Below are 72,089 nucleotides of genomic sequence, written 5' to 3' on the forward strand. Positions count from 1 at the left end.
GGCCTCCGGCCAGATGGCCGACTAGATCGGAATGTGCGGATTTGAACCGCCAACATTCCAGTTCAGTTTGATTTTTGAAATCCGATAGTAATTAGCATTAATCGCTATTTTATTCCACAGTTGTTTTTGAAACAATCATTATCAAATTCATTCATATTTGATAATGAATGAATTCTATAACGCTCGACCATTTACGCCTCTTAACTCCTCTTAGTGTTGGCCTATTTGTAGGCCACCGTTTCCTCTTGGAAGAAGAGAGAGAGAATTTTTTCTTGGGAAGAAAACGTCAGACAGAGAGAGGTTGATTCTGTGAAGAAGAAGAAGAGAGAGGAAGGAGTCCTTTCTCTCTGGTGGTTTGGAGTTCGACCCAGGTCCAGTGTCCTCTCCTCCCTTCCATTCTCTCTGTGATCAGGATCAAGAGATGGGCGTCTATGGCCTTGGCGTGCTGTGAAGAAACGGGAGAAAAGAAACCGAAGAAAGAAAGAAACAAAAAAGGGAAGGTCCTTTTTCTGGATTTCCTTTCTTCCAAGGGTCCTTTTGCAAAAGATTGTTTTGCACGAGTAAAGACATCATCCAACCTTCTTGCGAAGTAGAGGGCTTGCAGATTCAGGCCTCGCAGAGCTACCTTCAGGGATCCAGATCCAGATCCAAATCCAGATTACCTCGACCAACTTCCGCTGCGGGCTTGAGGTAATTTTACATAAAAGTTAAATTTAATATTTATAATTGTTGTAAATAAAATAAATAAAAATTTTAAAACTGATTTTCATGCCTGGCGTTCGATTTTATCGGACAACTCGGGAGATTTTTCCTTCAAGAAGAAGGAATCTTTGTAGTCTCACCAAAGGAGGAAGAAGAAGCCTCACGCTTCTTAATCTCAAGAGCAATTGAAACCCAAAATTAATTCTCTAATTTTATTCTTCAACCTTCCCTTTATATAGATTAAGGATTGAAAAAATATGGACTCTTACAACCAAAATTTTAGGACTCTAACTAAATATGGACTCTTTTAAATCAAATCAACTGACGAAATCAAGTGACGAAATCAGCCGATGAAATCAACTGACGAAATCCACTAAACTAACTAAGACTCCCAAATAACTAGGACTCTTTAAAGACACATGGACTAAGAGTCCAAATAAGCTGGAACTCTTTTAAATGACACATGGACTCAATAAACAAGACTCCAAACAATCTAGGACTCTTGGACTCCAAATAAACTAGAACTTCTAGGACAACTCGACTTTGACCAAGTCAATTCCTCTTCTCACGCTTGCATGACATATACGCTTTAATGCCACTTGGCATTCAATTACGTGGACACAATTATCAAATACAAATCAGCAAATTACAAATCCAAATTAAGGATCCAATGTAACTGGTGCTGAAAATATTGGACCCACTATAATTCGGGCACACCCAAGCGATGATCCAAATATGATGCACATCTAGGATGACTCGGGCTCTTACTCCTGTATTAATTCTTTCCGGCTAAGAAGAACTCGACTCCGTCAAATTGGAGATGAAAGCTTATGCAAATCAAGTGATCGAGGAGGAGGACCCCTAGGCAATCGATAAGTGAAACAAAGCTACATGGAAAAGCTCTGTGTGTGCTGATCCATTGCGCACCCTGCTGTGGGTGCATGCGTACGGCTGGTGCACGCGAGGCTAATGTGCACAAACTGATTCGGGCGGCCAACAGAAGGGGCATGCTGATATGGGCTAATGCTTGCCGTAATCCGTTGATCACCTTGATTTGAATTTATGAATTCTAGAAAGGAAACTTGGAAATCAACAAAGAAATACCTTTTCAGACTTACATAAAACTCTTCCGATCGAAGAACCTGAAGATCTTGCCGAAGGTGCTGCTTGTGCTCCTCTCGGCTTTGACTAACAATTAGATTATTCACCTCCAAATCTAATGGCATCTCTTTTAAAATTTTAGAACCATCTGATGTGAACACGGTTCCATCTTCATGGCTGATCTACGCTGAATTTTCTAAACTATCTTTCTTAGGCAATTTTCTTGGAGTTACATTAGAAAAATCATCTGAAAAAGATTCAAATTCAGATAAGATCACCTCTGAAATTTTATCTTCCACGTTAGCTTCCTCCTTATCCTCAAGCTCAGCGGATCTAGGGGGAACTTCTAGGGAAGAGAAAGGGATCTTAGCAGCAGGGACATTATCAGACGGTGATGTTGAATTTTTAGAATCAGCATCAAGATCTTCTTCAAATATCTGCTGATCTTTAGTGGGACAAATATCAGTGAGGTGCCCTTGGCCACTGCACTTGGAGCAATCGGGTTTGCCTCTTCTTTGCGGCATGGGACTTATTGTTTTTTCGCTGAATTTTGTTGTTTCTTGCTTCAGATAAGTACCCTTATTTGCTGAAATTTTAGATCTTATGGATGGAAAAATACCTCGAGGAGAAGGGGTGCCTTTGTTGCTGCATTCTGAAGGTCGTCACCCAAACTTGTGGTTTTACACGGCTACGACGTCGTAGTTCTGCCTTTACAATATCCATCTTCCATGCTAGGGCAGCCATTTGATTTTGAACTTTATCTATTAGATCATCTTGCTGTCGTTCGATGTTGTAAAGATAGTATTAATCGTCATGGTAGAGATAATCATAGTAGGAATCATCATAGTAGAGATCGTAGTAGTAGGGATCATCATAGTAGGGATCATAGTAGTAAGAATGGCCTTTTCTTATACTCATGTGGACCGATTTGCTCTAATACCAATTGACGCAGAACGGAGGTGGAGTTTATGTGGTGGACTCGGATGGAAGGGCTGATCTTTGTCTTCTCTTTTGTTTTTCTGAAGTGGCGGTTAGGATTTTGATTGATGGAAGAATGAAGGAAGAAGAAGATAATGATGATGAAGAGATTGGGTTTTATGAATGGTGGCCAAGTTAAAGAAGTGGCGAATAATTGAACTAGGGCTAGAGTTAGGGCGTGGTGATGATGGATGCAAGAAAGATAACTAGGTCTTGATTGAAAGAGTCTCACCTTCGCTTAAGAACCTGGGGTTGGCATAAAGAAGGAGAAGGAGTCTCACCTTTTCAGCTCTACCAATGAAGAACCTTGGCGTCTCACCAAGGGTTTTCAAGGTGTCTCACCTAGGAAGAAGGAACCTTTGGAGTCTCACCAAAAAAGGAAGAAGAAGCCTCATGCCTCTTAATCTCAAGAGCAATTGAAAACCAAAATTAATTCTCTAATTTTATTCTTCAATCTTCCATTTATATAGAGTAAGAGGTTGAAAAAATATGAACTCTTGCAACCAAATTTTAGGACTCCAACTAAACACGAACTCTTTTAAATCAAATCAGCTGACAAAATCAGCTGACGAAATCAATTAACGAAATTAATAATGAAATCAGCTGACGAAATCAACTGACGAAATCAACTGATGAAGTCAACTAATGAAATCAACGGATGAAATCAATTAACAAAATTAGCCGACGAAATCAACTGACGAAATCAGCCGATGAAATCAACTGACGAAATCCACAAAACCAACTAAGACTTCCAAATAACTAAGACTTTTTAAAGACACATGGACAAAGAGTCCAAATAAGCTAGGACTCTTTCAAACGACACATGGACTCAATAAACAAGACTCCAAACAATCTAGGACTCTTGAACTCCAAATAAACTAGGACTTCTAGGACAACTCGACTTTGATATGAACACAATTATTAAGCACAAATCAGCAAATTACAAATCCAAATTGAGGATCCAATGTAACTAGGTGTTGAAAATATTGAAAACATTAATCACTAAGTTAAAAAGCTTTAGGCATGATTTACTCCTCAATTGTATTCTGTTGCTCTCTCACCACGGAAGGAATTAACTTCTAACAACTTGATTTGTTCCTTAGTTGTCTTTTAGTAGTCTCTCACCAGTAATGGAATTGATTTTTAGCAACTTTCGAAGTAGTTTCATGCTAATCATTATATATTTTTCCGATAAATCTTAATATTTTTTATATTCCACATAGTGCTCAACGTGGATTTTTTATTTTTCTACCCTTTGATGTACTAATTAAATTTGGTATGGATGGCATTGAGACAATGTGAGGGAAGGGAATGCCGGAGCGGATTAGTTCAAGACAGCAGCCTCTCCAAATGCCACCACCACTCGCCAACTTCCCCTTTCCCAACGGTCAAAATCCTTTATCCCCAACCCAATCCAAACCCCAACCCACCACCCCTTCCCTCCACCTCTCATTCCCCTGCTCTCCCCTCTTTCCCCCCCTCCTCCTTCCTCTCCCAACCAAGCAAAAACTCTGAATAAAAGAGAAGAAGGGGGCCTCCAAAAGCTCTAGAACCATGTCCTGCTCCAATCTCACAATGTGGGCATCTCCCAGACCCTCGCTTCGCCCTGATTTCGACTCCCTTTGTTCCCGCTCCCTCATCGCCCCCTCCCGGCTCTTCTCGGCATCACCTTCGCCCTCCTCCCACCGCGTTCCGTCGACCGCCGTCCATTGCGGCCTCCGCGAGCTCCGCGGGCGCATCGACTCCGTGAAGAATACCCAGAAGATCACCGAGGCCATGAAGCTCGTCGCCGCCGCTAAGGTCCGCCGAGCCCAGGAGGCCGTCGTCAGCGGCCGCCCCTTCTCCGAGACACTCGTCGAGGTCCTCTACAACATCAACGAGCAGCTCCAGACCGAGGACGTCGACATCCCCCTCACCAAGGTCCGCCCCGTCAAGAAGATCGCCCTCGTCGTCGTCACCGGCGACCGCGGCCTCTGCGGCGGCTTCAACAACTACATCATCAAGAAGGCCGAGTCCCGCATCGCAGATATCAAGAAGCTCGGCCTCGACTACACCGTCATCAGCGTCGGCAAGAAGGGCAACACCTACTTCCAGCGCCGCCCCTACATCCCCGTCGACCGCTTCCTCGTGGGCGGCAGCCTCCCCACCTCCAAAGAAGCTCAGGCCATCGCCGACGACGTCTTCTCCCTATTCGTCAGTGAGGAGGTCGACAAGGTGGAGCTCCTCTATACTAAATTCGTCTCCCTCGTCAAGTCCGACCCCGTGATCCACACCCTCCTCCCCCTCTCCCCCAGAGGTGAAATCTGCGATATCAATGGCGTGTGCGTCGATGCCGCCGACGATGAGCTCTTCCGGCTCACGACCAAGGAGGGGAAGCTGACGGTGGAGCGCGAGACCGTCCGGACCCCGACACCAGCCTTCTCGCCGATCCTTCAGTTCGAGCAGGACCCAGTTCAAATACTTGATGCTCTGCTGCCGCTGTACCTCAACAGCCAGATTCTCAGGGCCTTGCAGGAGTCGCTGGCGAGCGAGCTCGCTGCAAGGATGAGCGCGATGAGCAATGCAACGGACAATGCCATTGAGCTGAAGCGATCCCTGTCGATTGCCTACAATAGGCAGCGGCAGGCCAAAATTACTGGGGAGCTCTTGGAGATTGTCGCTGGTGCTGACGCCCTCACCTAGTCTGGTTTGGCTTCTGGACTTCCTCTTTTGGCTCTTACTTTTGTTTCCCCTCTAAGTCTTATTTTTTGGCGGTTGTTCCTCAATTCATTCCTGTAAGCCTGTTTTAAGAATGATCGTATGATGATAGAACTTGTCAGGACTCAGGAAAACTACTGTCATAATCTTTATGAGAAACCGAATTGTGGATTCTAAATGGAGATTGTATCCTCCAATTATCACTGTGTTTTCTTCTTTTTTTTTATCCGTTTTTGCACTAATGGTTGTCTTTATATTCTCTGCATGCTTTCAGATATGTAATCTCCTTGAATTTGTTGATTACATGAGTCATTAGGTATTGATGAATTATGAGAATTTTTTTCATGTCATAATTTAATCGGTAGTAAATATAAACTGTCTAAATTGTTGATGCCTACATGTGATGCATTGTAAACCGGAAGAGTTTAGACCATTGCTTCATGCCCTTTGCTTTTTGTAGTTTCTGTTGTCTCTCTGAAAATGTACTCTAGATGTTTTTATGCAATTTGAAACCGACTTGTGTTCTGGTCAATGATATTCTGCAGCTGATAGTATTCTCTGTCTGTAATGGTTCTTTCAGAGTTTTATTCAGCTTGGCATTGCCTACAGAAGTTGAAAATGAGTTTTATCTGTTATATACTTTCGACATCAGAAGTTCAGAACAGACTTTTAGAATCCTTGGAATGACGTAACACAGTTCATAATCCAATTTAGTTGGAAATGATGTACAAAGAAGTACTGCATATGCATTTGGTAGATTATGTTTTCTAAAAAAATGGGGATTATGTAAGGCTAGTTGAATCCTGTTGATTTACAGGAATGTCTTTATGTAAATTCAACCGCTGTGTGTTTTGTACAGTCACAATTGAAATAGCAAAGCTGAAAAGTTCTAAATTTTATTTTCTACAGGTTCAATTTCAAAATTCAGGAAGAAAGTTATTCCAATAAACATAGATATAGAGCTGGAGTGGTTTCATATCTGTGATGAGTAGTAATTCAGGGAGTTTAGACTGACGCTACCTGTAACATCTATATCCAATCGAATATGTTTGTGATTGAGTGCATTGAAGTCTTTTAGAATCTAGGAAGAACCATTTTGTTGCAGTCTGTTGGAGTTTTAACTTAGAAAAAAAATAATTTTTAAAAAATAAATATATCGGCTTTATCTTCTAAATTTTAGATGGTTTAAAAACTTTAAAACTCATCCTTTTCTTTAGACGCTTCTTTTAGAAGAGTTGCGACTCTTCTGAAAAGAACATTGTTTCTAGTTTCTATTAGGAATGCGATGTTTCTGAAACATCGCATCTTTGGAAACACTGCACCGTATCAGTCACTGGACAGAGTCTATAAATAGGCTCTAGGTTTAGTATTTTGGATAACTCAATTCACATTACTTCTCTGCTTCTTGAGGCGAAACAACGATTTTTTCTCTCCTTTTTCTTTTCTCTTCTTCCAAACCTCTTTCAAGTTTTCTTTTTCATCTGGACAACTGAAGAAGTCGGTCAGCTCAAGCTTCCCTAGCAATAATGCTCGTTAGAGGAGGATCGGGCAGTCGGATTGTTGTACCTTGGGGACGAAATTGCCGCAAACCTGTACGTAGGGGTGAATCACATTCTTAGGGTAGTGTATATCACATTCCTCGATCTAGGCAAGCTCTTTTTAATCTTCTGTTTTTTTTTCTAGTAGATTATTCTTTTATAAAATAAAGATATAGTAGTTTTAGGCAAAATATTTCCAACACAATCATCATTCCATGGCATAGATTCTATCAATATGTAAAACCATGGTTAGGGAATATTAGTACCTACATTACTTGAAATAGATTCCAACCTGAAACTAAGTTGGGATATCAGATATCAGATGAAGTTACAAAGATCTGATCTTTGATCAAATTATGGAAGAACATGGTTCTAAGGTGCACTGATATGTAATAGATTTAATGGAATAATATGTTCTTTTAGTAGATGCCGACATTCCAGTAGCATTGCTGATTGGTCTTTCAGCCCTTTCATCTCTCCATCAAGATCATTTCTGGTAACGGCACATGACTGCAGACAAACACAAAAGAGTAAGGGAGTCCAATTGGTTTTAAGGTGAAACTTCGAGAGGCTAATGACAATTTGGGTCAAAAGTTTGTAGTTTATGATGGGGATTGGGGAGGGCTGATTTTGGCTATAGTGGATGGTAGATGCAAATTTACATTATAGCAATCCTTGACCATGGATTTTCCTTTGCTTTTGGTAGTAGCAAGCTACAAGAAGGCTTGAATACAGCTCTTTTACAGTTTATGGCATTGGTGATTTTTTCATCATATTATATGAAAAAACAATCCTGGAGGTCTCGATCCATGTTATGTGGATAGGTGAACTATTAAGTCCATAGTTTTCATTATGTTGATGATGCACAATGTGAGCTGTATACTTGGTGCCAGTGCCTGCTATCCAAGTCCTAAATGTTCGAAAATACATCCTCCAAAAAGAGTGCAATGAGGTGCCTTAAGTATCTGCGCACAAATTTAGACAGGTTGACTATTGGGCTAAGTAATTGCTAGCAATTGGTGTTTGAAAAATATATAATATATTGCAGTTATCTTGATCAACCATGCTCCAGTCAACTTTCATAAGGCAATGAGAGATTTTTCTTTTTTTTGAGAGAAATAAGGAAATGAGGTTACAAGAGTTAATTAGAACTCTAAATGAATGTAAAATAATTACAAAACAGTGAAGGTTTATATGTAAATGGAAAACTAGGCCTGAGTCCAGCCTGGAATCATATTGAATTGCATACAGAAACATGATTGTAAATTGTCTATTTGTAAGAAGGAAACACAAGAAGAAAGAGAAATCATAGAAACTTAGAGTAAGTTACTTATAATTGTATTCTGAAAAGAAGCATGAAACAACTAAGCTATGCAAGATGGAAGGACCTTAACTGGAGACTTAGAATTAAACTGGTGTTGAAGCATTATTGTAGGTTGATTAGTTAAAAAAGGGGATCTGTTGGGTTCTTTTTTTAAATTTCTAATTGTTAAGTCAATCTATTTCCGTACCCATTTTCTGAACCACTTTACTTTTGTTTTTTGAGTAAATAAAAACCGCTTTACAATTAATTTTGATCTCTTTCTGTTTGTATGATTCCAATTTAATTATGGTCTTTAGTCAAGCAGAATAGGATATCATAGAGGATGACAGAGAAAACAGAAGAAGGAACTTGTCTGAGGATTAAAGGGGTTTGAAAATTGTGATTATTTTGAAAATCTCAAATCAAATTGCATGTTTCATGGCATACTTGTTACCAACAAAACATTGATCTGTTGGCAGCAAAAGTCTTTTTTGTATAAGTTCTAAAATTTAGATGCAGAATTTGCCTCAAACAGATAATAAAAGGTGTTGACATTTTAAAGTTATAGGACCATGGGATACAGGTGTCCTGTTGTACTGCTTTCACCCGCCTAGCTCTGATTCTTCTGTAGAATATGCATGTAACATGTCAGTTTTCGCTTGCATGGAGAAAGTAAAAGATGCTGTCTCAAATCCTAATCCTGATGTTTTAAATAGAAAATTTTCACTTTTATAATCTAGGATCAGTAAGGAACCCTTGGGATTGGAGTAACGATTCAACATAAACTTGAGGATCTTTCATCAGTTTAGGTTAGTGGTTTGCTAATTTTGCGCCTCCATTTGCACCTACGGAATGAATCTGATGAAGGGTTATGAAGTCTGATATGTTTATAAACCTCATTGCTTGTTTCAAGATAATGAACATATAATTTTTGATACTTAAAAAAATAGCTAGATAGTTATAAGGGAACACTTGGAGCCTGTTCTGCTAATGTATATATTTGTTATATTTTCATTCTTTTGCAATGTTCCGACTGTCCTTGAACTCGTTAATATCTACCAAAATTCTCTCCCCAAGGACACGAAAGCCTCCTTGATTACTTTATATGTTCTACTTCAATTTAATCACCTCCTCTATGCCATATGATTGTTGTACCTAAATTTCTTGCATTCCCTGCACAACTGAGTGAAATTACGGAGTCCTGTGTATGCAGATGGTATTTTTGTTTTCCATCCATTCATATTGTTTCACAAATTTTTACATGATTATGCACAGTGCACACGACTGGTTCCCTGCATATAGCAAGTGCCTTTTTTTAATTGAAAGCTGAGTTATTAGCTTGACCAAAAAAATGCTGAATTATCAGATAATGTAGTGATCATGGATGTTCCTTAATTCCCATGGATGTTCCTTAATTCCCTCATTGTTAAAATTCTGGAAGGTTTGATAACAACAGGATTGGAATGCTTTGGCTACACAACAACATTCAACCATATACTTCTACTTCACCTTATGAAGGGGCGTCAACAAATCCTCAGAAACGGGGACATCTTTTCATAGAACTTGAGGTTAATAGACTAGGAAAATGTTGGTATCCATTTCTTGATTAAAATCTGATTGCTTCTTGTGCCTTCACGGTGCTTCTGAATTTTCTTTTTAGAAATAATTATCTACATGAATTTTCCCAGCCATTACAGTTCCACTTCACCATGGTGACCTGTGTAATTCTACTTCTTGATAGCCAATGTACTGTATCTGGCTGCAAAATACTTAAATATTGCAATGGTTAATACGAAATAGTATAAAAAATTTTCTCAGCACGCTTTCTCTTATCTTCACATGATATTCTTTCCACTAAATTGCATATTTTGGTCTAGAATCAACACAATCAGGATGGAGTAGAATGGAACTCTATTGGAGGCTTTTTTTCCTTTTTTTTGTGAGGAAACTGGAGGCTATAATAATTATTGATCAAATTGGTCCTCGGATCACTTCATGCATGCCATGAATTAGATATTCCATCCTATTCAACAGAATCCCTCTTCTTCCCTTTAAACATATGAGGTCATTAAGATTAGGACATTCATATATGTTTCTGTCATCTATCAAAGCCCTTAGATATCATGCTCAAGGCCTGGCAGAAAGGTAAAATATCCACTTTACAGGCCAATGAAAAGAGCTTACCAAGGATCACATTTTCTTGAAGAATGATTACCTATTAATTTGCAAGGCAAGGCAAGCATAATGCTCAATGGATGTTGGAACAAATGATTTATCTCAATAGCCTTCTTTCAGAGTTTGTGACAGTTGGCTTATGAATGCCAGACTGAAGAATATCTTAAAACTTAATTCCTAATTTTTTGTGGAATGTAAATGATACCTTTGCTGCTCTACGGACAGCACATCAAGAAGGGAATAGAACAAGAGATGTCTAGGTAGATGCTGAATTAATTTTCCCTTTTTTCATACCCGTGGCATATTAAATCTTTTTTTTTTTTTCAGAATGTTATAAGCTCATATATGGTACCTTGCTCGGCCATTTTCCACTTCTCTTGACAACAAGGCCTATCAGGGTACTATTAGAATCAACCTAAAGCCACATCAGCCGTGTGGCTAACCAGATGGTGCAGGTAAAAACTCATATTCTCCAATCGAGCCATAAATCACGCTCCATGCCCCCTTGAATATGCATCCGCTTGCAAGTAATTCATGTTCAAAACATGCTATTGTAAGGTAAGTTGACTTCATATAACAAATTAGTGTATGATGTGCATGGATCCGATTTACCAATCATGAGCTGACATGTGGCATTGAGAGAGGGAGGGGGGGGGGGGGGGGGGAGTTGGATTAGTCTTCCTAGGCCGGGAGATTAAGAGCTCGTTTAGTTCGCGGGAAAATAAGGAGGAAAAGTGTGGTCAACGGAAAAGTAAAGAGATGCATCTTGTTTGGTTGGAGTTTTTAAAGGAGAGAGATAGAAAAGTTGTATTTCTATAGAAATATAATTTCCACGTTTTATGAGAAAGCCTTTCCAATGAGAAACATAGAAAATTTACTTTCTAATGAGCCGAAAATCAAAACATTTTTATTTTTTTCCCAAAAAGGCCCCTCAAATCCTCCTCCATTGTACTAACTTAGGCCCCACTCATCTTCTCCGGCTCAAAGGAGTTCGATTTCTCTCCACTTCTGAGGAGCAGATGAAGGCCAAAACCCTAGCAAACCCAAAAGGGCGAAGGCGAGGGAGGCCGAGATCCTCATCTGCGGTGGCGGCAACAATGGAGGCGACTACTCCCACCGGCGATCTCACCGTCGAGTTCGACCATGTCTCCTTCCTCCCCCTCCACTCCATGTCCTCCGATCCCCCCTCCCGCTTCCAAAATCTTCTTGAAGCCGAGGATGGCCGTGAGCCCGCCCTCGAACTTGATGACGGAGGAGCGAACGACAAGGACTGCATCCTTAGCCAAGATTTCTTCAGGTAGTCCCCCCAGATCAATGGAGTTTTCCTCTAGTTTCTCTACTAATTCCATTTTCCTTCAAATTTCTTGAAAAAAATGGTTTTGAAATCGTTTGATTATTCTTTGCAGCACTCCGGATTACATTACACTAGAAGGACCACAAATCGTCAACAATTTCGAGTTCAATAAGGTGAACTTTGGATTTCTTCTGATCTAGGTTTTTCCCCAAGCACTGATTTGTAAATTTTCTCGGGTCTTTCTCTTTTCAGGAGAATATACCTTGTCCCAGATCACCGGAGAAATCGATCAATGGCTGTTACTGCTGGTGTTTTTTGTTCTGTTATCAGTAATAGGACTTTGTTTAGTAATAATTTCACTGTCCTTGTAACATTCAATCATGTTCTTTCTTGGAGATGGCTCCCCATGTAATTCACTGTCCACCAATCTTCAATGTTCTGAGCAGGGTGCTGAAGTCCAGCTGGATGCTCTTGGCCCAGAAACTCGGGGAGGCAAGTCAATACAAACTAGGTCACAGAAGAAAAGAAACTATGTTTCTCAAAGAAAAAAAATAAAGGCAAAGAGAAGAAGCCTTTTTGATCTTATATAAGAGGGGCAGGTTTGTGAATCTAAGCATTAAATCAAGGATCCTTATTTAATCCAAAGCATTAAAGACCCAATTTTTATTAAGGATATAGTAATAATTACACATAATTTTTTTCAGAAAAGTGGATGGTCAATCAAATATAAGCGCTCTGAAAATCTGTCACTTTTCCATGATCAACCAAATATGCCAAAAGTACTTTTCTAGGCATCATCTTTTTAGGAATCTGCTTTTCAAGAATCATATTTCTTTGAGAAAAGATGCTTCCCGCGAACCAAACAAGCTCTAAGAGTATTTTTCATTTGAACTCAAGAGTCCATATCTATAAAAAGAGCTTGATGTACCAGTTACGAATACTACACCATACCATGCAATATGATACTCTCTACTTTTTTTATTTCAAGTCTTATCCTTCTCTGCTGTTCTCTAAAGCCCTTTTACTCACTTGAGCGTTGGAGGGTACTATAAGAATCAACCTAAAAACGCATCAGCTGTGTGGCTAACCAGCGGTGCAGGTAAAAACTCATTCTCCAACTCCAGCCATCCGTGCCACTTGAATATGCATCCGCTTGCAAGTCATTCATGTTCAGTTATGCAGCTTATGCTCTTGTATGGTAAGTTGACTGCATATAACAAATTGGTGTGCTTCATGCCACCTATATCATAAAAGGCTTTTAAAATTTTTTTAGAACCATCTCGTTAGAAATTAAAGAAATAACGGTAACATTACAAGGCTGGTTTTGGCAACTGGAGTAACTTTCCTTGGTTTATTTATTGACCCCCGCCTTGGTACATATAATTCACCGCCACCCAGTGCCCACCAGGGAAAAATGGCTTGATGCTTGGGTGTGCGAGCGTGTATTCGTTGGGGAAGAGAGACAAATTCTAAGGTGTGATCTAGAGGCGCAAATAAGCCGATTTGCTCGCGAGCTATTTAAGCTCGACTTGACTCGGCTAATACTGAGCTCGAGTCAAGCTCGAGTAGCTCAAACAGTTTTTCGAGCCAAGCTCGAATAGCAAAATATTCGGCTCGAAAGCTCGCGAGCTCAGTCGAGTATGGATATGTTGCGCCGCAGGCTCGACATTTAGGGAAGGACATATTGTAGTCAAATAGCAAGTAGGGAAGGACCACGTCAAATAGCAACATGCCTGGCTCCCCTCCGATCGAACAACCTTTCTCCCCTAACTCCCCTAAAGCTAGAGAAAACCGGCCTCGTGAGATCTTTTAGGAAGTGGAACAGAGTTAAGAGACGATGTAGGGGACCGTCCGATGCTGCGACCACACTCCTAATTATCTTTTGGGTTCGGAAGTCGAAGGTTAACAAGTTGTAGGCCCGCGGCCTTAAAGGAGTGGAGAACTATACACTCGATAGCGATGCTCGTTCATGTGCGAGAGATGATCCAATTTAAGGAGTCTCAAAACAAAATCTAGCACATCTCCTAGTCGTTTTTCTTGTCTTTTGATGCAAAGTACGTACGTTGCAGGATCTACAAAACATCTCACTACTCCTTTAGCTGGATTTCCGCTTACAGTTTGATCAGTGGACTACTTTGGCTCCATGAAGTTCTTGGCACTCCTCTACAGCATATAACGCAAATAAATTGTTACAAATTAAAGTAATGATCTGTTGAACATGAATCCACGGCTCCCCAAGTCTTCCATGTATTGCACGATGACCAGCCTCCGTTGTGGCCATGTACGTAGCATGTCATAACTAGTCTCAGGAGTTTTTCATTAACTGTTAAATAAGCTGCTTTTGCAATGCGAGCTTGGATCATAAAATAAAAATGTTAAGAATAAAAATATGAGAATGCAACATTATTCGCATCACAGTATGTGTATGAAGGAACATGATTGCATCATTGATGAGAATGTGTATGGTATGCCACCAAAAAAATTGATGGACTATACGTGGTATGTTATCTCATAAGATTCCATGATCGGCGGGATGTACATAGCATTTCATCCGAAAAAGTCGACGAGATAGCTATGGTATGCGGTCCATAAATATTTATATAACTTGTTGGATTGGATTACGAATATAGCATCTAACTCTCATTAATTAGTCATGGTTTACACCCCCCCCACCCCGCTAAAAAAAAAAAAAAAATTCCCATCGGGTCAGCAAATGCCATTTGGCAATTGAGGCAAAACTATGTTTTGTCTGAATTCTAATCCTTGGTTCAATTTTCCCACACTTATATTGTGTACAGGTTCTCCGCCTGCAAATTCTTGCATTTAAGCAGTCAATGCGAAACTCAAGTTTCCATCAAAAGAAGATTATGAATGTAATGTTTTACAAGTTACAACCACATGGGCCTCTCCATGACTAAATTAGTGGCAAAATAGTTATATAACATAACGCCCGGTTCTTGAGGAAGTAAATTTGGTTTCCTACCAAAAATCAAGGAAAAAAAAGTAATATTTGGCCCGTAAAACTATGAGTTAGACCAAGCCCATAGGGGGCATTTGGTAACCCCAACAGATTCACCATGGTGATCTAAGATCTTCGGTGATTTGAATGCTGGGATGATTTGATCTCCAGTGATCTAAGATCAATATATTTGGTAGGCCATGGTCCAGTAATTAAAAATCTCCAGGTATCCATGAGTAACTTGTTTGGTATGGTACCGAGATCTAAGATCACCGACCACATAATACCACAAATACCCCTGATATATCTTAGATAGATTTTTTATGTGTTTTTAATTCTTATGAATAAAAAATTTAAGTCAATATGCTAATTCCTATAATAGCTCCATAATTTTGTCACATATTCTACTTTTAGTAGCCCTTATCATATATTTATTAATCATATAAAATATATTATAATAAAATATTAATATATTTATCAATATATTAATTATTAATATATTCTATAAAAATACATTTATTACTCCTACAAATTATTAATCTTATAAAAATATGTTATTTTTTATTATAAAATTAATATTTTTATTTATACTTATAATAGATTTTTTAATACTAATAATTATTTTGATTAGAAAAATAAGGTAAATAGAAGTAATATATTAAATATTTTTATTATATAAATATAAAATATAATAATATATTTCCACTATAATTAAAATTATCTTTCAATAATAATATGATAATAATATGATTAGTAATATATTATAATATAATATATAATATTAACATAATATTATATATATATATCATTGACATAATACATTGATAGTATATTAATATATCAATTTTTCTGCTAAATTGAGGGGTATTTTTGTCTTTAATTTTCAACTCAAAATCACTGTCCTAGGGTGATCTTGGATTTCTGACCTTTAGGACGGGTATCCCATCTTTGGGTTGGACGGTGATTTGAGGAGTGGAAGTGATTTAAGATCACCGCCACGTAGGATCACCATAGTGCAATCAAACACGGTGATCTCATCACCTCCACTCACATCACCCTTGATCCTAGGACGATCATCCCATACCAAACACCCCCATAGTGTGTTGGGCAGACGTCAATAAAGAGGGTGACGAAGTGTGAGCCTGAAATATTGTAGCATGCTTGCATTTGTAGTATGCACGTGTTCCAATTCTTATTGCTGGAATATCTTCTTGAAAATATTTATAATCATTTAATTGATATTTATTCAAGAAATAATTCAAAAATTCTCAATTTCCATAAAGTTCTAAAAAAATTATCAATAGATGTTCTGAAGTACAAATAAATTTTTTAAATTTTGTTGTCATGCATTTTAGAATTTCAGTAATAAATGATTTTTTTCCTGATTTTAGATTTTTTTTTGAGAAATGTTACTTAAATGTAATAAATATAGAAAATGATTGATAATTAACAAGATGAATTCTAAAATTCCATCTTGTATTTTTCTTGTTAGTATATAATTTTTTGATTTTCAAGCTATTTTTAAAAAATTAATTAAATACTTTTGTGATTCTTTTATCTTCTTCTAGTTTCGTTTTAACAGATTCGAGTCAATGGATTGAAAAAAATCTTGTTATAGCGGTCAATAACAGTTTCAACAATTTCTAATTTATGTTTCTATTATAAACACTCAGATAGCGGTGCACCATTTTTTTGTTTTTGAAAATACAATGATTATTGGTATCGTGAATCGAAATAGCTCTCTTAGGAGAGGAGAATTAACCATTGGTCCAAGGCTAACTGATAGAGAAAAAGTGCACTTGCTCTCTCACAGAATGAGACTTCAAATTTATCAACAAAACTTATCAAAGTGAGATCCTTGAATGAATAATTGGATCCTGAAATATTTAAATCTAATAAATCATGTGTTTAAATTTAATTACTTTTATATCAAGCAAAGCCTCTCATACCACTCGGTACAGGACGTACTATACTGTATTTCGAGAAAATTAGTATAAAACACATATAAGTAGGTACAAGTTCCATACCGCCCGTACCGAGGTGTAACGTCCTGTATCGAGGCGTATCGGTGTGTACCGAGGCGTATCAGTGTGAAAATTGAGAAAATGAGTAAAAAAATTATTTTGGTGCAGAAGTATACCGTACCGTACTATATCATACCGAACTGATAAGGTATTAATATGGTACTGGATATCAAGATTGCGGACCTTGGTATCAAGTGATTCTATTTTAACAAGGATAGAATGGATAAATCATTTTTCAGTATTATACACATGGCTGATCATACTTTAGTTGCACTACTTGGCACCCTTCTCTATGTGGGCAGGCCCTTGCTTCAAGTAATGGTGCTTGCATGTCTACTGTGTTTCTATCTAAAACTAAAATATAGATATTTGAGTAATGATGTATGCTCACATATATATATATATATATATATATATATATATATATATATATATATATATATATATATATATATATATATATATATATATATAGCCATAGAATTCAAATTTGGAATAGAATAATTTATAAAAGTTTATTTCAGATCAATTTATGTTTCTTGTTTAATGAAAATTAGTATTAGGCATGTGTCATGCATGTGAGTTTAAAGGGAAAAAAATATATATAAAGATAACAAAGTGGCAATTTGGTATTTGCTGTAAAAGTAGAGTTAAAATTGGGAGGAGTTCTGGTTTGAAAGAACAATTAGAATGTTTTCAGATTAGACAAATAAGTACAAGAAAAATGAGGGTGGGGGAAAGCAGAGGAGATTTCCCTTCAAGTCCACTTCTCTTTTCACACAGCATTCAATAGAGAACTTGAAGGTCTCAAATGTCTTTGTTCTTTTCTTTTTCATTTTTAAGCAAAAGCATCACAAAATTTTGTACTACTTTCTCTTCATTAATGTGCTTGCACAAGATTAGAAGTGTTTTTAAATCTTTAAAGTATATAATAATTTTGAATTTTTGTTGATTGAATTATTGAAGCACAACTATTAGCTTTTATTTTAAAAATAAATTATTTTTATGATGATGCTGCCATCATATGGGATGAAACACTCTTCCATGTATAAGAAAGGGGAGCCCTTCCATAAATTCTTGGTGGTGCAAGTTGAACCCAAGGCAAACCGGGTTCGGAATATAGATTCCAACTAACAATTGATTTGCTTGAAATCACATTAGCCATGGCTCTATACCCACCACAAAGATTTAAGTGGAAGAGAGAGATGCGAATCATTTTGAGTTCAATAGACCTAGATTTTATTACGACTATAATTATTATATATTTCAAAATATATTTTGTTTCTCTTTATGTATCTATTTCACAATGGAATCTACGTTACTTCAATCAATTGACAAGCAGTCACCATGAAGGCACATCACTAGCAATTTTTTCCTTGGTTTTGTGGTTGGTAGGGTTTTAACAGCAACAACAAGCAATCGACATGAACCTAGAAAAATTTGCAGCCCTTCCAGCCATGGTTAATTTGAAATCATAATATACTCAGATTGCGGTCAAGATATTTCTCATTCCAGTTCTCAAAAAATAAAAGATAAAATTGTTTGATATTGGATGTGAGGAACCAAAAACGACTTGTGTGGACCGCACCTTACAAGCTATTAACCATTAAAATGCTCATCGAACAATACTTTTGTAGGATTAATTTCACCAAAAACCTCACAAAATTCTACAAGTCCCCAAACATAGGATGATAGGAACCAACAACGACTTCAGTGGACTGCACCTTACGAGCTATTGACCACCAAAATTTTTCTGGACCAATGCCTTAAAATGGTGACCGTTCATCCGTAATCGTCTTGGAGACCTCTCGCGCTATCGAAATTAATTATTGAGAGAAATGTTATCCAAATTAATAAAGTTAATAATTAACAGAAACTTAAACCAGCATTAGTTGATTATTATTTTATTGTAAGACAAGCTGATGTAAAATAAAGTTAATAATTAACTGTTGGATACATTGTTGTTCATCAAATTTCTACTCTAGCGAGTAATGTTAACTCTGCTATTCAATAAACAATTATGCAAACAGAATATGATGTTGTTTTTCTTATTATATATTGTCTATTTTTCATTTCATATTAAAAATAATAAATAAATAAAAATCTTAAATTATTAGTTTATTTCAAAATATGGGTATGGTTGAGGTAGGTGACTAAATTGGAACCAAGTAATTTGATGAACTCAGATGTGTGAGCTTCATTTGTGACACATGGAGCTACCATATATCATGCATAACTTTCAAACGGACGTAGATCAGGTATATGCTTTCTTTTGACCATATACCGCTCAAAGGCGGGCTTGGTTTGTATCTTTTGCACGAAAGAATGATTGTTTCTTTTGCTGCCGTCGAATTGCATCCACATAGATCTTAAAGCATTCTAAACTCTTTCTTTTATCCATTTGCACAAATCTCAAAATAGTCATTGCATGGTCTGACAAGAATCTGTGCGAAGAAAATTGAATTCTTCTTTCATAGGAAAGATGCAATTCATATTTTTCAAAGAAGATATGTCTGGTTGAGAGAAGTTAGATTCTATAATAAAAATAGGAATGAGTGATTTTTATTCCAGCCATTTGGTTGGCGAGAGTTTCTTTTCCATATCGATTCAAAGGAAGAATAGAAGTGCTCCAACCCACCAAAATTTAATCTTAACTTTTGAATCCCATTTTGATTTTTATTTCGATTTGATTCCGATTGCGAGTCAAACACATCTTTGCATTGGACCATACAAATTTGGGCAAATTTAGGCCAATGGGACCCACTGAACAGATAATTGATCCTTCACCGTAGGTGTCTGCATCTACTAACCCAATCAAATCCAAAGCCAGTAGAGTTGGAAGTACACGGGACGCTGACCACCGAACACGGTAGGCCACTCGGACCATGTAAGGTCCACAATGTAGGTCATCTGCCACCACACATCCATGCACTGCGGTACGTGACCACTCCTTACGTGTGGTTGGCAAGAGATATACCACGGTGGGTCCAATCTACCACTAGCAAGCTGAATCCAGGAGAGCCTTCCCGAAACTAGCACATCGCTGTTGGGACGAAAAAAATAAAAAATCTCATATGCTCTCAGGTGTGTATAAATACATAGGGGATGTTAGAAGGGCTCCGGCAAGCCAATCAAAAGATCAACAGTCCAAACAGTAGAAGTAGCTCAAGCAACCACCCAACCTTTTAGTAGAATGGCACTCTCTACATGCTTCGCATCCACCGCATGTCATGCCGGGAGCAAAGGTTGGGTGGTGGCAAGTCAAGTCCGTTCCCAACCTCCGACGAGGCGATCGGCAAATTATCAGCCTAGCTCATGGGACTATGACTCCCTTCAGTCTTTGAGGGGTGGCGACTTGGTGATTGCCCTAGCTCAATCTCTATCGAGAGAGAGTTGTGACCATCAGTCGGGCTTGGCTTAGGCTAGAGTTTTTCTGGATCTAGCTTAATTATAACCCTTCATCTAAATCGCACATCCATATTGTGTCAACACGGGTTTTTCCAAAAAAAACTAAAGCTAGATCCAAAGTTCTTTAGCACAAATTTGAGTCTATTGCTATATTCTAGTCGCAAAGAGCATGAACCCTTTGCAAAACTAGTTGCAGTAAATTCCTACAAGCGAGGTACAAGGCAAATTTTTATTGATTATGCAATCTTCAAAAGCATGTTTTCCACACGCATAGATTTTTGTTGGCATGTCATAGACTACCATGTATCCAACTTGTAGAAATTTTCTGCCGTCTCGATTGTAGTCTTGTAGGGGGTCCACAGCTTTTGCTGAACTTAATATGGAGTTTAGAAGCAATTTTTCTCTATAGCAACAGGCTCAAAGGAGCTGGTCGAGTTGGGATCCTCTGCAGTGCCTGTTTTGCACCACAGCGAGCTGTACAGCTGTAGATGGCTACCATATCATTCAATCGAAAGCAACATGTCATATATGGCATGCAACGAGATGTGATCCACCGCATCCAATCTGACACATGTCCATCTTCATGATTAGGTGATGTGGCAGCTATCAAGGGCTATAGGTCTCTCCATGGTGCAAAACGCACCCTGCAGAGGATCGTCCGAATCCTAGCATGGTTACATAAAAAAATAAAAATAAAAATAAAAAAACTAGAAGGCAAGTTCTAATCCTAGCGGACCCACTAGTGGACCAGAAGGCTGACTGACCTAATTCGTTCACCTCCATACTCGTAATGGATTGCTGACCTGATCGTTGGTGGTGCAGAACGGGACACACACGACACACTTGGAAAAGTTGAAGGAGAACACGAGGCACTTGCTATCCAAGGAGGCTGAACCAGTGGCTCGACTTAAGCTGGTCGACGTCCTGCAGCGTCTTGGTGTGGGTTATCACTTTGAGGAGGAGATCAAGGATGCCCTTGGCTCGATGCCCATTGAGAGGGCAAACACATTGTTCAAAGACGACATCCACTCCATGTCTTTGCTATTTAGACTGCTTAGAGAGCACGGGTTTCCTGTTTCCCCAGGTAACGACTCTTGCCATATTGAGTATCTTTCATTGCCATGATAAGCTACTGATATGGGTAAGATTTTTTTACCTTGAAAAAGAAAAAAAACATGGGTAAAATTTTTAGATAATATATGGACAGCACACAACTAATAAGATCTTAGAAGTTCTGTCAATGCCAATCTTTGGTATGATTTTTGGTATATCATTCAATGACACATCATTGGACTTCTAGTTAGTTAGTTCTTAGGCCTCCTTGACTTAGATTGCTGATGTGCAATATAAAATGACACATATAGTGCAAAAAATGCACCAAATAGCTTAAAAAATTATGCTGATGATGGAATCTCTGAGATCTGTTCGCCGGTGGCATATCCTATGCTGTAGCCTGTAAGTATTTGGATTCACATTTATCAGAGCTAGCATGCATGCTGCTATTTCTTTTCAGAAATAATTTATGGTTTCTAGAAAGGACTTGGATTTTCATTAAGTTCAATTAGCTTTTGAACTTAATTTTAAGTCTCAAATAACTTAACGAATTTATTATTGAATATCATTGCTTTTGTTAGTATTAATTAGTGGGTTTCTAACCCTTAGAGATATCTTTTCTTTTTCTTTTTACGTATAACTGAGTTGGCCATGATAGAACATGTATTGTACGTGTAACTGAGTTCATTTTCAGACATTATATGCTTGCTTAGGAATTTTTTCTTGTTGCTGTTGTTGTATAATTTTCCTTCAGTTGTTGTTGTTTTTCCTGAAATAATGAGGTCACCCTGCTGAATTTGTATCCTGACCAAACTTTTCATACATTTCAAACTTGTCTAGGAAATATGTTGCAAGGTACACTGTCGAAACAGATTAAAGTATTATATATCAATATATGCTTATTTCTTAGCAAGCCATTGCCCTTTCATAATATAGTTCTGAATAGATTTAACTAACACAAAGGAAACTATAGGGCTAGCTCGCCAGTGCATGAGAAGCTGGTATTGCCTTTATTGAAGTCTTTGTAATACCGATCGAGTTTTGGTTTCTATAATTTTAATCCTATAGTCTAACTAGTAAACGCTTGCATCCTACAGACATCTTCAGTAGCTTGAAAGAAGAGAACGGTAACTTCAAGGCAAGCCTTCTCAGGGACACTCAAGCATTGTTATCCCTACATGAGGCTTCATATCTTGCTTTTGAAGGAGAAACACTGCTGGATGAAGCAAGAATTTTCACAACTAAATATCTCAGCGATCTCAAGCTACAGATGGATCCACACCTTAAGGGAAAAGTTTCTCTACCTTTGGATCTTCCTTTGCACTGGAGTACTCCAAGGTTGGAAGCAAGATGGCACATAGATCAGTATGAAAGAGATGGAAACATGGACCATATGCTTCTTCAATTTGCTAAGGTCGATTTCAACACAGTGCAAAGCATACACCAAAGTGAAATTAGAAAACTGACAAGGTAAGCATATACTCGTCTTAGCTTAACAAGACATGTCATTATTGTTATTATTAGTTCTAGGATTTCACTCTATAATTTTCATTTGGATTTTCCATTGATTGGATTCTCTTTAGGTTAAAAGAAAACTGATTTCTTTATATTCTACAGGTAAAAGTTATCATAAAGATATTAACAAAAAACAAACATGCACATCAATACAAAATACAAAAGTTTCTCATAGACAAGAAATTGATTGTAACTCCTCTTTCTTACACCTACGAAAAAGAAAGAAAATTTTATTTGTTTTTTTAGCTGCTGTTGTCTTATTTCTTTTAAGTTATCCCTATTTCTGTGTTTTTTCTTTTTTCTTTTTTTTTCACTATGTTTACTTTTTGTAGGATATTTATCCTTTCTTCATTACTAGATAGTTGATGCTTGTCTATCTGATGAGGCATACTGCTGATTTCCTAGATGTTCTTAGCATCTTAACTTTTCTTTCTTTTTTTGGTAAGCCAGATACATCGTACTATTCTAGCATGACTACATCCATTAGAATCTTAACTTGGCTAGCTAGTTTTTCTTCTCTCTTATCACAACTTTGACATTAAAGACGTGCAAAGCCTTTTGTAATTTTGTTTTAATAGAAGCCTTTTGTAAATTTGATCCCCTCTTAATCATGCTAATGAACTTTCTGCTTTTCTCTTTTTAGGTGGTGGAAAGATGTAGGCCTTGGGGATAAATTGAGCTTTGCTAGAGATCGATTGATAGAGTACTTCTTCTTTGCAACTGGAATTGTATTCGAGCCGCATCTTGGATATTGTCGAGAGGAACTTACTAAAGCATTTGCTTTGGTAGCAATTATAGATGATTTCTATGATATTTACGGAACACCGGAAGAGCTTAACCTTTTCACCAACGCTGTCCAGAGGTTAGAAGGATTTTTTTATTTAATTTTAGGCTGCAATATTTTATTCCAAAATAAAGCAGGAATAAGGTGTGGGATAAGCCTTATTCCTGCCAAATGGGTTTAAAAAGTAGCAACAAAACAAAAATAACTAGGAATAACTATTCTATTCAAACTGGTCAACACCTGAAATAACATTGAGAATTCATATGGGTGTACATTTATTCTCGCATCAGTATGCACTGAGGAAATCTTAAGTACTTCTACAAGGCTGAGGAATTTGAATAATAACTTATGATTAGTCTTTTTGGGAAGGACTTGAATCTTTATAAATGGTGTTGGAGCGGACCTAATTTACAATTCTTGTAGACTAGGTGATATTTTAGCACAACTTTTTGAGATGACCACGAGTTGATCATAGTATTTATAATTATAAATAATTGGTTTTAGATTCTTGGCCTGGGAAGAATATGTTTGCTCATGCATTAATTGTGTGTGAGGATGCAATCTTAGGTACTTGCATAAGGCCAAAGATCTCAACATTTTTTACTTAGCTTTTCTAGATGAGGCCCTCAATCATTACAACAATGACAATATGAGGGAGCTGAAATAACTTTATTCTTGAAATAAGGACCTCTTTTACTCCTTCCCCCTTTACTTCTAGACAAAAAAATTATTTTATAAATTTAGTTCAAACTAAAAATATAAATAGCCAAAGAATAACCATTGTATTTTCAAAGAAAATAATTATTCGTTATAACTATATAGAATTTTCATAATAATTTTTTTTCTAATTCTACTTATAGGTGGGACTCCAATGCAATGGAAGGCTTTCCAGAGTATATGAAAATCTTGTATTCAGCTTTGTACAACACAACCAATGAAGTGGCGGATCACATACATAGAGAAGAGGGCTGGGATGCCCTTCCTTATCTCAGAAAAGCGGTAAATTCAGCATCCTATCCTTCTTTTACACTAGCTTCTTAGTACAAGAATAATGACAATACCCCAAATAATCTAAAATAAACTATGTCTAAACATGATGGCAACTAGCAAGTTATTCCATCTAATTTATTTTGCTTCGAATATTTCCTAACAAAAAACCTCAGAAATATTAATTTTTCATTAGCTCCCTTGATCTTCTTTTCCCAATTTGAACAAAAAAAAAAAATCGAAGAATAAGATAATTTGTTGTTACCATTCCTCATTGAGAATTATATCCTAGAAGTAACAAACGGTATCCATCGGAGGCTTACTAAGGTTGTATGACTAATTAATTATGTGACACCTGCAATAATTGTTTCAGTGGGAGGACCTATTCAACGCCTTCCTAACGGAGGCAAAGTGGCATTACAACGGCTACAAACCAGCCCTCGAGGAGTATCTAAACAATGCTCGGATGTCAGTGTCAGGCTGCGTCCTATTAGTCCATGCTAGCCTCTTATCAACGCAGAGACTAACCAAGGAGGCATTGCAGTGCTTGAAGACCTATCCAAGCCTCTTCCTGTCCTCATCCGAGATCTTTCGTCTTTGCAATGATTTAGCCACTTCTTCGGTAAGCAATGCTAATTTTATGACTATTTTGCTTTTTCACTCTGAGAAACTTAAGTACGTAATAATTAACAACAAATCACAGGGCTAGAATATGTTGATCAGTCTAAGGGCTTCCTGAGAATTATTGCTGGTTTATACTAGAATTATATTTCAAGTTTTATTCTACTTAGTTTTTCTATATACAACAGATTTTTTTATTTTTTGTCCTTTACGCACATGAGAGAGCCTTTCTGTGTGGTTTAGTTTTGAATATTTTTTTTCTCTCCTATTTTTTTTTTTCTTTTAGCATCTCTTCTCTGTTAGTTGTTTTTTTTCCAAATTTATTCTGAATTATGAGCCGATGCGGTCGATCCATTCTAGGTAGCATATTGTCCTGCATCATTAATTTTTTTCCAAATTTTCTTTTTAAAGTGAAGTCAGAACATATTCAGAAAAATCTGTACTGGATAAGAATAAGGTCACCATAATTCAAGATAAGTATCGGCCTCGACTGGCGACCCGGCAAAACTGTGGATTTCTCTCCCCATCTCGGTCCACTGGGCCATCCAGTTGGTAGAGGCAGGCTTAGCGACCTCTACACGTGGTATCATATGATTTGTCCATGGACAGCATATGGATAGGGCCGTTCCTTGTCTTCTCCAATAGTTAGATCATTTAAATGGACACGTTTAACATGTGAGCACTTGGCAATGCAAGAAAAACGGAAGAGATTGAGAGAAAAAAATGCTATGGGTATAATTGCATGACCAAAGTTTCAATGCTAAGTGTAATGAATTGTATATTTTATAAATGCAGGCAGAGTTAGAGAGAGGTGATACTCCAACATCCATCCAATGCTACATGCAAGACAATGGTGTATCCGAGGCAGTTGCTCGCAATGGCATTCAAGATTTAATCATTAATTCATGGAAGAAGCTGAACAAAGAAGCTGTTGATTGCCATCCACTCCCTCGATACATTGCTAATGCAGCCATAAATCTTGGACGGATATCGCATTGCACATACCATAAGGGAGATGGCTTGGGTGCTCCAGATCAAGAGAAGAAGAATATGATCAAGTCCCTGTTTTTTGATCCTGTAGCACTCAAAGGAGGCCAGGATTCTTTAGGGCTTCTTGATGATAGGTTTGTGATCAGCAATGTGTAGAAGGAAATTTGGTAACAAGATGATATAATTTTTGTAATTTGTAAATAACCTTGTGCGTGGCTGGGGCTATTATCCCTTTTTTTTAAAAAAATAGAAAGAAAGAAAGAAAGGAAAAAGAAAAGAGAAATGACTACATGTGTCGTTCTGAAGGGGATTGAGCTACCCATGCCAAGCTAAGAAGGATTTTGGTGTTGGACCTTAACCCAGAAAAATGAAAGGGAGAGTATTTGATGATTATCAATGTGCATATTTTGAGCCTGGCAAATTGAGAAATATATGATAATATTTTAATAAACTTTGCTTGAAGTAAAAAGAAAGTTTAAATAAATTTAAATTATATGAAACTTACGGATAAAATTGTATTAATTCAAATCTTTAATAATTCAAATCAAAATGGAATGAGAATTCTAATTTCCTAAAAACAATTCCACAAGTTGGAGCAAAAGGTTATTGTCCTTTTTCTGAAATTTTGTGCACAAAATGCAGTAAAGAAATTTTATTTTTACCATCGATGCAGGTAAGTGCAGCATCGATTTCTATACCTATACAGATTATAGTATTTTACCCTAATTATTTTCTCTAGTTAAGTAACTTAGTTAACTTGTTGTATTTAATTATAGCTAAAGGTTCTAGCCTTGGAAAAAGGGTCGAGCTTTGTCCCCCTTGTTGGGATCCACCCATGCCGCAGAAAAAATCAAAAATTTTTCTGATCACAGCGGAAGGTATGTGCGAGATCCCGTTCATCGCATGAACATATTTCAAAAATCGTCGTTCGTAGATAGATTAGGATTAAAACATTTTCATATAATTAGGAAGATCAGATCTTCACCTTGTGCGGGTAGATGATCACCGCAAATTTGATGATCGTGGTATTTGTTGAAGGTTCGCTTGAAGCCGCACACGCGTCCGGCCTCTACGGGCATCCACACGAGGCAGATGACCGATCTAAGTCTTTGAATCTCCCCAGGGTGAAAGCTTCCTTGCAGAGAAAACTTTAATGGCTGAAATCCTCTTCTTTGAACCAACTCTTGATTGCCTTGAGAGGAGAAAGAAGAAGGATGGATCAAAAGAAAGAAGGCCAAACCCTTTGCAGCCTTTTTCCTTTTTTTTTTATTGGAACCAAAAACAGCAAGGGAGGAAGGGCTACACCCTTCCCTTTTTTTTTTTCTTTTGTTGCTGGTGGCTGAAAACCTCAGGGGAAGGGAGGGTGCTGTTCACGGCTCAAAAGGGAAGGAAAAAATCATCTCACGGCTGCCCCCTTTATCCTCTTTTTAAAGGCATATGGAGCTCCTACTTTTTAGGAGCTCCATCCTTATCCTTTTTTTTTTTTTTCTTTGATGCGGCTGAAACCAAGAGGGAGAGGGGGCTTCACGTATATCCTAGGAGGAGGGGAGAGAGTCCAAAAATCCTCATTCACGGCAAACCCTTTTTTTTTTTTTTTTTTAAGATTATCCTTTTGGAGCCAAGAGGAGGGGTACGCCCCTCCTCTTTTCTTTGTGATTTCGGCCAAGGGAGGGGTGCCCCTCCCTCTTCTCCCTTCCTATCTCACTCCCCACTTAATCAAATTAAGTGGGGGGTGGGGTCAATTACAAGGTGGGTCTAATCCTATTCCAAATAGGATTAAGTGAACCCATTTTCTTTCCCTTCAAATCCTAATCTAATTAGGATTCTATTGAACCATGACTCTATTGAACTCTTTAATCCTAATCCAATTAGGAGTCATTTAACTTATTAGATTAAAATTAATTAGGACTTAAGAAATCCTAATCTAATTAGGATATATTAAATTTCAGTCCTAATCTAATTAGGACTCTAGAAATCCTACTCCTAGTAGGACTCTAATTTAATTTGAAATCCTAATCTAATTAGGATTCTTAGAATCCTACTCCAAGTAGGACTCGTGTCTAATATGATCAAGTCCAATTAATTAAATCCAATTAATTAAATTAAATTACAATCAAATTGCAATTATTCCTTCTTCAACTTGCTAGTTATCAATCAAATTGATAATTATAAATTATTTGTGATTCCTAATCACAATTCAACCATCGGATCAGTCAATACCTCTAATGTGTGTGACCCCATAGGTTCTATTCTGTCTGGTAGTGAGATATATTACGATTTCTATCACAATATCATTGAAAACTTCTTTCAATGGGTTGGAACAATTTCAACTCTTCTCATTCGGGTTCACTGATCACCAAGTGAATGCCTTTGAGTCTCACAATCCACCAGTGACACCTAGTAGCATGTAGTGGCAACCCAGCAGAATAGAATGATGAACCTCTAGATGTAGTTAGTGTATGATACAGTCCCTCTATCGTGGATCCCGACAAGACGGAGGTCATGGATAACTCGTCAAACCCCTATCGTCTGTCATATGTCAAGATTTATTCGACTTAAGTTCGAGAGTGGAAAACTCCTTTCCCACTATACATACTACCCTGGCCGAGGATTTACGAACTCAGTCTCATAAATCACATAGGATCTCTCTTAACCTATCAAGGTCGATAGATTCCATCTAAATGCACCCCTACTCCTACAATGAACCTACTGCAGTCAATCTGCACTACAAGAACCCAAATGGCTAGGGCTCATGTTTATGTGCTCGTCAAACTACAGCAACCTCACCATGAATAGCTGAGGCATCGCAGGTCAAAGGACCAGTCATACAACTGCAGCATCAAGTAAGTCACTGACGAGTAGATAGACATCCAAGTGACTACTTGCTTTGGTCACGCTCAGTACCCTTGTTCTCTAACAAGCACTTGCACAATTGCTCCAGTGTCCCCACATTGTGGACTTAAGACTCGTCCATCAAAGAAAGCAATCTGTACACTAATCTCAGTGGATCAATCACCGTCCTCGTGATGATCCATCGATCAGGAGCAATTCAGAAATTAATCACCAATAACACATGCCTCAAATTCTCAACTCTTGAGAATATGCGTCATCATCTTATTAATTTCTTGGACGATTCATGGACACATAAGAACATGAATGAAAAGAATGCCCAACTTAATAAATTCATAATTAGGTCAAGTACAAATTTATATCCCAGAATAAAATAATGTGTCAGCCAAATTGGCTTTTAGGGCATACTTCTAACAATCTCCCACTTGCACTAAAGCCAATCAGCCCTAAATCTAAGCCCCATCTTCTCAAGATGCGCTTCAGTTTTTGCTGACTTAGCTACTTAGTGAATGGGTTTACCACATTGCCTATGGAGTCTACTCTCTGATCCTCTACTTATTTCTTTTCGAGGTAGTCGCTTATCAAGTTAAACCGCTGCTCCATGTGCTTAGACTTCTGGTGAGATCTTTGGCTCCTTAGCTAGTGCTATGGTGCCTTTGTTATCGCAGTAGAGCGTTATGGTATCTGATGACATTACACCTAACTCTGCAATGAACTTCTTAAACCAGAAGGTTTCCACTACACACTTAGAGACAGCTTAACATTCAGCTTCTAAGGTAGAATCTATAATGATCGGTTGTTTGGAACTCTTCCAATTTACTGAACCACCATTGCACATATTTTGATGTAGATTTTCTATCATCAATATGTGTGCATCCTTCTACCTTCAACTCTGATCTTCTTCCAAAGACCAAGAACATATCCTTAGCTCTTCTCAAGTACTTAAGACTGTTCTTCACAGCTATCCAGTGCTTCTTGCCTGGATTTGAATGATAAATGCTCGTGACACTCACAGCATATACTATATCAAGTCACGTACATAGGTATACATGTGGCTCCCTATAGCCGAAGCATAAGGGATCTTGCTCATCCACTGTATCTCTTCCGATGTCTTGGGGCACATCTTCTTGGAGAGATTTATCCCATGCCTAAGGGATAATAATTTCCCTTTTAGAGGTTTCCATGCCGAACCTCTTTAGCACTTTCTCTATGTACATATCCTGTGACAGGACAAGCATCCTCTTAGATCTATCTCTATAGACCTTAATCCCCAAACTATAGGATGCTTCCCCAAGGTCTTTTATGGAGAAATTCTTAGACAACCATACCTTGACCTAAGTTAGCATGGGAACACCATTCCCAATTGGAAGAATATCATCCATGTATAATACGAGGATTACAATAGCCCTCTCACTAACCCTTCTTATAAACACATGGTTCCTCTTCGTTCTTGATGAAATCAAACGATTTAATTACATCGTTGAAACGAGTGTTCCAACTCCGAGATGCTTGCTTTTGTCCATAGATGGACCTTTGCAGTTTATAGACCTTGTGATCACTATCACTGAAAGTGAAACCCAAAGGCTGTTCTATATAGATATCTTCCTCAAGATATCCATTTAGGAAAGTAGTTTTCACATCCATCTGCCAGATTTCATAATAATGAGATGCAGCAATGGCAAGCAATGTTTGAATGGACTTCAGCATGGCTACTGGAGGAAAAGTATCTTGATAATCAGTGCCTTCGCACTGACTATAACCTTTCGCCATTAGCCTTGCCTTATAGGTCTCTACCTAGCCATCCAAACTTAATTTTCTCTTATAGATCCATTTACACCCAATAGGTACTATACCTTTTGGTGAATCTACTAAGGTTCAGACTTGGTTGGAATGCATGGAGTCCATCTCTGACTTCATTGCTTCCAGCCATCTCTCGGAATCGATGTCTAACATCGCCTCGTTGTAGGTATTGGGATCCTTATTTTGATCCCTATCTCCCATGAGGAACACTTCCTCTACATCCTCTGTAAGTATACCTAAGTACCTTTCAGGAGGATGGGAGATCCTACTATATCTACGAGGTGGAGGAGGTACAACATGTACTAGCTTAATATGAATAGGTTCTATAGGCACAATGGCTCGTTGCTCTTTAGAGACTTTCTCTTCGAGCTTAATTTTTCTCCCACTGCCTCTCTCAAGGATAAATTATTTTCCATGAAGATAGCATGTCGGCTCACAAACACTTTGTGATGCTCTGAGACGTAAAATTGTATCCTAATAACTCTTTAGGATATTCTATAAAACGAGCACTAATTGTTCTATCCTCTAACTTGTCCGTCTGTTGTCATTTGACTTGGGCCGGACATCCCCAAATCTTGAAAAAACCAAGACTCAGCTTGTTACCATATCATATCTCATGTAGTGTGGTAGGAACAGACTTAGAGGGAACACTATTCAATATGTAAATAGCTGAAAATAGGGCATCTCTCTAAAGAAACAAGGGTTGATCAGTGAAGCTCATCATGGACCTGACCATATCCAATAGGGTCTGATTCCTCCTCTTCGACACTCCGTTGAGCTGAGGTGTACCAGGAGGGATCTATTGTGAAACTATACCATTCTCCTTGAGATAATCATGAGACTCTCTATTAAGGTGTTCACCTCCTCGATCCGATCGAAGAACCTTAATGAGTTTTTCTGTTTGTTTTTCTACTTCATATCTGAACTATTTGAACTTTTCAAAAGATTCAGATTTGTGTCTCACACACATATCCATACAGTGAGTAATCATCGGTAAATGAAATAAAAATTACAATCCCTAACCTGCGCATCGAATGGGCCACACACATAAGTGTGTACTAGGGTAAGTATCGCAGTGGACCTCTCCCATGTCCTACAAAGGGTAATTTGGCCATCTTTCCTTGAAGGCAGGATTTACAAATTGGATATGACTCGGAAGTCAATGAGTCTAGAAGCCCATGTTTCTCCAATTTATTTATTCTGTCTTCTTCTATATGACCAAGCCTGAGGTACCATAAATACTTTAGATTTATCTCATCTCTAGATCTTTTGGATTTTATGGTACTCACTGTTTGCTCAGATACATTCACAGATACATCCAAATGTATGTGATAGAAACCGTCAATCATAAAACCATGTGCAACCAATTTATTTCTCAAATAAATGGAACAGTAGTCTTATAAAAATCTTCCTGTGCTAAACAAGATACAGAAATCAAATTTCTACTAGCAATAGATAACGGTCCCTAAGTATCCTTTTAAGAATGAGCATATCTGACATACCTTCTGAAGGTCTGTCACCCTTCTTGCTCTTTATACTTCCCATGTATGTAGGACAATTCATCTTCAAATGGCCATCTATGATGCAATGGAAACACTTTCCCTTGCAATCGCCCTTTTCTTGGAACTTCCTTACTTGGCCTTTTCTCGATCTTCTGCTTCTTCGTAGGCTTCTTCTTTTTCTAGGTAGACTCTCTCTTGGAAGTAGAAACCAACTCGACAGCGAGAATGATGCCCCTTGAACTCTTCAAGGTCCCTAAGGTAGTTACCAATTTATTTAACAATTCTATTTTTGGTGCATACAATCTTATTCATATGGTAGTCTACTATAAAGTGTTCATATGAATCTGGAAGGGATTGCGGGATCAAATCCGTTTGCAATTCCTTGTGCATGGTCATGCCGAGCTTCTCAAGCTCCTCTAAGTCCTTTATCATGGTCAAACCATGATCATGGACAGACTGCCCATCATGCATCTTGGCCTTGAAGAGTCTCTTGGACACTTCAAAACATGCTACGTGACTCTGTTCACCATATAACTCTTGTAGGTGATATAATATATCCCTGGCAATCTTCATGTTCTCATGCTGGCATTGTAGTTCATTAGACATGGATGCCATTATGTAGCACCTAACTATATTGTCATCATTCGTCCACTTAGCATGCGTCTTACGCTGATCAGTAATCGGACGGATTGGCAACACGGCGATTCCATGGTCTAGCACATATCCGAATTTTTCACAATTCAAAACTATTTTGAAATTTGCTGAGCCAGTCTTTATAATTGGGTTTGGTCAAACAGTTGTTCTATAGGATATGAGTTAAGAGTCTAGAAGCTGACTTTATAATCCTCAAAGAGTAAAGATTCTAGTTAGAATTTTGTACTTGAACTCTATTTGTTTTAGGGCCTTTTAAAACAAACACCTCCCACTATTTTCTCGAATCTCTTACACTCCTCGGGTAGAGAAACGAAAACCTGCGACTCTAGGTTTCAAGTGGGGTGCTACGGTCCCACCAATTTACATGCCACCTCACCTAACAGTTATTGGCGACATGTAAAAGGATGAGTGTACAACTTTTGTATAATGCTTCTCAAGCAAATTGCAGCGCTATCCGGTCTCTAAGTCATGAAAGCCTCACCTAACAGTTATTGGCTCCATTCCTTTGTTAAGTCAGACCCACCGTATAACCGTAGAAGTAAAGTCGTCATTGGATCCTCACCTAACAGTTATTGGCACCCAACCCCATCTTTACCCCTACAACATCTCATGCCTAATAGAGAGGTCCAGTCCCCCGATGCAACTTGCCCACTATATCTAGCCGAGACAAATCAACGTCGGAAAGACCTTAGCAGCTCTACTACGATGGAAGACTGCTAGACTTAATATTTTCGAGGAGATTTAATTTAGGTCTTTTTCATTTAATTATCTACATCTCATGCAAATAATTATCTACCCGCTATGAATAAACATAAACATAAACAATAAGGCATAATCACAAAATAATTGGTGATGATCATGGATCCAGGATGGGGTCATAGTACAAGCACATGCACGTCAATTGCTTAGATCGTCTTCAACTCTTGACTCGATCTTGAACATCCTTAGTCCAATTGTGATCAACTCCTTGATCTATCTCCAATCAACCATTGATCTCGATCCGCGCAAATCGTGCTTGTAGAGACATGCACCGATCAACCATTGACGTACAAACACATCACAGATTACATTCCAAATAAACTTTAAAAATAAAAAAATAATTACAACCCTTTTTCATGAGACACGCAGGTCTCTAATACATCAATTTAAGATGCACGCAGGCATCTAAAAATCTGAATTACATGCCATCACATAACATCACAGAACATTGCAGAACATTACAGAACATTTCAGCACATGTATAAGAGTTCATCCACGATCATCACCATATGCATCATATGCATTAAATATAATTTACAGATCTGAATATTTAACTGATTATATCATCTTATGAGTTGCTGATCATGCAAGATAATTCTAAATATTTGTAATCATATTATCAAAGTATTAGAATTATTAATCCAAGCATAGAAAATCAGCATGCAGAAAAATCAGCAAGCTGAAAATTCTGCATGTAGAAAAATTCAGCAAGCATAATCTTTTAATTTTTCAGATCTATTATGCCTTAATCCTTTAATTCTAATCTTAATCTACGAAACCTGGCTCTGATACCACTGTTGGGATCCACCCATGCCGTAGAAAAACCTGGCTCTGAAAACCCCAGGGGAAGGGAGGGTGCTATTCACGGCTCAAAAGGGAAGAGAAAAATCATCTCACAGCTGCCCCCTTTATCCTCTTTTTAAAGGCATATGGAGCTCCTACTTTTTAGGAGCTCCATCCTTATCCTTTTTTTTTTTTTCTTTGATGCGGCTGAAACCAAGAGGGAGAGGGGGCTTCACGTATATCCTAGGAGGAGAGGAGAGAGTCCAAAAATCCTCATTCACGGCAGCCCCTTTTTTCTTTTAAGATTATCCTTTTGGAGCCAAGAGGAGGGGCGTACGCCCCTCCTCTTTTCTTTGTGATTTCGGCCAAGGGAGGGGCTCGCTCCTCCCTCTTCTCCCTTCCTATCTCACTCCCCACTTAATCAAATTAAGTGGGGGGTGGGGTCAAGGTGGGTCTAATCCTATTCCAAATAGGATTAAGTGAACCCATTTCCTTTCCCTTCAAATCCTAATCTAATTAGGATTCTATTGAACCATGACTCTATTGAACTCTTCAATCCTAATCCAATTAGGAGTCATTTAACTTATTAGATTAAAATTTATTAGGACTTAAGAAATCCTAATCTAATTAGGACATATTAAATTTCAGTCCTAATCTAATTAGGACTCTAGAAATCCTACTCCTAGTAGGACTCTAATTTAATTTGAAATCCTAATCTAATTAGGATTCTTAGAATCCTACTCTAAGTAGGACTCGTGTCTAATATGATCAAGTCCAATTAATTAAATCCAATTAATTAAATTAAATTACAATCAAATTGCAATTATTCCTTCTTCAACTTGCTAGTTATCAATCAAATTGATAATTATAAATTATTTGTGATTCCTAATCACAATTCAACCATCGGATTAGTCAATACCTCTAATGTGTGTGACCCCATAGGTTCTATTCTGTCTGGTAGTGAGATATATTGCGATCTCTATCACAATATCATTGAAAACTCCTTTCAATGGGTTGGAACAATTCCAACTCTTCTCATTCGGGTTCACTGATCACCAAGTGAATGCTTTTGAGTCTCACAATCCACCAGTGACTCCTAGCATCATGTAGTGGCAACCCAGCAGAATGAAATGATGAACCTCTAGGTGTAGTTAGTGTATGATACAGTTCCTCTATCGTGGATTCCGACAAGACGGAGGTCATGGATAACTCGTCAAACCCCTATCGTCTGTCATATGTCAAGATTTATTCGACTTAATTTTGAGAACGGAAAACTCCTTTTCCACTATACATACTACCCCGGCCGAGGATTTACGAACTCAGTCTCATAAATCACATATGATCTCTCTTAACCTATCAAGGTCGATAGATTCCATCTAGATGCACCCCTACTCCTACAATGAACCTACTGCAGCCAATCTGCACTACAAGAACCCAAATGGCTAGGGCTCATGTTTATGTGCTCGTCAAATTACAGCAACCTCACTGTGAATAGTTGAGGCATCGCAGGTCAAAGGACCAGTCATACAACTGCAGCATCAAGTAAGTCACTGACGAGCGGATAGACATCCAAGTGACTACTTGCTTTGGTCACGCTCAGTACCCTTGTTCTCTAACAAACACTTGCACAATTGCTCCAGTGTCCCCACATTGTGGACTCAAGACTCGTCCATCAAAGAAAGCAATCTGTATACTAATCTCAGTGGATCAATCACCGTCCTCATGATGATCCATCGATCAGGAGCAATTCAGGAATTAATCACCAATAACACATGCCTCAAATTCTCAACTCTTGAGAATATGCGTCATCATCTTATTAATTCCTTAGACGATTCATGGACATATAAGAACATGAATGAAAAGAATGCCCAACTTAATAAATTCATAATTAGGTCAAGTACAAATTTATGTCCCAGAATAAAATAATGTGTCAGCCAAATTGGCTTCTAGGGCATACTTCTAACACCCCTCAACCCCATCCAACCACCCCCCATCCCCCACCAACCCTCCTTAGCACATGTGGGTATTGTAAGATATAGAAAAAGAATTCGCCAATCTTCTATTATAATAAACTAAGTAGAAAATTTTCTCTTCATGTGTCGATTTTACAATGGAATCTAAATTCAATCAATTGACAAGCAGTCACCATGAAGGCACATCACTTAATCACTAACAATTTTTTCCTTGGTAAATTTGTGGTTGGTAGGGTTTTAACAACAAAAACAAGAAATCGACATGAGCCAAGAAAAAATTGCAGCCTTTTTTTGATTCAGGTCTGACCCAAATTTCTGGTTCAGATCGAGTCAAATTTCTGATTTAGGTCTAATCAATTCTTAGTTCAGGTCTAGTCAGTTTTTTGATTTAGGTCTAGGCTCATTTACATTTAGGCCCAAAGTTTATTCAATTCTGGATCAGGACCCTGGTCGGATTCAGTTACTAGGCCTACTTGCATTTAGGCCCAGAACTTAATTAATTTCTGGAACAGTCCCTTGGCCTAATTCAGTCACTGTGCTTGTTTTTATTCAGGCACAGTAACTTAAATAATAAGTTTACAATCAGGTCCGTAGCCCAAATACCTTTTTTCTTTGGCTCGGCTCAAGTCCAATTCCGAACCCAAATTAGTTTGGGTTTAAAAGGAACTGTAGCTCGAACCAAGCCCAATGGTAGGACTAATATTATTATTTTATTTTATTTATATTTATTTATTATCTTAAATTTTTATTTATTTATTGACTATTAATTTATGTATTTTTTCTTTTCTTTCTTTTTCTTTTTTTTTTCTTTTCTTTCCTTCTCTTTTTCTTTTCTTTCCTTCTCTGTTTCTTCCCGAGACCTCCCCTCTCCTTCCTTTTCTTCCCCCAACTTCTTCTCAAACCTCTCCTCTCTCTTTTCTCCTCCCGCGAAGAGGGAAAGGGGATATCCCCCTTTTCTTCTCCTCCCTTCTCCCGAGAAGGGAGGAGGGCGAGCTCGGGAGGAAAGCCGGCCGAGGCCGGCGGCGGCCGCGGCCAGGCCTCCTCCTCCTCCTCTTTTTTTTTTTCCTTCTCCTTTTTCTTTCTTTCTTTCTCTCTCTCTCTTCTATTTGATCTATTCTCCTGAGTGGATCGGGAGGAGGAAAGGCAGTAAAGAAAGGATAAATGGACGGATCTTACCTCACTAATGAGAGCAGGGGGCGCGGGTGGTGAAGTCCGGTGAGGAGAGGCGCCGGCGGAGGATACTGGAGGTAGAACCCAGCATGAGCGAGGATGACGGCGAACATCTGGCCGTCGGAGTGCCCAGATCTGGCAACATCCCGATCCGAGGACAAGGAGAGAATAGGGAGGAGGGGGGTTCCCAGAATGGGTGAGCCTTTCGGTTTTTTTTTAACTTATTTATTTATACGCAGCCTTTGAAATGGTCGTGGCCCGTTCAACACCGCGATGCTCATGGCGATTGAGGGAGATCGGAGGGCATTCAAGGCCACGACGTCTCCACCCCATAATGCACGAGCAGAGGTGATCACGATCCTCTGTTATATATATATATATATATATATATATATATATATATATATATATATATATATATATATATATATATATATTGGAGCTTCACTACAGAAAAAGTCGGTTTTACCGCCGACGCTTTTTACAAGCGTCGGCAATTTTCGGTTTAACGTCTAAAGTTGGCGACGCTTGTAAAAAGCGTCGGCAAAAGACGACGCTAATAAGCGTCGGTGTAGTCGCAGGCCTAAGACGACGCTAAAAAGCGTTGTTGGACGCCAACTACCCCTCTCTAGACCACCCCCTGTCGGAAGCCACCCTCACATTTAAGTAACCATGTATAATTTTACCAGATCAAGCATAATGTACTTCATACCAATGCATTAATTTAAGAAATTAGCATAGTAAAATAATCATTCCATATAACATATATTCAAACCATACATAAAACAGTGGATGCCTAATCATACAAGTTTATAAAGATGAATATGCATCATAAAACATTCTTGTCATTATTCATGCTTTGAAATCCGTACTCTCAGATGATAGTGGAGCTATGGCCGCTCTTATTCCCATGGCAAGGCTTTTACCAACTATTATTTCCTGTTGGCAGGTTTTATACCTGTTGCTGGAATTTGGACTCGGGGGCGACCACTGGCTAGGAAGGTGGAGCTCCGGTGAGAATCGGCGAGCTGTGGTCTGGCGGTGTGCAACGTCCTTCGGGAGACCTGCAAGAAGCCAGTGGCGGGGGTTTCCGGTGCCGGCCCTCCGATGCTTAAGTCCGAGGGGGCAAGTGTATGAACGGAAGGAGTAGTGAATATTCAGAGTTTCAATCTCCCAACCCCCTTTAAAATGGAGAAGTTCCCCTTTTATAGAGGGGGGCTGGGTTACCTGTGATGTGACGGGGCAAACGGTCTGTCGTACGATTGGGCATGCAGTAGAAATTAATGCTCGATCATGTGAATCAATGCTGTTACTATAGGAGATCAGGCCGAAGCTTTCAAATCATCGTGGAGTCATGCCATCATTTGTAGCCAAGCAGGTTTGCCGTAAGGGGCTTGATATCCGTAGACAGCAGAAGCCATACGCTTTAATTGTTGAGTAAGCTGAGTGCCTGTAGGGGCCATACGCTTTGATTGTTGAGTAAATCAAATGCCTGTAGGAGTCATACGCATTGATTATTGACGAAGGCAAGGCATAGTTTTTCGGTCGCGCTGCGGAGGGATGTGACCACAGCGCGCGAGTTGGGCGTCTTTGGGTCGGTAGGGTTGCTCGGACGCTTCCAGGTCGGAGAGGCCACTCGGGCACCTCCAGGTCGGAGGGTCCGCTCGGACGCTTCTAGGTCGGAGAGTCCGCTCGGACACTTTCGGGTCGGAGAGGCTACTCGGGCACCTCCGGGTTGGGGAGGCCACTCGGGCGCCTCCGGGTCTCCTGGTCGAAGGATCTGCTCGGTCACCTCCAGATCGGAGGGTCTGGTCGGACGCCTCCAGGTCGGAGGGTCTGCTTGGATGTTCATGCAAGCGTGACGACTTATATTTTTTCCCCCAACACTACCCCCGACTTTCGAGCTCGAGCTGCTCGCAGGCTCGAGCACGGGAAGTAGCTTTGGTCGTGTTAATATGGATTAGGGGAATTTCTTTTTGGCTTCCGAGCGGTATGGGGGTCCGACCCTAGGTGGAGGCAGAGCCGGCTCAAGACCGCCAACAAACTCCCTAGGCTTTCCACGCGCGAGCAGGGGATCCTTGACGCCATTCGCGGCCTCGAGGATGATATTCTTCTGAGTGACCTCATGAGCGAGGATGCTCTAATCAATGTCGGTCTGAGCTCGGTGCGCCCTCAGGATAAGGGTAGTAACTTAAAAAATTCCCTCTCTTCTTTTTTCTCTCACAATATTTTACAAACTTCTTTTGCTCGTCCTTGCAGACATTGCGAAAATGGTGACTAAGAGCAGAGCTATGTATGCTCGGTTCCGAAAGAGGGCGGCCAAGACTGGAGAAGTCCTGCCCGAGCCGAAGAAGAAGGCCAAGATCTCGGCTGGTGGGGCCGCTGAGAAGAGCGCTCCCCGAGCTGGGCCCTCCAAAGCTGCTCGGAGGGGGGGCTCGAGCTCCGAGCCCAGCAGGAGCTACTATGGCGCTCGCATGCCCGGCGCCAATCTCGCAGATCCCTGGTCGGCCGCCCGTCCGACCCGAGCGCCCGATATCCGAGCTAGGCAGCAGCCGAGGGGCCGCGAGGCTGCTTTTGCCGAAGGCGACAAGGCCCAGCCTTCCCGATCCATCGGAGGACGAGGGCCAACAAGAGAGGCGGCCCTATATTCCAGAATGGGCGGTGTTCGAGGGCGACTCAGCTCTCGAGAATGTCGAGACGGCACGGCAGATCTTCCGCGTCGCACTTCTCCCAGCTGACAGGGCGAAAATTCAGGCCATGAGCCTAAACAATTTCTTGGACTCAACTCGCCTCTCTGCTGTTTGGGTAAGTCTATTCATTATTTACTATTATTTATTTTTTGCGCTTTTAGCTTTTATGCCCTAATTTTATCCTCGGTCTAATTTCTCTTTGCCTTGCTTACAGCACCTCCACGAGATCGATACACTGATCTCAATCGGTGCGGACTACAAGGAACGAGCTCGTCGGTGTTTACGGGCACAAGAAGAGGCCGAGAAAAAGCTGACGGAGGTCGAGCTCCAACAGAAGGAGCTTTTGCTTAGAGTGGGGGCCAGCGAGGACAAGGTCCAAATTCTGGCCGCGGAGCTCGAGGAAGAAAGGGCCGCTCACGCTCTGACTAGATCAGAGGTGCGGGCCGCCGAGGATCTCTTGGCCGAGGCGCAGTCCCTGCTCGTCGTTCGCAAGCAGGAAATAAAGAATATGAAGCTGAAGGCGGAGCAACTCGAAGCTTGAGAAAAGGAGGCCCGGGAGCAGGCCCAGAGCGCCGTTCAACTTTTCCTTGAATCAGAAGAGTTCCGTGACCTGCTCAAAGAGGAAGCCGTGAACGGGCTCATCCAGGGCTTCAACGATTTCTGCAATCAACTGAGGCGGCTCTGCCCCGATTTCGACCTCAACCTGCTTCAACCGGGAGCGGGAGTCGAGGAGTCCGAGGCAGATCAGTCGAGGCAGGGGCTCAGGCGGTTGAAGAAGCCGCTCAAGAGGCCGCTGCCGAGGAAGGCCTGGCGGGAGCATCCGAGGCTGTTCTTGAGGTTGCTAAGGACGGCCGGGCCGAGACCTTCGCCACGGAGGAACCGGCCGCTGCCAAGGGCTTGGCGGGAGCTCCTGAAGCTGCCCCCGAAGCTACCGAGGACAGTCAGGCCGAAGGGATCCCGGCTGCTGGTGCCGCGCTCGTCCCCTAGGGTTTTCTTTTTCTTTTGTTATTTTTGTAAAGGAGGATGGCCTTTACGTCTGTTATACGGCCGAGCCTCAATTTTGTACTCAGCCTTCGGGCTTTTCTTCTAAATGAACTCTCTTTTCTAAATTTGTGTGATTGATTTAAGTCTCGCTTCTCAGTAGATCTAAGGTTCTTCGGGTTCACTCAAGTTCATGGACTTGGGCTCTGCAGTTTCAACCACATTCGTTACGTAGTCAGACTTAGGTTTGGCATATTTGCCAAGTTCCTGGATTCGGGTCCTAAGTCCCCGCTGCTCGGACCTTCGACCAGCGATATCGCTGTATTTAGGTCTGAGAGATACTTGCTTATCCTCGGGCTCGTCAAGCCTTCGATCTCGGAACTGAATCCTGCCGAGCCCTAGGACCTGAGGTCGCTAGCCTCAGGCTCTGTAGATTAGCAGAGCTTGGAACTGAATCCTGCCGAGCCCTAGAACCTGAGGTCGCTGACCTGACTCAAATTTTATCGACTCCGTGAGCTCGGACTTCTAGTTGCCGAAGCGGATTGTCGGACCCCCCTGACTTAAACAGGTCTAGGTATAGGCCCGATATAAGTTCCCAAGCTCGAGATCAAATTTCGCCGAGCTGCCGGTATAAATCGAACTAGGGTTCACTGACGAGTAGTGCGCGCGGGGTCAATGAGGTCAGCCCGTGATTGACCCGGTAAAGCACCCCGACGCTGGTCGGGACTTTATTTAAGCATTTAATCGGTGCAGGAACGAATGAAACAATGTAAGTACTGATTAAAATGTACCTTTTGTACTGTCGGAGTCGAGCGTCTCACGCCGAGGTCGGCAGCTTTGCTCCTCGGCTAACTTTTGAGGATGCTCTTTTGCTCGGGGTCCGCTTTCTGGGGACGCCGGCACATTAGGAGAAATATTTACCATTGGAGATCTGTGTGGGCGTCGCTTTGTTGTCATCCACGAACATTTTGGGGGCGCTTTGTTGTCAATCACGAACGTTTCGGGGGCTGCGAAGGTACTATCCCGTCATTCCGAGGTCGAGGGAGCTCGGGCTCACTGTCGACTCGTCGGGACATCTCGACCTTAGTCGAGGAGGCGCTACGGAGGCCCGCGAAGGTACTACCCCGTTGTTGGTGTTGAGCACCACGAAAGGCCGCAAAGGTATTACCCCATCTTTCCGAAGTGTCGAGGGGTCTGGGCACGCGCTATCGACACTCGGGGCATCCCGAATTGTTGGAGGATCGTATGCGAGGTCGAGAGGTCTGAGCACGCATTATCGACCTGCGACGCTTTCCGAGGTCGAGGGGTTTGGGCACTGACTGTCAGCACTCGAGGCATCCTGACCTTAGCCGAGGTATCGTACGTGAGGTCGATGGGTTTGGGCATGCATTATCGACCTGCGACGCTTTCCGAGATCGAGGGATCTGGGAACGCACTGTCGATCTCGGGGCATCCCGACCTTTGCCGAGGTATTTGAGGGAGATCGAGACCGAGCTCGACATTGGCACTTCGGACTTCTGGCTAAGGCGCCCGGTGTTGCCTGGTGTTAATTATAGTATCCGAGCGAGGTCGTATATATGAGCTGGGCCGGGTCGTCTGAGAATCACGAAATATTTAGACATCAGAAGAAACGCAACACGATTAAATGATTGCAGATAAATTATTGTAAAAGGTGAGACTCATGCTTCGATCAGAGAGAACCCCTTGGGGTCCTACTGGTAATACACCCGGAGGTTTTCAGAACTCCAGCTTTATGGAATAGGGGTCCCCTCGAGAGACTCCAGCTTGTATGCCCCAGGTCGCTGGACGCGCATGACCCGGTAAGATCCTTCCCAATTCGGAGCCAACTTTCCTTGCTCGGTCGGCTGAGAGGCTTCAGCTCTTTTGAGGACGAGGTCCCCCACTTTGAAGGATTTGGCTTTGACTCTGGCGTTGCAGTATTGTGCCGTCTTTTGTTGGTACCTCGCCATGCGGACTCGGACGGCTTCCCTTGTCTCCTCGATTAGGTCCAGGTTGTTTCTGAGCTGCGAAGAGCTGGAGTTGGCATCATAATGCTCTACCCTCGGGGAAGGAAGCCCGATCTCCAATGGAATGACGGCTTCCGTTCCATACGTCAAATTGAAGGGAGTTTCGCCGGTGGGTACACGAAATGTGGTCCGATAAGCCCACAGGACATTGTATAGGTCTTCGATCCACTGTCCCTTGGATTGGTCGAGCCTGACTTTGAGTCCTTGCAAAATAGTACGATTCGTTACCTCGGTTTCTCCATTCATCTGAGGATGCGCGACCGAGGTGAAGCGGTGGTCGATGCCGAGCTCGGAGCAGAACTCTCTAAAGCGAGCGTTGTCAAACTGGCGGCCGTTGTCTGATATGAGGATGCGGGAAAGTCCGAACCTGCAGATTATTAACTTGCAAACGAAATCCCGCATCTTCTGCTCGGTGATCCGGGTCATTGGCTCGGCCTCAACCCAATTAGTAAAATAGTCAATAGAGACGACCAAAATTTTTTTTTGCCCGGTTGCCAGGAGGAATGGTCCCAAGATATCAATTTTTCATTAGGCGAATGGCCAAGAGGAACTGATCGAGGTCAACGGGGCCGAGGGTCGGCGTTGAATATTGACATTCCTCTGGCATCGGTCGCATCTCCGGATGAAGTCTAGTGTATCCTTTTGGAGTGTCGGCCAGTAATATCGCTGGCGTAGAATCTTATGCGCCAGTGCTCGGCCTCCCAGATGATTTCTGCAAATTCCTTCATGGACTTCACGCATTGCATAATCCGCCTCTGTCGGGCGGAGGCATCTAAGGAGGGGAGAGGTAAAAGATCTCCGGTAAAGCTTGCCTTCATAGAATATGTACTGAGCGGCTAGACGCTTGACTCGGCGAGCCTCGCGCTCATCACTGGGGAGGATTTCATCCTACAGGTAGCTGATGAGCTCGTCCATCCATCTCGGCTCAACCTCGATGCAAAGGGCCGGCTCGGGTTCCTCCATGCTGGGCATTTGGAGATACTCCAACGCTGCTGCTTTGGGGAGCTAGCTCATACGGGAGGATGCTAACTTCGACAATTGATCTGCTCTAAGATTCTCCGACCTGGCAATGTGTTGGTTGTGGAAAGAGCTCAGAGTTGAGATGAGGTATCGCACTTTCTGGAGATATTTCTGCATTGATGGTTTCCTGGCTTTGAAGTCTCCCAAAATTTGGCTTACAACCAGTTGGGAATCACTGAAAACCTTCAGGTTCTCGACCTTCAGCTCCTTAGCCAGCTTGAGTCCGACAATAAGTGCCTCGTACTCCGCTGCATTGTTCGAGGTGGGGAATTCGAAGCGCAGAGCTTGTTCCGCAACCACCCCATCGGGCTGGTGAGGATGAGGCTTGCTCCGCTACCCTCCGAGGTCGAGAAGCCGTCTACATGCAAGGTCCACGGCTGTTCCGAGGGCTCCTCCATTGTAGGTATGGGCTCAGGCTCGTCGGGCACAATACACTCCACGATAAAGTCGGCGAGCGCCTGAGCTTTAATTACTGGCCTCGAACGATATTCAAGATCAATCTCCCCAAGCTTGACTGCCCACTTTGTAATTCGACCAGCACGATCTGATCGTTGCAGGATTTGCTTCATCGGCTGGTCGGTCAACACGGCCACCGTGTGAGCTTGGAAATAGAGCCGGAGTCTTTGAGCTGAGACGACCAGGGCAAAGATGGTCTTTTCCAGTTTGGAGTATCGGGTCTCAGCATCCCTCAAGACCCGGCTAGTGTAGTATACCGGTCTTTGAAGCTTGTTCTCCTCTCGGACCAGGACCGAGCTCACTGCAACTGGGAAAACAACCAAGTACAGATAAAGGAGCTCACCTACTGAGGCTTCATGAGCAAAGGAGGAGAAGCGAGAAGACACTTAAGCTCTTCAAAGGCTTGCTGGCATTCTGCCGACCACAAGAAGTTCTTCGGTCGCTTGAAAGCCACGAAGAACGGGAGACAGCGCTCGGCCGACCGGGAAACAAATCTTTCGAGAGCTGCAACCCGTTCCGTGAGCCGCTGTACCTCTTTAACTGTCCTTGGGGGCACCATCTCTTGGAGCGCTCGGATCTTCTCGAGATTGGCTTCAATTCCCCGTTGGATAATCACGAAGCCAAGAAACTTGCCCGAGGTGACTCCGAATGCATATTTTGCAGGATTGAGCTTCATCCGGTACCTTCGAAGCGTGGAGAATGCTTCGTCGAGGTCAGCCACATGATCCTTCACCATTTGGCTCTTCACCAACATGTCATCGACATAGACCTCCATGTTTCGGCCTATTTGGTCTTTGAAGATTTGGCTGACTAGCCTTTGATAAGTTGCTCCAGCATTGTTTAAGCCGAAAGGCATCACTTTGTAGCAATAGATGCCCTCGTCAGTAATGAATGCCGTCTTTTCTTCATCCTTCGGCGCCATTCGGATCTGGTTGTACCCTGAGAAGACATCCATGAATATCAGCAACTTATGTCCCGAGGTGGAGTCCACGAGCTGGTCGATGCTAGAGAGTGGAAAGCTGTCCTTTGGGCAGGCCTTATTCAGGTCGGTGTAGTCCACGCACATGCACCATTTTCCGCTAGCTTTTCTGACAAGGACTACATTGGCGAGCCACTCCGGATAGGATATCTCCCAGATGAAGCCGGCCTTGAGGAACTTGTCGACTTCCTCGGCCGCCACTCGTTGTCGTTCCGGGGTGGCACTTCGCTTCTTTTGCCGCACGGGCTTGCTGGTCGGCTTCACTTGGAGTCGGTGGACCGCGACCTCCGGATCTATCCCCGGCATATCAGCGGGCGACCAGACGAAGATGTCCATGTTGGCCCGCAGGAAGCTGACTAGGCGACCTCTCTCGCAGGCATCAAGGCCGGAGCCGACCTGCACGGTTAGCTCGAGACAATTTTCTCGTAAGGAAATTCGGGTGAGTAGCTCACCAGGCTCTACCCGCTTCTTCTGAGGGCCGACCTGTGTCTCTAAAGTTTTACCTGAGAGCTTGTCATCTAGTGTCGAAGTTGACACCTAGCCGGTTGCTTCGCCTCGTGGGTCGCTATGTAGCATCGCCTTGCTACCGCCTGATCCCCACGGACTTCGCCGACTTCTTGGCTGGTGGGGAACCGCATACGTAGGTGGCAGGTTGAGACCACGGCTCGAAGAGCGTTGAGCCCTGGTCGTCCAAGGATGGCGCTATAGGCCGCGGGCAAGCGCACCACGAGGAAATCCATCCTCACAGTACTCTCTCGAGGGGCAAGCCCGACCGTAACTAGGAGATTGACCTCGCCCTCTACTGGAACCGAGTCTCTAGTAAATCCGACCAGTGGGGCATTCATCCTTCGTAACTGCTTTTCTGTCATCCCCATTCTAGAATAGGCATCAAAGTACAAAATATTCGCCGAACTTCCATTATCCACTAGGATGCGTTCTACATCAAATTTGTTTACGACCATAGAGATGACCACAACATCATCGTGGGGAGTTTCAACTCCCTCCAGGTCCTCATTTAAGAAAGAGATGACTTCAGAGGTGCGGGGGCGCTTTGGAAGAAGCCTTTCCCCAGCTGGTTCTCCGGCTGGGGCCCCCCTATCTATGGTGTTGATAGTGCCAGCGATGGGTTTATTAGCATTCGACTCTCCATGCTGCACGGCGTCCTCCACTGGCCTTTTCTCTTCACGCCGGTTCCGCACGAACTGGTTGAGCACTCCTCGGCGGATGAGTGCCTCGATCTCGTCCCGGAGCTGGAAGCAGTCCTCCGTATCATGGTCGTGGTCCCGGTGGAAGCGGCAGTGGAACAAGGGTTATTTATATTTTATTTTGTTCTTGGATTAACATGCAAATTGGCTACAAGCCTAATAAGCATTTAAATAAAAATTCACAAAAGTAATTTGGGTATAATCCATCTTCAGTTGGCATGAAATGTCTACCCTAATTTAAGGTGGCAGCACATCGCATCTTCCCTAAGCATGGACTATCTTATATTTACTTAGTGATCATGAAGAACAGTTGTACGAACATCATACTTAAAATCATAGAAATTAAATATGATTCAAAAGAAGATATCCATTGAAAACAATAAGTTCATACAACCCCAAGAATATAAAATAAAATATAAAATCCTTAGCCCTTTGTTAGGGCTGCATCCAGCCCTAGTGAGGAGATCAGCCTTTCATGGAGTAGTGGTCGGCAGCAGCAGCACAGCAGCGGCCTCCCATTAGGACTTCCTTCCTCTTGCTTATGTTTGGTTTTCTCTTCTCTAGCCTCTGCAAGAACTCCTCAGATCCTTGGATTAATGTGGAAACTTGGCCTGTGAACCCGAGCTAGCTGGGAGAAGCCTCCCCTCCCAGTGGGGGGAGAGGGAATTGATTTCCGAAGAAGGAAAGCCTTCTCCTTTTATAGGCCGCAAGCTCCCCCTCCATCCTCCTTTGTTTCAAATGTAGATACGGATGAAGACATGGTGGGATAAGGATGCTGGATGAAGATAGAGCTGATCCGGGAGTTAGGATGATAAGCTGGAATTTTTGGAGGTTGGAGTCGATCCGCGAGCGAGAAGAAGAACGGACTGCTGTTGTCATGGATACGAGAGATCCTCACGGTTGAGATTGCTGGTTGAATCTCTGTTCCGATATAGTTGAAGGTTGTGAGCTCATCTGCAGATGAGGAGGGGACGTGGGATTCAATCCGGAAGTTTGGGGATAATCGCCGTTGGCTGGAAGTGGCTGAGAAGAAATCTAGGAGATTTGGAAGCAGGGGAGATGATTTGATCCAATGATCATGGGATCTAGCTTCGGAATGAACATCTAAACCTTATCCTGTGGATGATAGGATCAATCCGGAATGAGAAGAAGCTTGGGAAGATACGGGAAAAGGAATGACTTTGTTCTGTTTCCGAAACAGAGGATAATGCATTTGGTTGCCATGAAGCTCAAAAGGATGACATCGAATCGCGGAGAAGGACTGGTTGCTTGAAAGAAATCTGGGAAGGAGATCTTGGATCCGTGGGTGAGAGCTGGATGTAGGATGATGAGCTGAGATCTGTTCGTGAACGGGATTGGCTGGCAGTGATTCCGGAACAGAGGAAGCCGTGAAGATGGAGGGAATGGTTTTGGCTGGGAGGAGAACGTTTGGGATATTCATCCGATTGGGATCAGGGGATTCGGAGGTTGGGAGGAAGTTGGGACTCGGGGTGATGTAGGAAAGGGAATGACTGGGAGAAGAGTGGATCACGACCGAGATGAGAGCTGGGAATCCGGGAGTTTGGGATGAAGGATTGTTAGGGACTCACGGACGGTGTGGAGGTGAAACAGGGAATATTGTGGGACACGGAAGCTGGGAAGTTTAGTTGATTTTGTTAACGGAGAGGAGTTCGGGGTTGCGTTTAGAGATGGAATAAGGATGAGGATGGGTTGAGGCTTTGGGATCCGTGCAACTAGATGATATTTTGAGATATGAGAAACAAATACTTGAAGGGATTTTATTAAAATAGGATCATGTGGAAAAAGAGTTGGAATGAGTGAGAAGAAATTTAGGTGAACGTATGAAGAGTCAGGAATTAATGGGAAGCACTAGATTTTGGAAAAGAGTTCTTGGAGTCGACTCTGAAAATATAAAATTGTGAAATGATGTAGTGTCAGTTTAGGCTTTACCTAATTGAGCTTGACTCGACCTGCATGCATTAAGCGTAATCAATAAATAATCAAATCAAACTTGAATTACCTTTGATAATTTATTAAAATGCAATGATGAAGGTAATACAGTTTTCTTATGTTAAATTTAAAATATGTGCAAAGAAAATAATGATAAGTGATGTGTAAAATAGTTAAATATATACATTATTTAGCACTTATCACACCCCCCAACCTATATTTTGCTAGTCCTCGAGCAAAATAAAATAAAAACTAACTCACTTTCGCAGGAATCGCGATTGCATTTACCGTATGCAATAAGGCTTTAAACCCCTAGGTGGCCCTAGTGGACGAGTTTGGTCTCGTGAGGGTTTCCGGCTCAGATACCCACAAACTGCTGTCGAAAGAATTTATTTTATTGTTTTATAAAATCTAATTTCAAATGCATAAGTGCCAAGAATTTCAAAAGCACACAAAGTTTTAATTACTAAGTCAGCCCAAATCCTAGGTCAGTATGCAACTTAAGTTGAAGTTATTAAGTTTTCGTTAGAGAGTTGTAAGACTTTTTATACTTGGGTGTGTGGTGATATCTGAACCATACACAAGCTAAGGTTTTAGATTCCTCAAAATACTGCTAAAGCTAGTAGGTTCCAAGAATTGGTCAGATAAGACCTATTCACTGATTCAAAATCATCCTATCTTGTAGGATTTCGAGAGTTGTGGATATTTACTTTAATACCTCATGGGCTTAATCTGTAATATTCCAGTTTATTCGAATTTTTACAACGACGGCTTTCACACTATCGTCTTTTTTCAAGGTCAATATTATTTTTTTTTCTTTTTTTTTAATTTATAAATAAATTACGCACTTTTACTCTTGTAATGATTCCTCCGTGTAGCGAGCATTCAGTCAACACTCCCACACTAGATGGCATAAGGTGTTGGGCATCAAGACTCCCCTACGGACCTATGCAAGCCTGCTGACCTTTGACAATAGGTAGCCCTTTTCGATGTACCTCACTAAATTCACTTCTTTTTTTTCTTTTTTTCTTTTTTTAAAAATAAATATGGGATAATAGTGAATTAGATAGGTATGATTCATCACGACTCAAGGTTGCTACCAGACTTAACAACATAATGTTGAACCTAACCCTTAGAAGTGCAGGCCATGTGTGTTGTGAAATTCCAAAGTAAAAAAATTGATCTTACAACTTGCTAAAAGAACCTTTAATAAAAAGAACTTAAATTGTCTTACTTCTGACTAATCATTGGGCTTTTAGATTTTATATACTTCGTGTGTTTATCATTTCAGCACTAAGGCATAGAAATTAGGTTTTTTTTTCAATCAAAAATTCGAAGAACTTATTCGAAAATGCAAAAAATTTCTTCAAAAATTCGAATCCTATACCCCCCAACCTAGATCAGACATTGTCCTCAATTTTTTTTTATTTTTTTGAATATTATATTATTATTTTTATTATTTTTATATTTTTTTTATTTTATTTATTTTAGTTTGGACGAAAATATGATGCAAATGGAGGATAGAAGCATTTTACCATAATTGCATCAGTAATATGAGGGATCCTGTTAATGCAATGCAAAAATAACCTACGAAAATTGGGTTGCCTCCCAACAAGCACTAAGTTTAACGTCTTCAGCCAGACGGAGCGCATCCTTATCAAATTATACCGGATTCATGCCGAGTTCTCCAAGAAAGAAAATTTGTGGAAGACTGATTGTCGAGCAAGGAGTTATACTCTTCTGATCAGTCAAGTCAAGCATGCACTAAAAGAAAAATACGTCAATCCTTGTATTTGCCCTAAAATTACTGTTGTGAATTGTGTCCCAAAGCCAATTTTTAATTGTAAGAAATTGGATTATGTATATATTTTATTAAAATGAATAAAAATTTATTCTGGCAATTTTCTATTCATCACAAGTGTTACATCTTCAAATTGAACTCCTGTGTATTGTGATGAAGTCCTTAGGACTAATTTAGTGGATAAAAGAGGTTTTATCATTTAGTCCTTAAACCAGTTCGCGACCAAATGATGAGCTGTCAATTGGACAATAGCTATGTCAAGTATAGGTCGTTGTGTGTCATTTAGTTGGTTGTCCTCTTAAACCAAGAAGTGTGGAGACACTGTATGGCATACAGGTGAGATGTAGGAGTACATCATCACTGAACAGTGACTCACCTGCGTAGCACTCTACTGTCGGGAGTTAGCTCGCAAAGCGTATGGGCATAAGTACCCCTTAGACCTGAGACTGTCACGGTGACTTGCAAGCAACTCACTGTACTTAGGCACTGGATGACCTGAATTTCTAATTCAGGGATCGGAAGGATGCTGGGTGCAGTCAAGTACTCGCGAAGTCTGTGTACGAGTCAAGATGGGATTGACCGCTCCAGATTATAGGAGTTGATGTCTCGCTGTATTTCAATTCAGTAAAACCTTGGCCAGGGTAAACCAAGTGATGGTCACTTGATTTGATTAATTGAAATACACTATGGATGACCGGACCCAGAGTTCGACAGTCCACTCTGAGGTCATCTTGAGCATCGATGGTCATAGGGATGAATTATGCAACAACCATACGTCTAGGTTCTTGAATGTTGCTTTGCATATTCGACCTATCCGGACGTCGGGTATCATTGCTAGATGGTCACCTCGATTAGTGCATGGAGTAGTCCATGTACTACCGGCTTAGTGTTCGAACCTATCGGAGTCATGCACATTAGTCAAACTAAGTAAGAAGGTCTTGACCCAATTTAATTAAGAATTAAATTGTGGGTCATTTGGAATTTGGTTCTGTCTATGTTCAGCTAGCACTGAACATGAGGTACATGCTAAATTTCATGGATGAACAACTAATTAAGTCTGTATTTCGGGTCAATCAAGTTTCAATTAATGTAATGGAACTTGATCAGGACTCAATTGTTGAGATTGGATTTGATTGGGTCTAAATTAGTGTAATTGGGCTCGATCATGATTTAATTGGGATTTAATTTCATATTTGTTCTGATCTAAGTCGGACTTGGATCGAGCCGAAACTGGACCTAATTGTATCTCTCATGAGTCGGACTCATGTGGAATTTTTTCGGGTCAAAAATCATTCAAATGGGCTGTCAATTTGGTTTAGAACCAAATAGGCTTGCTTTATTTCAAAATGGGCTAACCCATTTCCTATTTGACTAATCCCATTTAAATGGTTACGGCTGACTTGTTTTTAAACTCCCATGGACCCGTGGACCACTCCCCCTCATGGACCCTTAAGGATTTTTTTGTGAACCGCGATGGAGAAAAGCCTGGGAGGAGAAAACAGAGCCTTCTTCCTCCCGGCTTCGTCTCCACACCGTGCCACCGTCTGGCCTCCGGCCGCTCTGCCGTCTGGACCGGAATGTCCGGTTTTGAACCGGCTACATTCCGGTTAAATTTGATTTTTGAAATCCGGCTGTTATCGGATGGATTTACTATTTTTTCCCCACGTTTGTTTTTGAAACAAACGTTATGAATTTATAACGTATGGATTCGTAAAGACAGTCATTACTCCTCTTAAATCCTCTCTGCGTTGGCCTATAGATAGACCAACGTTTTCCTCTTGAATACAGAACGAATCAGAGAGAAAAAGGTGTGAATCTGTCCGTGAAATTTTGGGAAGAAACTTCACAGACAGAGGCGGCTTCGGTGGGATTTTTCTAAAGGAGAAGAGGAAGAGAGAAGAAGTGGTCCTTCTCTCTCAATCTTCTCCCAGTGGCAAGCATTCAGATCCGGCTTTCTAGTCTCCTCTCTTCTCCTCTACGATCAGTCCAAAATTGAAGCTCTCGGGTTGGAAACGGGAGAGAAGGAAGAAGAAGAAGAGAAGAAAAGAAAAGTGTTTCTTCTAGGGTCCTTTTTGCAAAAAGTGGTTTTGCAAAATACAGATATCGTCCAACCTTCCTACGAAGCTCGACGTGCGTGCGAAGTAGAGGGCTTGCAGATCCAGGCCTTACAGAGCTACCTTCAGGGATCTAGATCCAGATCCAGATTCAAATTACCTCGACCAACTTCCGCTACGGGCTTGAGGTAATTTTACATAAAAGTTAAATTTAATATTTATAATTGTTATAAATAAAATAAAAAAAATTAAAACTGATTTTTCATGCCTGGCGTTCGATTTTATCGGACAACTCGGGAAATTTTCCCTTCAACTGGTATCAGAGCCAGGTTGGCCGATGGAATTGGCCTATAATATCTAGAATTATGCATGATTTAATTTTTAAATTTAGATTAGATCTAGATTTATTGATAAAATATCAATCTTGTGCTGAATTATAAGGTTGTCCTGCTATAAGGTTAACCCCTTATAGTGAAAAGGTTGTCCTAGCACAAAATTGAGATTAATTTGTATCATAAAATAAATAGTTTATTTTTGTGAAATTATGCATAATTGATGTTTATGAAATTTCAGTTTTAAATTTATTATGACCACAAAATTTAAATATAAATTGTTTATATTTGGAATAAATTGACACCTTGAATCCATGATCATAATGCATTTAATAAAGAATTAAATGTTGAATTTAAAATTTAAAATTTGAATTTCAAATAAAGATTTAAAATTCAAAATTTGAAATTCGAATTAAAATTTAAATTTGAACATGGGATTTGAGGATGGGTTAGCACAATCAGATTAGTTGACTAGGTTAGACCTAATCATGAAATCAAATTGAAATGGACTAATTTAAGAAACATGATTTAATCTAATCAATAGTTGAACTAGACTAAATCAAGGTTTATAAAATGATCAAACTCAATAGTTGTAGTTTATCATATCCAAACATTTCAACTGGATCTGATTGTGGCTTAGTGGTCGAGCCCGAGTTTCCAAGGATAACCTAAATCAACTTGATAAACCAATTGGTGTCTAAGGTAAGTCGGCATTTGATCATGGTTTTTAATTGGGGCTACCTCTTACCTGGCCAACATAGTTGGTGTCTAGGAAAGAGGTTAATGGCGTAACCCTCCCATGATCTCTCTTACCTGGCCAATTTGGTCGATCAAGTTTTGATTAAGGTACCTTGATACTTGGCACTCACCCATGCCATTAAGAAAAATCAGTGTGACTGATTTAGGTGTCTAATAGACCAATAAGAGCTAGTCCTCTATATGATTTGGTGAAGTCAGTGGGAGGATTTAGAATTATCGGTCAGTGTTACATATCATTTAAAATCCTCTAAATTATTAGGTCCTTAAAATGATAAAGTTATATAGATAACTAGATCATAGCCTCCCATTAAGGTGAATGATAATAGGTCCAATATTACAGTTGAACATGCAGGACGCTTCCGTCTGGTGTTCCTCTAAATACTAGAATTATCCTTCATTATATGATAGCTTTTTGAGCTATCTAATTGTGATTAGGTTGGCCGAGCCTTCCTCGGGCCTGATCATACATTAGGTAGTATCATCGAGTTAGTTCATTAATGGTTGGACCTAACCAGGATTTTCAGTGGAGGCCTCCGCCTACTGATTACCACTTGGGGCAAAATTGATTGCTAGAAATTGTTTAGAGAAATAATTGGTAATGTACCTACCCTTAGATGCACATGGGTTGGCCGAGCCTTCCTTGGGCCCGTATGCAGTCTATGCGGATTCTAGTACCCACTAGGGAATTAAAGTAATTCCTCGAATTAAAGGTAGAGGCTATTAATTCGATTAAAATAGTGGGAGAAAACTTTAGACTAAAGTCCAAGTCTTTAGGATTAAATAAATCATATACTGATTAGTTGGGTTTTTTCCTTTATTTTTCAGATATGGCTAACTCATTATCCCTCCGAACACTATTAGACAATGATAAGCTTAATGGACCTAACTTCGATAGCTGGTATCGAAAGATGAAAATAGTATTAGAGCATGAGCGGATCCTGTATGTGATATCGGATCCTGCACCTGAGGAACCTGCAGCCAATGCACCACGTGCAATCAGAGACGCTTATCAGAAGTGGCTCAACGATCGCACTACAGTGCGTTGCATCATGAGGGCCTCGATGAATGACGAGTTTAGTCGTAAATTCGAGGAAGCGCAGCCAGTGGAAATCCTTCAAATGTTGAAGGAGTCTTTCGGCACACCTGATGATGTTGAACGACATAAAACCTCCTGCGCTATATTCAATGCCCGCATGAGGGAAGGAGCATCGGTCACCGATCATGTATTGTACATGGTCGAACAAATCGATCGCCTAAGTAAACTTGGCTTTCCTTTGCACGAGCAATTGGGCAAGGATGCCATTTTAAACTCACTTCCCAAGTCCTACCTGACCTTCCTTAGTCATTATAGAATGACTAAACCTGAAGTATCCTATCATGGTTTGCTAGGTTTACTGCAGACCTATGAGAAGGATCACCAACTCAAAAAGGAGTCGGTGAATGTGGTAGGTGGGACTTCTGCAGGACTTTCTTTCTTTAAGAAAGGAAAGAAGAAGAAGGTGCAGAAAGCTCGTGCTGGGGTCTCTAAGCCCAGCCAGACTAAGAAGCATAAAGCCGATAAGAGCAAGGCAGAGTGCTTCTTCTGTAAGAAGATGGGTCATTGGAAGCGGAACTGTCCGGCTTACATAGCGTCCCTTGATCCAAACAGGCCTAAGAAGAAAAAGCAGCAAACAGTTGCTGCACAAGGTAATTATATGATAACACCTTGTAATTTTTCAATTTATGATTCTACCACTTGGGTATTGGATACCGGAAGTCCAATTAATATTTGCAATTCGTTGCAGGGACTTCAAGTTAGTAGAAGATTCAAGAATGACGAGAGATTCCTGAACGTTGGAGATGGAAGATCAGTTCCAGTCCTAGCTTTAGGAGTCATTCAGCTTGTTTTTGAATCTAGAGTAGTCATATTAGATGATTGTCATTATTGTCCAACATTTTTAATGAATGTCATCTCTATAGGCCTTTTGGCCAAAAATGGTTATTGTTTATCAATAAAAGAAAATTTTTGTGATATCATTTTGAATGGTATTAAAATTTTTCGTGGACAATTGAAACATGGCATTTATACTCTATCACTGCCTGTGAATGTAATGTACACCTCTAATAAACGCCCTAAGTTAGATAATGTCAATGAAGCCTATTTGTGGCATTGCCGGTTAGGTCACATAAATAAAAACAGGATAAACAGGTTAGCCCAACAGGGCATTTTAGAAATCAATGATTGTGAATCATTGCCAACTTGTGAATCCTGTCTTCTGGGTAAGATGACCAAGTCACCTTTTTCTGGAAAGGGTGAACGAGCCAGCGATGTTCTTGGCCTCATACATACTGATGTATGTGGACCTATGAACGTAAGTGCCAAAGGTGGTTATGCCTACTTCATAACCTTCACAGATGACCTATCCAGGTATGGGTATGTCTATCTGATGAAGCACAAGTCGGAATCATTTGAAATGTTCAAACAATTTCGTAATGAAGTAGAAAAATAGACTGGAAAGAGTATTAAGATCCTTCGGTCAGACCGAGGAGGAGAATATCTTTCTGGTGATTTCTTGACTTATCTAGAGGAGAATGGGATTCTCTCACAATGGACCCCTCCAGGAACACCTCAGCACAATGGTGTATCCGAAAGGAGGAATCGAACTCTGTTAGACATGGTTCGATCCATGATGGGGTTTACTAGTCTGCCTGTATCTTTTTGGGGTTATGCTTTAGAGTCTGCGTGTATAATACTAAATAAGGTTCCAAGTAAGTCTGTTGAGAAGACTCCATATGAGATATGGACTGGGCGTAAGCCGACACTTTCATACCTTAGGGTTTGGGGATGTCCGGCTTATGTTAAACGTTCTCAAACTGACAAACTTGGTCCTAGGTCCGATAAGTGTTATTTTGTAGGGTACCCCAAGGAAACTAGGGGTTATTACTTCTACCTTCCTAATGAACAAAAGGTGTTCGTAAGACTTAAGGCAACCTTTTTGGAAAAAGAATTCCTTAGTGAAGGAATTGTTGCCTCTAAGGTTGAACTTAATGAAGCTCAACAGATGGAAGATTTAACACAAACTACTAAACCCACAGAACCGGATTCGATTAGATCAAACCCGGAGCCCAATGTAGAAGCACCATTAAGGCGATCAGGTAGAGTACCGCGTCAAGTGGACAGATACTACGGTTTCTTGGTCCAAGACGCAGATCCCATTGAGCTTGATGAGAACAATGAGGATCCGATTACCTATATGGATGCTATGCAAAGGTCCGACTCTGAGTTATGGCTTAATGCCATGAGATCCGAAATGAAATCCATGGAAATCAATAGTGTATGGACACTAGTTGATCCACCCGAAGGGATAAAACCCATAGGGTGCAAATGGATCTTCAAAAGAAAGAGAGGCGCAGACGGAAAGGTGGAGACCTATAAAGCCCGTCTGGTTGCCAAGGGGTATCGTCAACGTTATGGTATCGATTATGACGAGACTTTTTCTCCTGTGGCAATGCTAAAATCTATTCGGATCATGCTAGCTATAGCAGCATATATGGATTATGAAATCTGGCAAATGGATGTGAAAACAGCTTTTCTAAATGGAGAGCTGGAAGAAGAGGTGTATATGATACAACCTGAGGGTTTCACATCCATAGACGAGTCCAAAGTATGCAAGCTACAAAAGTCCATTTATGGACTTAAGCAAGCTTCTCGAAGTTGGAACATACGTTTCGATAAAACTATCAAAACATATGGCTTCGTTAAGAACGAAGAAGAACCTTGTGTCTACAAGTGGGTTAACGGTTTAGTGATCACATTTCTTGTGTTGTATGTGGATGACATTCTCTTAATTGGGAATGACATTCCTGCATTACAAAATGTGAAACTTTGGCTGTCATCACAATTCTCCATGAAGGATTTGGGAGAAGCATCCTACATCTTAGGGATGAAGATCTATAGAGATAGATCTAAGAAGTTGCTTGGATTGTCCCAATCCACGTACATCGACACTATGTTGAAGCGGTTCAACATGGAGAATTCCAAGAAGGGCTATCTTCCGATAGGCCAAGGAATTTCTCTCTCTAAGAAAGATTGTCCGACAACTTCCGAAGAGAGAGAGCGTATGAGTAGAATCCCATATGCTTCTGCAATAGGTTCTATCATGTACGCCATGACATGTACAAGACCGGATGTTGCTTACTCACTAGCAGTAGCGAGTAGGTATCAGTCTGATCCGGGTGAGAACCATTGGAAGGTGGTGAAAACCATCCTTAAGTATTTAAGAAATACTAAGGACCAATGGTTAATCTATGGAGAATCTGACTTAAAACTTGTGGGGTTTACAGACTCTAGTTTTCAGTCAGACCATGATGACAGTAAGAGTATGTCAGGATTTGTGTTTACCCTGAATGGAGGAGCAGTCTGCTGGAAAAGTTCCAAGCAGCATTCAGTAGCCGATTCCGTATGCGAAGCAGAGTATGTTGCTGCATCAGATGCGGCAAAGGAAGCTGTTTGGATCAAGAAGTTTGTAAATCAACTTGGTGTTGCTCCCTCAATCAATGGTCCAGTTCTTTTGTATTGTGACAATACTGGAGCCATTGCACAAGCAAAGGAGCCAAAGTCTCACCATAGAACCAAGCACATTCTGCGTCGCTACCACCTTGTACGAGAGATTGTGGAACGAGGTGACGTCAATCTTCAGAAGATCGATGGAAAGGAGAACCTAGCTGACCCATTCACTAAAGCCCTTTCTGTAAAGGAGTTCGATTATCACAAATCGAAGATGGGTATAAGATACTGTACAAATTGGCTTTAGTCCAAGTGGGAGTTGTTGGGAATTGTGTCCCAAAGCCAATTTTTAATTGTAAGAAATTGGATTATGTATATATTTTATTAAAATGAATAAAAATGTATTCTGGCAATTTTCTATTCATCACAAGTGTTACATCTTCAAATTGAACTCCTGTGTATTGTGATGAAGTCCTTAGGACTAATTTAGTGGATAAAAGAGGTTTTATCATTTAGTCCTTAAACCAGTTCGCGACCAAATGATGAGCTGTCAATTGGACAATAGCTATGTCAAGTATAGGTCGTTGTGTGTCATTTAGTTGGTTGTCCTCTTAAACCAAGAAGTGTGGAGACACTGTATGGCATACAGGTGAGATGTAGGAGTACATCATCACTGAACAGTGACTCACCTGCGTAGCACTCTACTGTCGGGAGTTAGCTCGCAAAGCGTATGGGCATAAGTACCCCTTAGACCTGAGACTGTCACGGTGACTTGCAAGCAACTCACTGTACTTAGGCACTGGATGACCTGAATTTCTAATTCAGGGATCGGAAGGATGCTGGGTGCAGTCAAGTACTCGCGAAGTCTGTGTACGAGTCAAGATGGGATTGACCGCTCCAGATTATAGGAGTTGATGTCTCGCTGTATTTCAATTCAGTAAAACCTTGGCCAGGGTAAACCAAGTGATGGTCACTTGATTTGATTAATTGAAATACACTATGGATGACCGGACCCAGAGTTCGACAGTCCACTCTGAGGTCATCTTGAGCATCGATGGTCATAGGGATGAATTATGCAACAACCATACGTCTAGGTTCTTGAATGTTGCTTTGCATATTCGACCTATCCGGACGTCGGGTATCATTGCTAGATGGTCACCTCGATTAGTGCATGGAGTAGTCCATGTACTACCGGCTTAGTGTTCGAACCTATCGGAGTCACGCACATTAGTCAAACTAAGTAAGAAGGTCTTGACCCAATTTAATTAAGAATTAAATTGTGGGTCATTTGGAATTTGGTTCTGTCTATGTTCAGCTAGCACTGAACATGAGGTACATGCTAAATTTCATGGATGAACAACTAATTAAGTCTGTATTTCGGGTCAATCAAGTTTCAATTAATGTAATGGAACTTGATCAGGACTCAATTGTTGAGATTGGATTTGATTGGGTCTAAATTAGTGTAATTGGGCTCGATCATGATTTAATTGGGATTTAATTTCATATTTGTTCTGATCTAAGTCGGACTTGGATCGAGCCGAAACTGGACCTAATTGTATCTCTCATGAGTCGGACTCATGTGGAATTTTTTCGGGTCAAAAATCATTCAAATGGGCTGTCAATTTGGTTTAGAACCAAATAGGCTTGCTTTATTTCAAAATGGGCTAACCCATTTCCTATTTGACTAATCCCATTTAAATGGTTACGGCTGACTTGTTTTTAAACTCCCATGGACCCGTGGACCACTCCCCCTCATGGACCCTTAAGGATTTTTTTGTGAACCGCGATGGAGAAAAGCCTGGGAGGAGAAAACAGAGCCTTCTTCCTCCCGGCTTCGTCTCCACACCGTGCCACCGTCTGGCCTCCGGCCGCTCTGCCGTCTGGACCGGAATGTCCGGTTTTGAACCGGCTACATTCCGGTTAAATTTGATTTTTGAAATCCGGCTGTTATCGGATGGATTTACTGTTTTTTCCCCACGTTTGTTTTTGAAACAAATGTTATGAATTTATAACGTATGGATTCGTAAAGACAGTCATTACTCCTCTTAAATCCTCTCTGCATTGGCCTATAGATAGACCAACGTTTTCCTCTTGAATACAGAACGAATCAGAGAGAAAAAGGTGTGAATCTGTCCGTGAAATTTTGGGAAGAAACTTCACAGACAGAGGCGGCTTCGGTGGGATTTTTCTAAAGGAGAAGAGGAAGAGAGAAGAAGTGGTCCTTCTCTCTCAATCTTCTCCCAGTGGCAAGCATTCAGATCCGGCTTTCTAGTCTCCTCTCTTCTCCTCTACGATCAGTCCAAAATTGAAGCTCTCGGGTTGGAAACGGGAGAGAAGGAAGAAGAAGAAGAGAAGAAAAGAAAAGTGTTTCTTCTAGGGTCCTTTTTGCAAAAAGTGGTTTTGCAAAATACAGATATCGTCCAACCTTCCTACGAAGCTCGACGTGCGTGCGAAGTAGAGGGCTTGCAGATCCAGGCCTTACAGAGCTACCTTCAGGGATCTAGATCCAGATCCAGATTCAAATTACCTCGACCAACTTCCGCTACGGGCTTGAGGTAATTTTACATAAAAGTTAAATTTAATATTTATAATTATTATAAATAAAATAAAAAAAAATTAAAACTGATTTTTCATGCCTGGCGTTCGATTTTATCGGACAACTCGGGAAATTTTTCCTTCAATTACTAGACAGCTCCTAACTGGTTTGAAGAGGGCACCTAAGCCTCCAATCCGGTCTAATGAACTAAGTTGACCAGGTAAGCTCACAGGTAAGTGGGGGGGTCACGATGCGTTGCAAAGGTCCCACTTAAAAACCATTTGCCTCGAACAGATGAACTGTCTTCCTTGGGACAAAGCTTGTCTAGACATCAACTGAGCCACAGAGCGAAATTGGTGCAACTTTCGGTGATCTTCATCCTATTGAGCTCGAATGTCCCTAGGGGCCAACATCTAATTGATTTTAATTAACGTGATAGCTATGTAAGAATTGATTCACCTAATTTGGGCAAGAATCTGGTGATGAAATCCAGTTCTTATCTTGTTGGGGTGATTGCCCTTACTATGTGCGGATTAATTAGTGTATGTGTATCAAACATGCATTCACACTTTTGCTGAAATTAAAATCAAACAATCACCATAAAATTCAAGCAAACTATGAATCAATTTAAATAAGAAAGGTTAAGAGGTTACCAAAGGAAATTTTCCCAGTAATTTTTTTTATTTTTTTTATTTTAGGCAAACCTCTACAGCATTCCTTTTCCAGCAGTTCTCTTTTTGATCGTCCCAGATTTTCTCTTTGATTCTTGATCAAGAAAAATCAAAAATTAGTAAGAAAAAAAGGAGATAAGTAAAGTAACAAAAATAGAAAATATTTTTATTTTATTTTAGAGATATATATATATATATATTTATTTTTTTTAAATTTTTTTTAATATATGAAAAGAGAAACAACTATACTAACAATCTCCGGCAACGATTCCAAAAATTGATAGTCAATTTTAAAGACCACGCAATAGCACGTATCTAGTAGGATAGTGATTACGGGTATCGATCCACAGGAATTGGGGTATAGTTGTTTTCTTAAAAATATTTAAAAAGAAAAGGTTGTGAAGAAAGTTAAACTAACAAATTTAATAAAAATGCAATTGATAATGATATCAGTTTGGGAGATCCTAGGGCAAGGAATTCACCACTAACATCGGAACAAGGGTTATTTATATTTTATTTCGTTCTTGGATTAACATGCAAATTGGCTACAAGCCTAATAAACATTTAAATAAAAATTCACAAAAGTAATTTGGGCATAATCCATCTTCAGTTGGCATGAAATGTCTACCCTAATCTAAGATGGCAGTACATCGCATCTTTCCTAAGCATGGACTATCTTATATTTACTTAGTGATCATGAAGAACAGTTGAACGAACATCATACTTAAAATCATAGAAATTAAATATGATTCAAAAGAAGATATCCATTGAAAACAATAAGTTCATACAACCCCAAGAATATAAAATAAAATATAAAACCCTTAGTCCTTTGTTAGGGCTGCATCCAGCCCTAGTGAGGAGATCAGCCTTCCATGGAGTAGTGGTCGGGAGCAGCAGCATAGCAGCGGCCTCCCATTAGGACTTCCTTCCTCTTGCTTATGTTTGGTTTTCTCTTCTCTGGCCTCTGCAGGAACTCCTCAGATCCTTGGATTAATGTGGGAACTTGGCCTGTGAACCCGAGCTAGATGGGAGAAGCCTCCCCTCCCGGTGGGGGAAGAGGGAATTGATTTCCGAAGAAGGAAAGCCTTCTCCTTTTATAGGCCGCAAGCTCCCCCTCCATCCTCCTCTGTTTCGAATGTAGATACAGATGAAGACAAAGGATGCGGGATGAAGATAGAGCTGATCCGGGAGTTGGGATGATAAGCTGGAATTTTTGGAGGTTGGAGTTGATCCGCGAGCGAGAAGAAGAACGGACTGCTGTTGTCATGGATACGGGAGATCCTCACGGTTGAGATTGCTGGTTGAATCTCTGTTCCGAAATAGTTGAAGGTTGTGAGCTCATCTGCAGATGAGGAGGGGATGTGGGATTCAATCCGGAAGTTTGGGGATAATCGCCGTTGGCTGGAAGTGGCTGAGAAGAAATCTAGGAGATTTGGAAGCAGGGGAGATGATTTGATCCAAAGATCATGGGATCTAGCTTCGGAATGAACATCTAAACCTTATCCTGTGGATGATAGGATCAATCCGGAATGAGAAGAAGCTTGGGAAGATACGGGAAAAGGAATGACTTTGTTCTGTTTCCGAAACAGAGGATAATGCATTTGGTTGCCATGAAGCTCGGAAGGATGACATCGAATCGCGGAGAAGGACTGGTTGCTTGAAAGAAATCTGGAAAGGAGATCTTGGATCCGTGGGTGAGAGCTGGATGCAGGATGATGAGCTGAGATCTGTTCGTGAACGGGATTGGCTGGCAGTGATTCCGGAACAGAGGAAGCCATGAAGATGGAGGGAACGGTTTTGGCTGGGAGGAGAACGTTTGGGATATTCATCCGATTGGGATCAGGGGATTCGGAGGTTGGCAGGAAGTTGGGACTCGGGGTGATGTAGGAAAGGGAATGACTGGGAGAAGAGTGGATCACGACCGAGATGAGAGCTGGGAATCCGGGAGTTTGGGATGAAGGATTGTTAGGGACTCACGGACGGTGTGGAGGTGAAACAGGGAATATTGTGGGACACGGGAGCTGGGAAGTTTAGTTGGTTTTGTTAAAGGAGAGGAGTTCGGGGTTGTGTTTAGAGATGGAATAAGGATGAGGATGGGTTGAGGCTTTGGGATCCGTGCAACTAGATGATATACTTTGAGATATGAGAAACAAATACTTGAAGGGATTTTATTAAAATAGGATCATGTGGAAAAAGAGTTGGAATGAGTGAGAAGAAATTTAGGTGAATGTATGAAGAGTCAGGAATTAATGGGAAGCACTGGGTTTTGGAAAAGAGTTCTTGGAGTCTACTCTGAAAATATAAAATTGTGAAATGATGTAGTGTCAGTTTAGGCTTTACCTAATTGAGCTTGACTCGACCTGCATGCATTAAGCGTAATCAATAAATAATCAAATCAAATTGGAATTACTTTTGATAATTTATTAAAATGCAATGATGAAGGTAATACAATTTTCTTATGTTAGATTTAAAATATGTGCAAAGAAAATAATGATAAGTGCTGTGTAAAATAGTTAAATATATACATTATTTAGCACTTATCAGCAGTACTTCTTGGGATTGCGCCAGGCCCCGGGGTCCCGCATCGAGGGTGGAGGCCGAAAATAATCCCGACTCTCGATCTCCATGAGGATCTCAGTCCGAGGAGCGTTAAGGAGAGTGTAATTTTTGTTTCCTCCCGTTGGGTATGCGGGACCGCGGTGGAGATCTCGGACGAGGCGGGGACCTTGGTCGGAGCGGTCCCCGCAGCCGGGGTGGACTCTACAGACGAGGCGGGTTCTTAGCTCGGCGCGGAGACAGGCTTCTGGGACGGCCGCGCTCCTCACGGCGCCTCTTTTGCTTTTTGGAGGTCTGCTCGGCCCCACCCCATCTAGAAGCAACGGCTTCCTCGACTTTTGTGTACTTTCGCGCCCGGACTAGCATCTCGGTGAAGTCAGCTGGGAAATTCTTCTCGATGGAGAAGAGAAACCTATAAGACCGAGCTTCAGTCTTGAGTGCCGACATGGCTGTTGATGACCCAAAGATTGATTTAAAGATTGATTTTGATGATCACAAAAACCTTGAAGTATAAATACTAATATTTGTGTTGCAAGGAGAAAAATATTCATTTTGCAAGGAACATAGCAAGCTGGAAGAACACAAGAAGGCCTCCAAAGCTCTCAAGAAAAATTAGAAGAAAGCCACACCTCATTGGCCCAAGATTCAAGTTCAAAGGCTTCAATTTAGAAGAGCAAGTTTTAAGAAAAATTCAAAGGAAAGGCACTCGAGTCGACTCCTACAGTTTCGAGTCGACTCCAAGGAGCAACAGACAGCCGGACAGAAAGATTCATCTCAGAACCTGTCAACGAGTCGACTCCTGAAGAGCGCGAGTCGACTCCGATGCTTGCCGAGTCGACTCCAGGGTAGTACGAGTCGACTCCAGGGAGTCACAGACAGAAAGACAGAGAAGTTATTTTGGACCCTGAGAGCCGAGTCGACTCCGGAGGAACTCGAGTCGACTCCGATGGTTGGCAGGTCGACTCCAAAGGAAGCGAGAGTCGACTCCCAGTGTGATACAAAGCAAAAGTCAGAGAGCAACTTTCGGACACTGAGAGCCGAGTCGACTCTCGCAAAATCCGAGTCGACTCCGAGGCAGCGCAACCCCAAAGACAGAAGACGGTATTTTCATCTCTGAGAGGCGAGTCGACTCCAAGGCAGCGCGACCCCAAAATACAGAGGATCAGTTTTCGGGCTCTGAGAGCCGAGTCGACTCCAAGAGAATCCGAGTCGACTCGAGGAAGAAAATCAGAAAATATGTCCTCTGGATTCCTGAGAATGAGCCGACCCCTAAGTGCCCGAGTCGTCTCCAGCTATTGGCGAGTCGACTCCAGTTTGGTCCGAGTCGACTCTAGGACAAAGCGAGCACATTAATTCAAATTTGGAACAGTGGCCGAGTCGTCTCCAGTCAAGCACGAGTCGACTCCTGCAACAGGCGAGTCGACTCCAGATCGCGCGAGTCAACTCCGATCCCAACGGAAATATTGTCAGGAGGTACAGACTGTGTCCAACGGCTCTATTTTTGTCTCTAACGGCTAGATTCTTGTTTCCACGCCATCTAAAGCTATAAAATCAAGAGGAGAGCTAGGGAAGAAAGTATGGAAGTGGGAAAGAACATTTAGAGAAGAGATCTCAAAGAGATTACAAGGGAAATCTCCCATAAGCACAAAAGGGCCATCCAAAGTGAAATAGAGAGAAGAAGAGCATCCAAGTGAATCCCAAAGCTTCCTCTCCATTCGTGTGCTGCCTCGGTGATCCTCTACTTCGTGCCAAATCAGAAGAGGGTCAAGTAAAGAAGAAGCTGAGCTCCTTCATCTTCAAAACTCGTTTGAGGGCTTCTCTTTACTCTATTTGATTATATTGTTATATTTGCTTGTTTAAGAAGCTTTGATTTGTTTTTAAACCTTTGTTTTAATATCTTGTAACTTGATTCAATCAAGGGATTGAATCAAGGGGTTAAGGTTTGTTGGTGAGCCAAAGGAAAAACCAACGGTAATAGGTTTGTTGGTGAGCCTAGGTTGAAACCAACGGTGTAAGGGTTCGATTGTGATCCCGGGAAAACAATCGAGGTGGTTCTAGTCGGTGAGCCTGGGAAAACCGACCGAGTTCGTTGTGACCTCGTAAAACAACAAGTTGGGTTGTGAGCTTGTAAAACAACCGGCTGTAATCTGTAGGATTATAGTGAAATTCCCAAGAGGTCTTGGGGAGTGGATGTAGGTGCTGGGGTGCACCGAACCACTATATGTTTGTTGTGTTTGTAATGCTTCTTGTCATTGTCTAACTTACTCACTTACTTACTTAGATAAATTGCTTGCTTAACTCTTATCCGCGCATCCTTTAGTTGCAAGCATACTCAATCAATTCTATACATCAAACTGTTGCTAAGTTTAAATTTCACTGTGCATCTATACAACTTAGCATAATTAATCAAAAAATATCAGAAGTAGCTTAAAAGTTTTAAAAGACCCAATTCACCCCCCCTCTTGGGTTGTATCTACTGGGCAACAAGTGGTATCAGAGCAGGTGCTCAAATATTATTTGTAGTCTTAACCGACTAGAGCCAAAGATCATGACAACCCCACATAACGTATTACTTGCTGAGGGACTTTCCACAAACAGACCTCCACTGTTTGATGGATCTAACTATATTCAATGGAAAGCTAGAATGAAAATCTTTACTCAATCACAAAACTATGAGTTATGGAATGTCATAACAAATGGCCTACACACACCCACGAAATTAATTGAAAGTATGTTCGATAAAAATTTGGCTGAACTAAATGCTAAGGCTATGAACCTTCTCTACTGTGCATTTAATAAAAATATTTTCAACCAAATTTGTATATGTTCATCTGCCAAACAAATATGGGATACTCTTGAAGCAACTTATGATATTTCCGAAAAACCCCATGTTAGTTTACTTGAGGATAATTGCAAGACTAACATTGAGCATGCAGGAAACACTCTAAATCAGGAAGAAAGATTCAAAAGCTTCCTAAAGACAAAGAAGAAGAGGAAGCTAGAAGAAAGGAAGAAAGAGATAAAAAGGAAGAAAACCTTGACCAAAAAAGAGTCAAGCAAGAAATTAAAAGTTAGGAGCAACAATGATGATATTAGCTCCAAGAAACTACAAGAGGTAACTAACTCGTGCTTTATGGCACAAGAAGACAAGGTAAAATCTGAATCTACTCTTACCTCAAATGATTTTCAAGAAGAATTCTCTTATGATGAATTATTAAATGCTTTTCATGATTTGTATGGTGAATGTAGAAAATTAGCTGTGAAGAATAAAAATCTTAAGAAACTAAATCTGAAAATTTCAAAAGAAAGAAATTCTAATGATGAAATACAAGATAAACTAAATTCTGAAAATGAAATTTTAAGGTTAAATTCAGAACAATTAATTCAGAAAAATCAAAATTTAATTAAAAAAAATCAAAACTTAAGTAAAGAAATTAACCAATTGAAGTCTTTTATTAACAAATTTACTGTAAGTTCAGAAAGATTAAAAATGATGTTTGAAAGCCAACATGCAGATTTGATAAATTAAAATTTGGCTTAACTCCTTCACTTAGCAATGAATCCCTAAAGAAAAAGGTTATCAATTCACCAAGCAATCCATTAAATAAGATAACTTATTTCAAACATGAAAAGAATGGGCATAACAACTTTACCTATCGTTCTAACATAATTAAATCAAGTAGTAAAGTTATTACAATTAAACAAATTTGGGTTCCAAAAGGAACTATATGTCCTAACTCTCAAGAACCCAAGCAAGCTTGGGTACCCAAAATAAAAATATGAGGATGTAGATTAAGGTGTGCCAAGATACCCATGAAACAAATAGAACTTTCATACAAATGGGTGCTCTAGACACACATTAAAGAGTGAAACTTAAAATACACTTATGAAAAGTAATTAAAAAATTAATAATAATGAAATCAGTAACCCTTGCATCTCATCATTACTTTTGCTTTAGTATTTGATTAAAATATGAATTGCAAGTATTGATCAATTTTGTGATATAGAAAATACTTTTGAAAATATTATCAAATCACTTCATTTTATAGTATGATTTACTCACTATTGGATAAGTTGCTAAGAATAACTCTATGAATTCTCTATATGCTTGATTGAGAGTTTTTATCCATGGCATTATTGTTTATCGATCATAGATATGAAAATGTGCACTTGGTATACCTTTGAATATATGCACTATGAATACCAAGATTAAAGAAACCATTTTGGATATAAAATCAACTCATGCTAGTATGTACTTAATCTCAAAAGACCTTGCCTTTGGCTTACTTAGAGTATCTTCTGAAAGGTCAAAGTTTACTATGCATGTTAACTAAGGAAACAAACAAAAATCAATTTTTAAATCTAAAAATGTTGTTTCCAACACTAAGTTTTCAAAAGCTTACATTGGTTTTGTTCTTGGCACTTAAATTGAAATATTTTCTGCATTGGCACAAACTCACAAAAAGGAATCAAATGAAAAAGGTTTGCAAACTATGAATCATGGCATAGTGTTGAAAACCAATTTTGTATTAAGTTGTGCATAGAAGATAATATTGAATGCAATTGCTTCTGCACCAAGAACACCATAAGTTAAAATAGGATCAATAGAATCCTTGAAGAAATGAAGAAGGCAATGTTGTATGATAGTCTGATTAAAAGCTATCATCATTGCTTGTCATATATATGGTATCTATTAGGTCTATTATTGATGAAAACTCCATTTGATCTTCTGAAAAATAGAAAATGATCTATTGCATATCTTTCATATTTTTCAGTAACTTATGATATGCTTGATATGGTCTTTTGAAAATAATGCCAAATCTGATACAGATATTTTTATCTTTGGATATCATTCATCAAGCAATGCATATAGAACATTCATGAAAAGATTCTAGTTGTAGAAATATGAATTGATTTTATTCTCTATGAGACTAATGATTTATTATCAAGATACTAAAATTAGATTATATATGTATATGGTTAATCTTTTACATATAACAATCTGAAAACTTGTTAATAATTAGAACCAAATTGAGTTTTTCAGAAATGCACTCAATAAAGAAAAATTGATAACTACTAAAAGACTAAATCAAGAAAAGATGAAATAGATCTTGATGAAATTCTTGCATGATTAGAAGTAAAGATCACCATTATCATCTGCTTGCTTTATGAGCTTTATATTCTGTCAAATGAATGTGTAGAATACACTCCTATGTGGTTATTTCATTAAAAAGGGATCTATGTAAAATAACCACCTTATTTGAAAACACTCATTACAAATATGATAAAGCAATTTGTGATTTGGAACAAGCATCAAAAGCATGATAGAATAATTATTTAATAGACCAGACTGTGTGATCATTATGTGCCCTTGTGCAAGACTTCAATCTAACTCTAATGAATCATAATTTATTGATAACAAATGAATCATAATCTGAATTTTGATAGAAACAATTGTTTAAGGCAATTTGATCAAAACTTAGCTAGCATGCCTTATTGATAATTATCTTAAGCAAATAGAATCTAAGCTAAATTGATGTTGAAAATAAGAAAATAATTTGACCTTGATGAATCTTCCTATTGCTTCACATGCTTGTCCTTGAACAGTCTTGGTTAATGAAACTATCTCTTTAGTTCAAGTGACATATGTTTGCTTATATTTAGGCAATCTCTTGAGTAAAGTGACTCAACATTCAATGATTATCATATCTTAGGTTGAGTTACCTAGTTAAGAAATATGCTATATGAATGTTTTGTATCTTGAAGAAACTAATAACTTTCTTTCAAGAAAGAAAAGAATTTTGTTAATAATGCAGGATCCTTGAGCAAGAAAATGAGAGATTTCAACTTGAAGGATATCTCCACGTAAGATACAATAAACATTCTCATGCAAACAAGAGAGAGGACCTTCTTCAGCCAAAAGTTCATACATAAGAAATCTAGTAGGTATTTGACTGAAGAATGCAGAATGGATTGGTAATTCTAGATACCTCTCTCATAAATTAATTGAGCAAAGTCAATAACTTAAATCTTAGTATGGCATGGTTAAAATCTTTAATTATTAATTCCTTGATATCATGTCTATATATATGTATTGATTGACTTATGCTTTTAGAAATTGTTTCATGGTTTGCCTAAACTAAAATATATCTTTGCCTATGTCATAACCATGAACTACACAAGTTTATGCTTAAAATTTTTGATTTAAAATGACTTGTGAGAAGCTATGAGTCCATGAGCTTAATGAAAAGGTTGTTTGCATGATATACATCTATATGATACATAAGATTATTTCTTTATTCTGCTCTTTCATGTAAATTACTTGAGAATAACAAAAAGAGAGAGAGAGATAAAGAAAAGGAAATGAACATTATTCAAGGGATGTAAAAATCTAAGGAAAAGCAAAACAAGCAAAATATATTTGGCACATTTATGAGACTTGTGAAAGGGATAAAATCCATAATTAATTACACTTAAATAGGAAGAGTTTGAAGTGAACATTTTAACCTTTCTATATTGCTCATCATAGGGATGGTGCCAATGGGGAGGCTAGTGGTAGTACCCGGCACTATTTGACCCAACTATTCGGTGTAGGGCATATTAGGGACGGCACAAGAGGGAGGCTAGTGGTAGTACCTCGTGCCCCTTCCCAACTCCACCGGATAGGGAGCAAATAGAGTATAGAACATAAGAAAGTTAAAAATGAAAGACAAAGTAAATGAAAGTATATAAGAAGAATCAAGTCAAATTTTTTAATCACTTGAAAACACACTTTAAGGATGAAATCAGTGCAAAATTATATTTAAATAAGGGGAGTTTATTTGAAAAGAATTGATTTTGATCCTTGACATTCTTTTTCTTAATATTTTAATGCATGACTTAACACATGATATATTTTGCATATGGCATGATGTTCTGAATTATGGATTCTCAATATTTTGTAATGTTCCATGATTGGATAATCTGATTGAATGTTTGAAATACTATATGAAGTTATTTTATTTTATTATTGAAAAGAAATTTCAGATTTGTCATTCACAATCATCTCTAAAATCTGAAAGTTGAATAAATTTGTAAAAAGGAGAAGAGAAGGATATCTCTATTTAGGAAAAATAAATTGATTTTGTTCTATCCTTCAACTTGCCTAAATTTGGTATATAATGTTCTAATTCGTACCAAAACTCAACATTAAATATAAATATTCTGAAAGTGCTCTAATGTTATTGAAATATGTGTTTTCAATCATAATGATTTAAGATGAGCTACAATGTGGAAGATACATATCTCAAATTATGACTTTGAAGGACTCTATTGAAAATCTTTATGAAATTCAGAATCTGATTTTGTATAAAAGCTTAAACTCAATATGATCTCTAAATAAAATCTTAATGTAAGAAAAACAAAATTAATTTTGATGCCTTGGTTGATTGCTCCGATACGCATCCGAAACATATCATTTCTTATCTTTAAAGTATACTAATATTGGTCCAAATGATGTGTCTTTCGATGATCTTGATTGAAAACAAAAATTTTTAAATATATGATTTTATTTTGATATTAAAAAGATTTATTGTGTTTCATGTATACATTGCTGAAAAACTATGATTAAGAAATAGAATTCTATAAATATATATACCTCAATGATCATCTATATATTTTTCTCTCCTACATTCTTAAAGACTTCCATCAGAATATATATAGAGTGAATGATTTTAAAGCTAGAAATATTTCAGCTCACTCAAATGATTCTAAAAGAAAGAAAATGTGAATGCTTTTGAAAGAAACTGAGCTTCAAATGAATCATTTTCTGATTAATATTTCTACACATTTTCTCTAAGATTAAGAGAAAGCATAACTTGTTCTTGAAGGATTAGAAAGAGTAATTGCTACAAATTTTGAATAATGATAGATTACTCTACATTCTCGATATCATAGAATTTCAGTTTTATTCACGTTTATCATTAAA

General features: G+C 40.0%; 2 protein-coding genes across 9 annotated transcripts; both read left to right on the forward strand.

Moving 5' to 3' along the window:
• Positions 1-4,123: 4,123 nt before the first annotated feature.
• LOC120103898 (ATP synthase gamma chain 1, chloroplastic-like) lies at positions 4,124-12,271 on the forward strand. Of its 8 annotated transcripts, none has more exons than XR_016396448.1 (5): positions 4,124-5,467; positions 11,455-11,791; positions 11,901-11,961; positions 12,041-12,135; positions 12,235-12,271. XR_016396448.1 is itself a non-coding variant. In XM_088704374.2 (2 exons), exon 1 carries the CDS (start codon positions 4,336-4,338, stop codon positions 5,461-5,463), a length of 1,128 nt encoding a protein of 375 aa, XP_088560500.1. In that variant the 5' UTR covers positions 4,124-4,335; the 3' UTR covers positions 5,464-5,467; positions 9,761-10,136. The 8 variants fall into 8 exon arrangements, 4 of the variants coding, with proteins under 4 accessions (XP_088560500.1, XP_026656950.1, XP_088560502.1 ...); XR_016396449.1 differs by having other exon boundaries at positions 12,041-12,117; XR_016396447.1 differs by having other exon boundaries at positions 12,041-12,271.
• A 7,626-nt stretch (positions 12,272-19,897) lies between these two features.
• On the forward strand, positions 19,898-26,522 carry LOC120108351 (alpha-terpineol synthase, chloroplastic-like). The gene is made up of 7 exons (XM_089925382.1): positions 19,898-20,129; positions 21,002-21,263; positions 22,330-22,702; positions 23,391-23,609; positions 24,392-24,530; positions 24,892-25,140; positions 25,935-26,522. Exons 1-7 carry the CDS (start codon positions 19,965-19,967, stop codon positions 26,283-26,285), a joined length of 1,758 nt encoding a protein of 585 aa, XP_089781508.1. The 5' UTR covers positions 19,898-19,964; the 3' UTR covers positions 26,286-26,522.
• The last annotated feature ends 45,567 nt before the right edge of the window (positions 26,523-72,089 follow it).

The sequence above is a fragment of the Phoenix dactylifera genome, chromosome 9 (genome assembly GCF_051530095.1).
Source record: "Phoenix dactylifera cultivar Ajwa chromosome 9, Ajwa_hap1_PhDact_Kaust_v1.1, whole genome shotgun sequence".
NCBI classification, from domain to species: Eukaryota; Viridiplantae; Streptophyta; class Magnoliopsida; order Arecales; family Arecaceae; genus Phoenix; species Phoenix dactylifera.

What these genes read in the sequence shown, in the direction of transcription:
- LOC120103898 (XM_088704374.2), top strand. Translation starts at nt 4,336, where the DNA reads ATGTCCTGCTCCAATCTCACAATGTGGGCATCTCCCAGACCCTCGCTT.
- LOC120108351 (XM_089925382.1), top strand. Translation starts at nt 19,965, where the DNA reads ATGGCACTCTCTACATGCTTCGCATCCACCGCATGTCATGCCGGGAGC. An exon ending in CGGGTTTCCTGTTTCCCCAG is followed by an intron (nt 21,264 to 22,329) that starts GTAACGACTCTT and finishes TGCATCCTACAG; the next exon opens with ACATCTTCAGTAGCTTGAAA. An exon ending in TTCCTTATCTCAGAAAAGCG is followed by an intron (nt 24,531 to 24,891) that starts GTAAATTCAGCA and finishes TAATTGTTTCAG; the next exon opens with TGGGAGGACCTATTCAACGC.